We start from the raw sequence: 72,089 nt of genomic DNA, 5'->3' as shown, positions 1-72,089 counted from the left end.
ACACCCACGTCATCAGATTGTCGACGAAACACTGACCTGTTCGCTACAATAACCCCCAGTCTTTTCTTTTCCGTTTTTTTGTTTTGGTTGCGTTTTTGTTTCTTTTGGGTTACGGTACGTAGGAAGCAAGACCCCGCGCCGCGGGAATCGACGAACAAGTCGTGTGACGCGTGCCGGTCGACTCCTGACATAGGCAGACAAGCGAATCGTCGTTGGCAATTAATTTATCATGCGTGTATCGAGTCGAGAAGAAGAGCGAGTTTGTTCTAGTGCTACCAAGGACGAGAAGTTGCGAAATTTCAGAAGCTTGTCTTGAGGATAGGGAACACACGAGTGGGACGAAAGAGAGTCTGACAGACAGAAGGTCATGGGATGAGTCATCTGCGAGCCACCCGACCGGCCCTCACTAACGAGGATCGAAGAATACAGTGAGCGAGTTCTCACTACTGGAACGCTGTCGCAACTACGGGGAAATTCATCGAGAGGCCGGTCTTCGTTGAGAAGAAAATTACTAATGAGGCCTTTGTGTGCGGAGGTCCCGATGACGGTTCGACGTGAAACGGTTCTTCAAGATGGACACTGCGAATCTGGACCGTAAAGGACGTGCGCAAACAAACTGTCCTAACTCATCTGCTGCTTGAGTCTCGAGCCAAAGTGTTTTCTGTACGACCTCACTCACCAGAATTGTCTACTCGGTTCCTTACGAAGCGTTACCAAGGGGAGCTTAGGAAGGGATCGACATGGCGAGGGAAGACGGGGACACAATTCCCCCCCTCGAGGAGCATTGTTAATGTGACTCACCTTTTGAGGGTCGGAAGAGAGAGCAGAAGCAAGAGCGCGAGCTTCGCATCGAGAAAGAGAAGGAAAAGGATGATGACCTGGGAAATAACCAAGGCATCTAACGTCACTTGAGGAAATGAAGGTCAGCCTTCGCAAAATGAGAGGAAAGGGAAAGGGGATCGAACGTGAGTCAGTCGAAATTGAGTCGAAGTCCCCAAGTGCGCTATCATGTTACACGTGGACGTCGTGTCTGGCACCGTCGGAACATAAGATGCGGCAACGCAAGGGACGTCCGAGTTAAATTGAAAGCATTCAGGGCTGAACGCATTTCAGAAGGAGGGAGACCTACGCCTTTTGACTCGGTCAGCGATTCCCGCAAATGGGACTATCAAGCGACCATCTAATAAGCCCCCTGCCCCTGGAGGCACCGCAAGGTCACGAACGCGAGGGCCACTCCTATGGAGCAAAGTGATACCCGACGAGTTTATTGTTGACGAACCATCTGTTGCCTGCAGCCACTGATAACGCCTGAGCTCGCGCCTTGTTTTTACCCTGAGGGACAGACGGCAGCGATCTCCCCGACCTCTTTTTTTCTGTTCGTAGTCTCCCTTTCTTTTTTTACTGTTCTTTCGTTCCGCTGCATGTTCATTCTTTTTGTGAAGACAGCGAAGCGTAACGAAGCATCCAGACGAGAAGGAGCGTATCGCGTTCTCAGTCTCCAGACGAAGACGTTCAACAAATTCCAACTCGATTTTGTTAGAGTGTTGACCCGATCCGGGACACAGCGTACAGGGACACGATACGTCTCGCAGGAAGGACCGCCTCAAAGTGGTCGAGGCTGTGGACGAAAAAGAATCTTGCTCAGTGTAGGGCACAAGAGAAGGGGAGGTGTAGGAGACGCCACCGCCGCGAATGCAACGAAATTGCCATCGATCTTTGACCTAGGGAAGTGAATTAAGGAGATGAATTTTTTTGGAGGTCAGTTCCCTTTGAAATAGCTCAGGGACTCGGTTGGCGACAGAGAAATAATTTTGTTTGCGAAGGAGACCAATATTCGCCGAGTATTTCAGATTGTTATCTGCAGATGCCAAGTAAGGGGCGGTCGCAGACTTAGGAAAAGCGGGAAGCAACTACGTGGATGATCACCCCGCTGCGCTTTAGGATGAGATCCTTATAGGATTCCAAATTGGGATACCCCAGTGCTGGGTCGTTCGAAATTGAGGACAAGTCATGGAGGCGTTGATGTCCTTCGAAGAGCGTTGTTGCGCAGCCTGCGCTAACACGTTATGGAAGGCGCCAGGAGGGGGAAAGATGGACGGACAACAGGAAGAGTGGCGTTCCCCGAGGGAAAGCCGAGCTCGCAGCACGGTACAGTAACAATGAGGAAGTGCTGAGGGTAAGGGACAACGCACGGCGAAAGAAAGACAGAAGATCGCGCAACAGAGAAGTCTCGCGGTCGCCTGCTGATTGAGAGACTCGACTCGACGAGGTCTCGCGTAGACGAAATGGGGAGAAGTAATCAGGATCGCAGCCCGTTGAGGATGCTACGATAGTGTGGCATGGGGGAAAGAGATGAAGAAGTCGGTACCCCGGAGTACTCGACTCGGCGCGAACTAGGAGGAAGAGGACAAAAATTGAAGGAAAATTAAAGATAAGGTACTGAGGAAAAGAGAAAAAAAGAGGAGGAAAAGGAAAATGAGGAGAAGGATGAGCATGCCGTGCTGGATAAAGAGAGGAAAAAGAAAATGAGGAGAGGGACGACGTACGTGTTGGATAAAGAGGAGGAAAAGTGCAACAAGAGGAGGAAGTTGATAGGAGAAGGAAATGTAGTTTATTTTCGGTGGAACGAAGGGAAGTGTCGACGATGAGTCGACACTCTCAGAGGACAATGATCCGAACATGGATCGGCAGGGCGGTACCATCGGCAATGGGTCAATGGGACGATTTACCCAAGGATATTTTTCTTTAGAAGTGAGGCGACAAGTTGCGCCAGTAAGCGCAGGTCAACAAGGGACGCTCCTCGAAGAGCGCCCTCCTTTATTCCGTGAGTACGGAGCAATGTGCGATAGACGCTGGCGGCGCCATCGTTCTTTTTGATGATATCTGGAGAGGACGGGGAGGTCGAGCCTCCCCTGGTCGATCGGACTGCGTCGATGATTGGTGACAAGGGGGCGGCAACTAGAACGGCCGCAGAAGAAGGGGGATGAGCTGGGACGTGCACAGGGGAAGACGGAGCAGAAGGAGCCAAAGGGGTAAGGGACGAAGAATTTCCCTTCCTTTCTGGGGCTGCGCGCACGGACAGACTGTCAGTCCGGCTAGATGACGAGGGGGCCTCTCTCGTCTCTGATAGAGGTTGACACCTGGCCACTGAAGGTGAATGAGACCGCAGAGGGGATTTAACCCCCTCACACTCAGGGGCTCTCGTCGCCCTTATCGAAGCATTTAAGGGGAGAGTAGGGCCGGCCGGATCGACAGGAAGTGAAGTTGGTGAGACCGGTAACACAGGGCGAGAACGGAAAGGCTCGGGGGAACAGAGGTCGCGCTCGCGGGGATCCGCAGGGAAGACGGGCAATTCAACCGGAACGGGCGTCTGACTCCCATATTGCCGACTCAGACGCGCCTCGTCGCAAGAACATTGCGATCCCGTCCAGGGGTTAAACCAAGCGTAGTCCCCCGCACCACGATGAGCACGACCAGGAGAGAAGGAGAGGCGTTGCTGGACGAAGGAACGAAAGGAATTTTGACGCGGTATCAAGTCCCAATCGATCTCCTCTATTTTATCGAGGAGAGAATGCAGTTCGGTGTCTGCATCAGCACCGCCCAGGGGAATCGAATAATCGAGACGTCGCATAAGGCTGATGAGCTGGGGAGGCAAGTACCACAACCTCCAGCAGTCGTAGGTCTCCCACAGGAGGGTCACTGCCACTTTGGTACACCACTCTGTGAGGAAGACTACCCAAAGGCCGTGTCGAGGATCGCGTAAATACCTTCCGTAATACGTGTATACGGGGCCGAGCTCAGCCCAGAAGCCTTGGCAAACCTCAAATTGGCTCCACCACGACGGAATACGCTGGTAACGATTCGCGTAATGGGACCTCGAGATTTCGCGCGCCTCCAACATCTGGTAGGCCACAAAATAACCCGTGTCAGACCGAATACGGCGTTCGAAGCGCACTGTGTGCTGGAAGATGGGGATGGTATCCCGCTTGATGAGTCGGAAATTAGCCAGAATTATGGCGTTGGTCCACATCATAGCGTCGCCCGAGACGGTCTGTTGGTTGAAACAAAGGCGGTTGACTTCACGAGGAGGGTTATCGGAGGTCCAGGCCAGCATGTTATCGAGGTAAGACCGCTCGCCCTCGGTGCGAAATTGCCACGTGTCACAACCGAATTCCTCAGGGATGAGATCCTGCGTCAATGGCAGCTCAAGCCTGTCACACACAGCGGTCATGAAGCGGGTCGATAACACCGCACGACCACGAGGCGGAGTGTGACACAGAATGGAGGGAGGAATGGCGATGCGAGCCAACCAATCGTAAGACCGAATAGCTTGAAGGGGGATTTGTCCTGGAAGCATACCGGCGCCGTCGGCAAACGAGTGAGCAATGTCATCGAAGGCACATACACCGATCACTGAGAACCATTTAGCGGAAGCAAAGAGCTCAGGATTAAGGCGCAAGGCCTTATCGTGGAGCTCCGACGCAGCAGGGTATCGACGGGAGGACGGAGTGTCAGGACCGGAATCGATGTGGGCAACACGGCCGGCATGTTGGGAATCAGGGGGTAATCGAGGGATGGAAGGAAGACTTAGAGGGTCGTGGGAAGTGGAAGAAAAGCCTACGCCGTAGCGCTTGCGTTTGGTACCACCACTCGAGTGGCTCGGGGATGAAGGAAAAATGGGGCCCGTCTTGCTCTTGCACTTTCACCGATTACCGGATGAGGCGGTGAAGGGTTATGAGAGAAACGGCGAGGAGATTATACGATGGCGGAGCGGCGTGCAGGAGCGCTCGGAAGGGGGATATGTAGTGCAATACGCACCTGAAAAGGGGGGTGAAAAGAAAGGAAAATATTTGGATATGAAAACTAGTCCGGGTTGGGGGACACACGTGTGAATAACTGCACAGTTTTAATTTTTAATTATTTAATTTTATTTAGTTAATTAGTTGGCATTAATTTTGCTGACACTAGATTAGATTTAGGATCTAGCGCCGCGAGCTACTGTAGTGGCTCCGGCGGGGCGATATATACCTTAGCCCTCTGACGACCAAGTCAGTAAAGGTAACCCGAGTTGCCAGAGTTGAATATCGCCTTGGTCGAAGTCCGTCTTTCCCAAGACGCTCCCTTTTACCACAGATTACGTTATCTTTTGCGCTCGGGGGTTCCCTTTCCTTTTCCTTTATTTCACCTATCCTTTTCTATTTCTATCTCTATTTCTATTCCCTTATCTTGTGTTGGTTCCACAGTGCCTGATTGCGATCAGCATTGTGACGACTGGAGTCGTCGGGCTCTTGTGTTGGTTCTTTTGTTTGTTGTTGGTGCCATCGGCCTTGGTTGCGACCGGACCGGTGTAGGTGTTCTGGCCATCGGGCGACACGCGGGTGTAGCGCTGCTACTTGTTTACGTCTACCGACGGAGGCTGTTGCGACAACGTCTCCCTCGAAGGTCCTGTTGTGTATGCAGGACAGTGTTGGTTCCATCGGATACAGGTTGCGACCGTTCCGGTGTCGGTACTTTGCCATCGGGCAGTACGGAGGTGTAGCGCTGCTACGTGTTTGACAATTCCCGACGGGCTGCGTTGCCTCGCCTCCGTCGAAGACCTTATCAAAGGTATAAGGTGTAACAGGTGCTCCGCGAGCATTGGATTTACGACCCATCGGGCCCGGCTTCCTAATCACCGCCCCGAACTCGCCGAGCAACTGCCTGTACAAGACTCGACCACCATTCGTCCCGGGGCGGGCCTCTTCCTTTTGCCCCCCCCATCAGGGACTTGAGCTACTGTGGGCCCCAAACCCACTTAAAGGGAAAGGGAGAATCGGACACTCCGTAAGGCTGTGCCTTTGGCAACTCTTGTTGGTTGTTGTTTGTTGGTTGTGTTGTCGCTGGACCGTTGGACCCTGGTTCCGGCCTGACAGGCACATTGCACTACAGTTGCGACCGACTCCAAGGGAACCAACAGAATTAAGGGAAAAACAGATGTAGAGATAGAAAAGGTAAAAGGATAAGGAAAAGAAATGGGACCCCGAGCAATAGAGGATGTCGCTAGCAGCGTAGAAGGGAAGCGCGTCGCGTGAACGGAAGCGGTCTTCGACGAAGGCGATATCTAACTCCGGCAACTCGGGTTACCTTTACTGACTTGGTGGTCAGAAGGCTAAGGTATAAATCGCCCCGCCGGAGCCACTACAGTAGCTCTCGGCGCTAGATCCTAGATCTAATCCAACGTTAAATAACTAATGCGCAACTAATTAAAATTAATAATTAAAATAATAAAGTGAAATAATTTTCACTTGTCATCCCCCCAATTTTCATACCCCCCAATTCCTTTCTTTTCACCCCCTCACGGTGCAGCCGATTATTGCACTACAATACCGCTTGTTGCCACGAATTTGGGTCTGATGGATATATGCGTTCCTGCGAAAGTGTCAGTTGGCTTGGAGGGGTGCTTCTTTTTCCTAGCCATTAGAAGCTCCTTCTGTCCCTACGACTGCCTCTTCACCTCCCTTCTGGCGTCTTCGCTTCCTATTTCCTCAAACGTAATCACAGTTCAATATTCTGATATATGAAGTAATTTGCCTTGACACTCATATGGACGCATGGACGAGGATAGGATCTGAATAATCCCAACTACGGGAGTTCGTAGATTACACCACAGTTTAGTTGTGGGCAAAGTATCTTATGCTCACCGTTGTCTTCGGACATCAACCTGTCCTTCAATCTCCTACAAGTACCATGTCAGACTTGCATACCCCACTCTGAAGCAGGCCGTCCCAACGGCGCCTGTATTAACTGCTTATACAACGAAGGGTCATTGTGCTACTCAAATACGCGTCTTGAGAAGACTTTATAAAGATCGGCAATGCTCCTCTCTAGACCGCAGAGTCAATGACGCAGCGAGCACCGCATTTACTATAAACGCTCTCCAGTTTCGAACAAATTACGCCCCAAACAGCGGGGAATGAAACATGCATTGACCCAGATGCATTCAGTGTAAAGGCTTTGACAAGGCCCCTCAGGGCTACAACAAATGCATATCCCATCCATTGATTATACGTCCAGCCATTGTAGAATATTTTCAGTATGATTCAGTTCCAGGCTGTAGCATAATCACAGAGGTGAATATTTACTTCGGGGGGTGACGACTGTACACCCGCAACTAGCTTTACAGCGCGCACACGCCCGCTTGTAAGTACGCGCGCGGGGATAGCTGTGCACGTGTACAGCGGGGCAATGTGGAGCGATGCGCACGGGCTTACCGTGTAAGCCACGAGGTAGACACTTTAACAAATTTGATTAGACCACTAACTTCTATATTAAATCATTGGGAGCTGTAGCATAACCCCCCCTGGGGGACTCACTTCAGATTAGATCACGATTGATTTGGTTGCCGTAGAGCCCGACGCTCTACAGTACCACCGAGCGTGTCCACGTGTGCCCCGCTGCACACGTGCACACGTGCACCAGGTGCGTATGAAGCGCACACACGGGTACCACGTATACTGTCAGCACCGATGCTGACACCGTACAGTGCAGGCCGACCTGCACTACAGTACCTCGGTACTGTAGTGTTACTATAGAGGTTCGTATATTAAATATGAGCGGACCGGCGGCGGAGGGGAGAGGACAAGCACGGGCTTGTCCAGAACCTACCACCTAGGTTCCGCCGCTTTATTCTAGACAACGCGAGCGACGTTTGCGTCTGCCTAGTACGGAGCCCCGCGGGTAATGGTCGCGCGCGGCGAGCCAGATCCGCCTCTGCCCGTCGGTACTGGACCGTTACCCAGTACCGCGCCAGGGCGTCGAGGCGTCCATCCGCCCATACGCACGCGGACCACCTCCGATCCCGCCCTACCACGCTACCCGGGCTCGCCCGGTTCCGATAGCTGGTAGTGCTCCCTTTCCCCGTCTTCCCCCGATCCGGAGTCTCCGTCGAGCTGTGAGCAAACACCCTTCTCCGTGAGGGTGTTTATGCTACAAGAGCCGATGGCGGAGGGGATGGGCAAGCATCGGCTTGGCCAGAACCTCACCGCCAGCTAACCGACGCTTATTCTTAACGCGATTCTTTACTCGCGCTTCTAAGTTAGGAACTACGAGGGGAGCGGCCGCAAATGTACGCGAGCGAGCTGCATCTGCCTCCGCCTGTCGGCACTAGAACGTCAACTAGCGCCGTACGGGGCGTCGAGCGCGTCGATCTGCCCTAACGCGTACTGTGATCGCGACCGCGCCCCCTGCGCTACCACGCCACCACTAACCCGCGTTCGTTCCTACATTGCTTTGTTTTGTCTTGGTTTTCTCGCGTGCGCAGGTCTACGTAACTATAGCTAGACCCCCAGCCGTCCGGGGGCTTATGCTACACAGGCTTGTTCCAAAGTGAGCTTCGATCTGTCTGCAACGCAAAAACATCTTTTCACGTGGAATATCTGGTTCCTAATATGTCCTGAAATGCGTTTATCTACTGTTCATTTCACATTCGATTTGCAACTTTGTCGTCCTCGGAGAAAACTTTAAGAAGAAAGCGGCGTCCAAAATGCGGAAAACGTGAAGTTACAGATCTTTTGATTCCAAATAGTAGGCGTAGAAACATTTTAGAACCTCCCATATGGCTCCAGGTTATCACAAATGACAAGCACAGCGCTGGAGTCACACTGCGTCGTCGATTAACGGTCTTTTCTCTTACTAGAAGACGCCGTATGATCCTGCTGACAGAATATGGGGGTATGTGCTGTAAAAAAGGGCGAGAAGAACGGACGGATTTAGCGAAAGCCGTACAAATCAAACCATGTGAGCGTAATGATGGTTTGGTAGTTCCCAGAACCCAAAAGAGAAGAAATTAGAGATATTTTTGTTTTCCGCGAAGCAATCTGGAGTAGGGGTCTATCACTGCGTTTCGCCGTTCAAAGAGAGTGGTCGACGGGATGTGATGAGTCGCATCTGACGGGGTTTCGGCGTAAGACAAGCAAGAAGCAGACGAGGGAGGCATGTCTCTGCAGACACGTCTTAGAGGGGTCGAGGTTTTGTGATAAGAGCCGATTATCGTACTGGAGTGGGATTAAAAGTAGTACTCTTCAACAATACTAACAGTTTTGCACAAAAGGTTCAGGGGTAGTTCAGTAACATAGTTCTAGACCTTGAAATTGTGTCACGAAATGTATCGCACAAATAGTTAACTATTTGTGCGATAAATTTCTGGACGCGCCAATTATTTGTAACATAGAATGGGCAACTGATACCCGGATGTGCCGTGCATGCGGTGCCAGTAAGAAACATTCATACGTACGAAGGTATCATGGTTTGACTACACCGAATTTCAGCGATAAAAAATCGCCGACTCCTCTAAGCTTACCCATGGCACTTTTGTATCATGGTGCATAACGAGGTTGTCCTTCACAGTCTTTCCCCAAGAAACACCATTTCAAATCCAATTTTAGAGTGGCATGCGAAGCCCTTTCAACCCTGTCCATCCTGCTTTACTTGAGCAGATGAAACTGGAATGCGGGTGTTTTCTTAAAAGTCAGATGTTTACCTAAAGGTCAGATGCCTATCTGCGGATGGCCTCCTTGGAGTGTACATTCCAACCCCTTAGAGTGGAGTATTTAGTTGCCCATACTCTTGACACAGTACCGCCTCACGCATCTCTAAGATGATCGCCGTCCACGCGAATTTGTCTATCATTCCGTTCTAAGTTACTTGGAAACCATGGGCCACAAAATGGCAATGTTGTACTACTGGTACCTGCTGTTATTGACGACTCGTAAATAAAAATGTATTAAGAAGTCATGTTTGCTTATGTGCGCCTGTAGCACCTCAGCTTTAGTAACATCGTCGTCAACGAAGTGCTCAGATGGGTGCCATGCAGCGCCATTTATAGGAGCAGGTTCGACGAGCGTAATAAATTGGAACTTCTTCCATTGTTTTCGAAGAGCCAATGTGTCCCCCACGACATACTCCATCCCATCCGTACACACTACTGGAACAGATCCCTCCTCCATGACAATCAATAGATCTGCAGGCTGGTTAATAAAAGATCTTGTTTGCTCCGCATGTACCACATCATGAATATGAACATTTGGAGGTAGTTGTTTTCGAAGGGCGTTATTCACAATAAGAAATCGAATCTTAAAAGGACCAAAGCTCCTAGCTCCCAGTTGGTGAGTTTTTGCGCAATGGTAATCACGTGTGAAAAGTACGTTAACGAAACAAATTGAGTCATCTGCCTGATAATGATGGGACTGGCTCTTCCTTGCCCTACACGCCCTCTGCCTTGCTTTAGTCAGTTCTTGAGGGAACGTACCGTCCCATAACGACTCGTTCATGCCCTGTTGAGTTCGATCAAGGATTCACTCCGTTCAGTGTGGTGCGTCAGCTGGGGACTTTGGCTTCTATCCGAAATCAACTTCTAATCGTCACATTCCATGTTCTTTTGTGACAGCCACATTATAGACAAACTGAGGCGTGCGTAGGAGATTATCCCAAATTTAAATGCGCAATAGCACCCAATGAAACTATTCACCATACGGTTCATCTCCTTGGATCGTCTGTCCGTATTCGGTGGTGATTTGAGAACATGCCGGCCTTCACTTCGCGTAATGCCGGCAGCCCCGTCCAGGATTTGGCACCACGGTACGGGCCATGGTCACTCACGGTATCATCTAGTAGCTCATATGAAACAAACCTGTTACTAAAGAATGCCATGGCATAATCTCGGCCGTATTCGTGATCTTCCAACGTAGACAATGCGTTCTTCTTGAGAGCGAGTCCACCTAGTTCGCTCTGGCTGTAGTAGAACTGTGGGAAAGCGACGGCGCCTCCACCACCCGGCTAGGAGTAACCTCTACGGAAAGCTTGGACACAACTGCAAGGAGTGGCATTGATAGTTGGCATGCGATGTCGAATACAGTAGCACTCGCCTGACACACGTATAAGACACTACCGATGATTAATTAGCAATTTGTACTTAACGGCACACATTTGCCAATTTACTACAGTAGCTGGTCTAAATTACGTAACAGCTACTGTAATGGGACAGGTCTCCGGGCGTCCGTCTGCAGACTTAAGACTTGGGCACCTGCCGCGTTCAGTAAACAGGAGCCCAGCTCGCCTTCCCTCCATTTTGTGCGTAATCGTACTTGCGGATATCGGATATCTTTAGCACACAGGCCTCTTACCCGTGAGAGGACGTCCGGATTAATCATCAACGATCGGCAGTGCGGCACCGGCGACGTGTGTCTTCCCTCTTTGTACTGTACTAGCACGCCCAGCGTAATTGCGAGGCATAGGCAGTATACCACAATATGTGCATGCATATCTCACGTGTATTCGTGTCTATCACCTGTGTAATCTCTCGCGAAGCACCGACAGCTTCCTCTTCCATGTGTATACTTGTATCAACTCAAGTGTACCCGTGTACCAACACCCCTGACAATAGGTGTCTGGGACCGTATAATGGGGATTTAAGTACGTCAGTATTCCTTACTGTATTCTGTCTACTGTTATAATGGCTTCGTCTAGTTTAAAGTCGACGTCCCAACTAAAATCAAGACCTACAAAGCCATGGATTTTACCCCTAAGTCTACGGATTCTCGGTAGTAGCCTCGCGCCGGTCTAACATTCCTCGTGCTAGAGCACGCGAAACAAAATAATTCCTTGAATTTTAACCCCTTTAACGCTCGCTGCTACCAAAAAGCCCTACCGCTCCCTACGCGAGACGCGCCTACAGCTTCTGGATACCTTCCATAATTTCAGTCCCTACCTTGCATCAAAACACTTTCCATTCTGGGGTGAGTGCACGACAGAGTCAGTAGAAATGGGTCCCCATTTACACGTTGGTGCCTGTAGTTTGGCGTACATTGAAACGCTCCTGATTGCTTCTTCGGCGGGCATACTAAACACACCTCACAAGAGCGCTTCACGTCCCGCGAATTACGATTCGCGATAACGCGCTGGGTGATCCAATGTTTTAACAAATCTAATGTGCACTGCTACCCTGCGGTCATTTGCTACATGTAGTAACTCCACAACACATTTCCGAGATGCCAAAACGCAAAATTTTAGTGCAGGAGGTCATCCTTCAAATGGAAGAAGAGAAGCAATGGGGCCATGCAGTTGGAATTGATGAAGTCTTTGCACTCCTCCTCCGTGTGAGAACATCTCAAAAGACTGGTTTGGTGGTCTTTTCAATAGTTTTCGGAAATTACAGGTTGAACGTTACAAGTGAGGCCTCGACATTCTCAACTTACATCCTACCCGAAATTACATGTGATGCACTGCAAAGCACATCCATATGGACATTAAGCGGACCAGGGGGCAGGCTCATCTTTGTTATTTCGAATTTCCCAAATAATTCCAGACAGCGCGCTTCCTCTCTGGACAAATTCGGCTTCGTGGAGAAGCAGTTCAACATTTGGTTATTCGGGAACACTTCGAAGAACGTACCCTGTAAGCAGCCCCGAAAACGTCCCTGGCAGTATACAGGATCCAAAAGTTCTCTCTCGTGTGCGGTACATTTGACCTTAGCATCTAAACGTTCTCGAAAATAGTATGCTATATCTTGTTGCCCTTTCTCGTCATCTAGCTCTGTTACTGTATACTCAACAGCGTTCTGAAAAAGGCATCCACATGGAAGGGGAAGGTTATGTTCAGGTCGGGGTACAAGCTCAGGAGCGGGTATGAGCCCACCCTTCAGGTCTAGGAACGAATCATCACATTCTGGACCTCATCTCCGAAATCCAGTACATTTCTTGTGAAGTCTGTTAGCAGCTTCGCTCTGGCCGAGAGAGTTTTCCCAAAACAGGGAAATAACTGAAGAAGGCCGATGAAATTTCCCAATTCAATGAGAGTGGTCAGCTTGGGCCACGTACATATTGCTTTTGCCTTACCTGGGTTCAATTTAATATCGTTCGTACTCACCAGTAGTCCAAGAAACGCCATCTTCAGGGTTACGAATTGACGATTCTTGCCGTCACCATACAGTTCTTTTGATTTCAACCGAGCAAGGATTGTCTACAAATGATGTAAGTGCTCCTCTTCAGCTTTGCTGAACACATGCAAGTCATCCATGTAAATTACGAGATATACATCGGTTCAGTACTGTAAAAAAAATTCATGACTGTCTGGGAAGCCGCTGGAGCATTTCAGAGACCTACTCGCAACACGAAGTTCTCACATTGGCCATACCCCGTTTTGATCGCAGTCTTCTCGACATCCTCTGGCGTACCCTGGATTGATGACATACAGTCATGTGGTCCTTCTTCGAAAGGGGCTGAGTCTCCCCTCAACGGCCAAAGATTTCGTCACTTCAAGGCGTACTGTTTTGTCTTTTAATTCTGTTAACCCCCCACGCAGTCGACCAATGCACGTCATTTACGCGGTTCTTTCAGAAGAAACAATGAAAACCGAATGGAGACCGACTGCGAAGAATTGTGGTGTAGTAACCCTCTGCCATTTCACTCTGAAGCGGGTGGGTTAGAGGAGAGGGAGCACGCGTCGCTGGTTACATCTTGTAGACGAAGACCGTACGAAAGAATTCGGAAAGAATTTCGTGCACTGAGGACACTTGTGTACGCTTGGTTTTGGAAGCCCACCATGCTGGTTTGATATGTGAATGTTTCACAGTTTGTCTCCTGAAATGTTGATTTTTACACATGATTAGTCTCTAAAGCCAAAGAGTTGGTACAGAAAGTTGCCAGCGGTCGGAGTTTTGGAGCAAAATTTGAAACGCTGACTATTAATTTGCAGCGTTTGCGCACAAAAGCTTGACATAATTATGTCAAGCTGTTGTGTGCAATCGATAAAATCTAGCCGGTGCCCTTTTGATGGCCAGCTTTGGAGAGTTTTAGGTAATACCACTTCAATTTCACCGGACCAATCCATCAATTGATATTTAACCCAACATTAAATTAGAAGCGTCACAGAAGGAATGTTAGATGTGGAAGGAATGTTAGCAAAGTTTTTCAACTCTAGCTTATGCTTTCTATAGGCTCTCGTTCTACTATTCATGTGAGTATCGAACTGACTGTATGTACCGCTGCCACAAGCTCTCTCCCAAACAATATTTACTATACACAAACAACACCACCACCTTCCAATTCTTTCCGAACTTTCCAAAACACCAACATCCATCACATTCTCATAACATTTCAGAGCTCAGATACACCACGGGTGAGGGGGCGGTGTATTCTAGTTATGAGTTTTGCAAGTACTACAAAGCTAATATTATCCATGAAGAACTTCAGAAGCATTATTGCGGACAGAATAGATCATGCAGAAGCGTGAATGAACAGCCTGGTTCTTTAGTCAGGGACTTCACCTACTTCCAGAGCATGCGAGCACCCCTCAGGTCAGTCGGGGAAGTAGGAGTAAAATTAAGCTTCTGTCTGGAGCTCAGTCTTCGACGCCAGATGTTACACGCTACCAATGCGATCTATGCCGCATGAAATATATTGAATAGCACAAACTGATGACTCATGTCGAGAGGTCCACGAGAATAAGCAGTTTAGGTATTCCCGTTGTGGAAAGCTCTGCCTTACCTGTGAATTATTGCAACGAAACGAGGCCTTGAATGAAAACCGTCACTAGGTTACAGCTGCAGACAAAAAGGGCCAAAATGTCGTATCGAGAACATATAATGTCCGATTTCGTGGATGAGTTTGAAGAAATCTAAAAACCGGCCTGCTGCAACGAGTAACGTTGCGGGGAAGATATGCAAGCAGCAACTCTCCTAGCCTCATTCGGGGATAAAAACTGATCCCCTTTCGGACATGTGGTGGCTAATATGGAGGCAATTGATAGCGTTACCCGGGAGTCTGGGACAGCTCGCATTCTTCAAAAATATGAGGAGAGGGTGTGGGATGCCTCGCGTCAACGACCTACGAGAAGCAACGAGAAAATTACAAGGGAGTTGATTGCCAACCACCATGACCGTCGAGGAAGCGCTTCTAGCTACAATAGAAAAAAATCAAAAATGACTGATCGCCGTCGATGTTTCCTATGTAACGACTGATACCTACGACTCCAATGAAGATCGTCGTCGGATATGGTGCAGTACTGATAACGTATCAAGCGAGAACCCTACGGCAGAAACTGACACGAGAATTGGGACTTCGGCCGTCAGGTGAAAATGTGTCTATACGAAATGTCCTTCATGATCCAGATCTAAAAGCCAACCTCATAGCTTGTTCTGCACTCTGCCAGGAGGAGTGCACTGTCAACTTTGAGAAAGACCATTGCACCGCTCTACTGTGCGGCGTGAAAGACTTTGAGGGCAGATAGAAGGGAGGTATCTTTGCAGTTTTTGCTGGTGTACTAAAACCAATATCTTCCTTAGCCATGGTTTCCCAAAAAGAAGCTTAGAAGCAGTGGAATAGTAGCTTGGGACATGTTAACATAGAAAGAATTAGACAATTGTCTCGGAGCGATCTCCTTACGAGATCGGATCTGCAAGATTAAGGCGTTCCGCTCTGGATTGGGAGGGTTGCATGCAGGGAAAGCAACACAAGTGTGTAATGCGTCCAAAGCCGTTTCGTGAAATCAAGACTGGACAGGTAATTCACAGTGAAGTCTGTGGCCCTATGTCAGAGGACTCTTTCAGACGCTCACAACACTTCGTGATCATCATTAATGAATTTTCAGGTTTCATCACGGTTGTTGTAGTGCAATACGCACCTGAAAAGGGGGGTGAAAAGAAAGGAAAATATTTGGATATGAAAAGTAGTCCGGGTTGGGGGACACACGTGTGAATAATTTCACAGTTTTAATTTCTAATTATTTTATTTTATTTAGTTAATTAGTTAGCATTAATTTTGCTGACATTAGATTAGATTTAGGATCTAGCGCCGCGAGCTACTGTAGTGGCTCCGGCGGGGCGATATATACCTTAGCCCTCTGACCACCAAGTCAGTAAAGGTAACCCGAGTTGCCAGAGTTGAATATCGCCTTGGTCGAAGTCCGCCTCTACCAAGACGCTCCCTTTTACCTAAGTCTACGGCATCCTTTGCGCTCGGGGGTTCCCTTCTCTTTTCCCTTTATTTCCCTATTCATTCCTCTACTTCTATTTCTATCTTTCCCTTAATTGTGTTGGTTCCATTGGAGTCGGTTGCGACCGATCCGGTGTAGGTGTTTTAGCCATCGGGCAACACGTCGTGTAGAGCTGCTACTGTTTCAAGTTCCGTCGGAAGGCTGTTGTGACGACGTCTCCGTCGAAGGTCTTACTGTATAAGACAGAGTTGGTACCACCTACCGCGATTGCGATCGCGCTGGTGAGGGTGTTTCTAGCCATCGGGCAACCCGTCGGTAGTAGCGCTGCTACACAATTACGATCCCGTCGGGTAGTGCTGAACAAGCCCCCGTCGAAGACCTTGAATTATACCCAAGGTGCTGAAGACGCTCGTCGAGAATTGGCCTTACAACCCAGCGAACTGCGGTTACATCCTCGTAGACAAGCCCAACCCGCACTCGCCGAGCGCTCAAGTCTTCACAAGTCTCTACCACCATTTTCCACCCGGGCCGGGCATCTTTCCTTATCCCCCCGTCGGAGTTGAGCTACCGTGGGCCGCAAGCCCACACAAGGGGAAAGGGAGTCTCGAACGCTCCGTAGCGCGTGCCATCGGCAGTTGTTGTTGTTGCTTTTGTTGTTTTCTTCTTTTTGTTTGACCGTCGGACTGTGTTCGCGGCCTGCCAGGTACATTGCACTACAGTTGTTCTGATCGCAAAGAAGAGAGTGGTAGCTGATGCTTTCAAGAAGGATCAGCGCTGTGTGGAACGCAATTATGATTACAGAATAAAAAGAATGCGCTGTGATGGGGGGTGAATATATTTCTCTTTTGGAATACCACACATTGGATGGTATTGAGTTCGATGCTACTCCTCCTTGCAGTACAGATCAAAACGGCATGGATAAACGGTGTGCCCGTATTCTTTTGGTGTCTGCCAGGTCAATGTTCTCAGATGCCAAGATGTTTCAGGCATTCTGGGCTGAAGCTGTAGTACATGGGGCAGATATTCGAAACCGCTTTTGTGTGTCCTCGAATTGACACTAAGAACTCGTTCGAACTGAACAATGCTGCCAAACCGCGAGTAGACCACGTTCAGGTCTTGGGTAGCCTTACATGGACGCATGTTCCGAAGCAGAAAAGGAAGAAGCTCGACTCCAAAAGCAATCAAGGCGTTCTTGTGTGTTCTTTGAGAATAATCTTTTCAAGGTCTGGGTTAAAGAGTCTCAGAAACCAATAGTATCTCCTCATGTCTGCGTATTAGAAAACAATTTCCCGTCGCTTGAATGGTGTGAATCTGCAAGGGATGATATTCTTCTGGATGAGAAGGGGATTAAGCCGCTTGCCGCTTAGCGTCCAGACCTGCTGCAGAGAAACAGTAACTCTAACACGCAGTCGCCACCAGATTCTGTCCCTGTCAGGCAGAATAATGAGAATGCTAAGATCAGGTGGAAACAAATTCCCTTCACGCAAATACATACATCCCATCTGCATCATTCACAGATGAGGGTCACTAGGCTCAATCAGATCCCAGAGCACCTTTACAAAAAATCAAGAAGACCAAGATTCAGGCTGTGCTGAATAAATCTAAATATATTCACAGAGAGAACGACGATCGGTAACACCATTCAATCCAACCTCAGAGAAACTATCCGCAGGCCAATGTGACCCTACTTCTCTTGTAGAAGCTCTCATTTCCAACAAATCAAAGAGCTAGAGGGCAGAAGTTGAAGACGAGTGCAATCTTTAAAGCAGCAACAGACTTGTACTCTAAAAAGGTTCCCAGAAGGGGCTAAAGCGATTTCAACTCCCTTCGATATTAGAATGAGATGTCTCAAGATGGAACAGTTGGTCGGTACAAGGCAAGACTTGTTGTTAATGGTTGCTTTCAAGGAGATATTGATCACACTTACGCTCCAGTTGTGGAATTTGCTAACATTCGCTGCTCTCGAACTATTGGAGTATTCGGAGGTTATGAAATAATTCAGCTAAATGTTTGAATGGCTTTCTTGCATGGAGACATCGACTCAAATGTTTACGGTAGGCCTCCCAAGGGCGTCAATCTAACACTTCAACCAGGGCAAGCATTCAAGTTACAGAAGGGACTGCGTGGACTGAGGCAAGCGCCGAGGCTGTGGTATGAAAAGCGGAATTCGGTAATGAGACAACTGAGATTTTGTGCTCTTGTGGCAGACAGTTGTGTTTACCGAAAAAGTAATGTGTGAATTTTGTTGTAAGTTGATGATGTGACTCAAATGGGACCTGAGGAGACAAGTATAAATGAAGCCAGGAACAGACTTTCTGGGGAACTAGATGTAATGTATCTCGTCACTATAGGAGTTTTCTAGGCGTATAGTTCAAGAGGAATTACCCGAGGGGCCTGGCTTGGTCAGAGTCAGTTTATTAAATGTATCCTTCAACGATTTGGCATGAGAGAATGTAAACCCGTGACCACTCTCGCTTCTACAGCTTCTCAAAATCTCCTCATAGAGCCTGTGGGCCAACGAAATTATTGACAAGTGGTTGGATCCCTTCTCTCTCTCTGCAGGAACATGACGCGACGTCCCTGCTGCGATCCTCTTTTTATGCAGGCGCTGTTTGTAGTGCAATAAGGGGTTGCACAAGGGGGTGAGGGGAAAAGAAACTAAGCTGGAATGTGAATACTGTAGTCTGGGATTGGGGGACACACGTGTGAATATTTGCACAGTTTCTATTTTAAATATTAATTTTATTTAGTTAGTTAGGCAGTATTAATTTTGCTGGCATTAGATTAGATCTAGGATCTAGCGCCGCGAGCTACTGTAATGCTCCGGCTGGGCGATATATACCTTAGCCCGCTGACCACCAAGTCAGTAAAGGTGACTCGAGTTGCCAGAGTCTGATATCGCCTTGGTCGAAGTCCGTCTTTCACACGACATTCCTTTTTACCACAGATTACTTTATCCTTTGCGCTCGGGGGTTCCCTTTCCTCTTCCTTTATTTCCCTATCCTTTTCTATCTCTAATTCCACCTATTTTCCCTTATCTTGGGTTGGTGCCATCTGCCTCGGTTGCGACCGAACCGGTGTAGGTGTCTTGGCCATCGGGCGACACAGTTGACGTAGCGCTGCTACCGTGACCCATTTTCAGACGGAGACTGTTGCAACGACGTCTCCCTCGAAGGGCTTTGTCGTGTGTTCGAGCCAGTGTTGGTGCCATCGGCCTCGGTTGCGACCGAACCGGTGTAGGTGTTTCGATCTATCGGGCGGCACAGTTGGTGTAGCGCTGCTACTTTCATTTCATCCCGTCGGGCTGCATTGCCACGCCCCGTCGAAGGCCTTGTCGCGTTACAAGGTGTCGAAGAAGCTCAACGAGCATTGGCCTTACAACCCAGGGGAACCGGGGTACCTACTGTAGCATAACCCCCTCCCTAAATTAGATTTAGATTAGATTTATAACAGTAGAGCCCGAGCTCTACAGTACCTCAGTGCGCGCGCACACGTGTACCCCACGTGTACGGAGGCGCGCACACACACACGTGTACAACACGTGTGCTGCCAGCCCCGACGGCTGACAGCACTACAGTGCAAGCCGACCTGCACTACTGTAATGTTATGATAGGTGACCCTGTACATTAAATATGAGCGGACCGCCGGCGGTGGAGGACGACAAGCACCGACTTGTCAAGGATCCTCCACCTTGGTCCGCCCTCTTACTTTTAGGTACTTCCGTCCGTTTTACCTAGGAGTCGCACCGCGCGCGGGTTGAGGACGCGCGTAGCACGCCCACGAGCCGGCTCCACCTCCGCTCGTCGGTACTGGATCGTCACCCAGTACCACTCCGGGGCGTCGAGGCGTAGAACCGCTGGCGCGTGCGCGCGTCCTCCCCGATCCCGCTCTACCACCGCTACCGCGAGCCCGTGCTCGGTACCGTGGGTGGGCCGTGCTTCTGTCTTCCCGCGGATCGGGGTCTTTCCGAACTGTCAGTACTCACCCCCCCTCGTCGTTGGGGGTGATTATACTACACCTACGTACACGCCCCACCCCACACTCGCCGAGCAGTTTTCTTCGCAAGTCTCTACCACATCGATCCCGGGCCGGGCTATTTCTCTGTGCCTCCCCTATCAGGGATCTGAACTACTACGAATCGCAAGCTCGTTTAAACGGAGAAGGGAGAGTCGGACACTCCGTAGCGCTGTGCCGTCGGCAGTTCTTCTTTTTGTTGCTGTTCTTGTTTTTGCTGGACCATCGGACCGCGGTCCCTGCCTGACAGGCGCATTGCACTACACTGTTCAAGCCCTACACAAGGAAATCTGATTGCTGCAAAAAGGGTCATGAGATGTCAACAAGGTACTAAACCATCGGGCAGTACGACGGTGCAGCGCTGCTACGTTTTCTTCTTCCCCGACGGGCTACGTGGCGACGTCCCCGTCGAAGACCTTATGAAGGGTATAAGGTATCAAGGCGCTCCACGAGCATTGGATTTACGACCCAGCGGGTTCGGTCTGCGTAGACACACCGCACTCGTGCAGCATTTGCCTTTTCAAGCCTTTACCGCACCTATAATCCCAGGCCGGGCTTTTCTTCCTTTGCTCCCCCTTTTTGAGATTGGAGCTACCGCGGGCCGCAAGCCCGCATAAAGGGAAAGGGAGCTCCGAACACTCCGTGGGATTGCGCTGCCGGCTGCTTTGGTTGTTTTGTTTGTTTGTTTGTTTTCGGGCCGTGAGGGTCTTCGACCTTGCCCACTGCCTACCAGGCGCATTTTACACCACCGTCAGTGCTGGTACCATCGCTATTGGTTGCGACCGAACCGGTGAAGGTGTTTCGAGCCATGGGACGACACGTTAGTGTAGCGCTGCTACTGTGACCTCATCCCGTCGGGCTGCGTTGCGAGGCCACCGTCGAAGACCTTGCCGCGCATTCAAGGTGTTGAAGACGCTCATCGCGTATTGGCCTTACAAGCCAATGGAACCGGGTACCCTACGTAGACGCCCCCTCCGCACGTTGAGCACTCGTCTTCACAAGTCTCTACCACACCGATCCCGGGACGGGCTCCTTCCTTTGTCCCCCCATCAGGGATCTGAGCTTCCACGAGCTGCAAGCCCGTTGAAAGGGGGAAGGGAGAGTCGGACACTCTGTAGCGCTCTGCCGTCGGCAGTTGATGTTTTTGTCATTTATGCTGTTGTTCTGGACCATGGGACCTCGGTCTCAGCCTGAGAGGCGCTTTGCACTACAGGAGCCTCCTACAGTTAGCGAGATCATCTAGTTGGTGTTTCCCCTCTGGGAAGAAGCTTTTAGCCTTGTCTACAAATGAATCAGAATATATGGCTTTGAAGGAGACATGCAAGAGCATTGCGTGGATGTCAGCACTATTCGAGGAATTTGATTCGAAGCTGAATGTGCCCACGCAAATCTTTGAGGGTAAACAGGGTTCTATTGCCTGGAGCAAGGACGGTGTGCCAAGGCTAATCATTTCTCGATTTGCCCTAACTAAATCAAAGGAATGTGTCACTCGGGGTAGAGCGAGATCAAGTACTTTCCGACTGACGTTATGATCACAGATATTTTAACCAAATCTCTGCTTCGCGTCACGTTCGAAAACCTGATTCGCGTCAAGTTCGAAAAACAGGGAGAGACACTTGGTGGTCGCTCTTTCCAGTAAGCATTAAGAGCAAGAGGGGGTGGTGACATGTGTGCTCTTATGTTATAATGGCTTTAAATTTTACTTTACTCCGCACTGCGTTTTGTTTTGTCCATACGTTTTATTCTTGCGCAATATTTTATATCTATTGTGTGCTGTGCTCTAACAAATGCGTTTTCGAGAACCGCAACTGCACTGGCAAGGACAGCCCCTGAATTGTCCAAGTTCATCCTATAAAAGTTATCCACGCGTTATTGTGTGTTTCTACGTTGTGCCCGTGTATTGTGGTCGAAGGACTAAAACTAGTGCAGTAGTTGAAACATTAGCCAACTCCACTGTCGAGATAGCAAAGTTTTATTGTATATATATCTTTCGCGATTGTGTCGATTGTAGTAGAATGAACACCCACCTGTTCATTTGTTCTTCCATCAATCGATTTGTTTTGTTGTGTTTAACAACACCCTGATCCTTCTTGCATCACTGCGCAAGTGAAACACGCCGACCAGAGACTGAATCCTCCCATCAATAAGCTGGCAAGTAAAAATCATTACTGGCAGTGCAACGATTCTGCGCACACATTCTCATTTGCCAGAGTGTCCTACGAACTAATTTTGCTTTAGATATAATTGCTGTTATGTTCAGCCTTACGTCGTCGTCAATAAGCCCGGTCGACGGAACGCTGTGAAAGGAAGCGTCGGGCAACACGAGGGTATTCTTCTTAACAAAAACGGTGGTGGGGACATTAAATCCAGATGATGTGACATTTTGACGAAATTCGCATACACGCGACTCCTGCGGATGGCCAGCTTCCACACCGATACTCGGTTAAGACTATTCTAAGTGACGTAGAACAGTGAACCACCATTTATCCGCACGATGTCCTGGCCATCGACGCCTTCACTAGTGCCATCAGTAAGCATTCTTGGCCCCTTTTTGCTGTTAATATTCTATGAAAAAGGGTGTGGCAAGTTCTGAATTTGCGACGATGAGGCCACCCTTGTACTTTGCGATCCCGTTGGCACGGAATACACCGCCTTCAGGTCTGAAACACGGGGTACGGAGGGCCATGGTTTCGAATCGGCAACGAGGGAGAGCGGAAATAGATAACTTGTATGCCACGACACGGAACGAGTCTGTGTCAAAGGTAAAGTCTTTCTCGGCGATAACATCATTAACGAAGCCGTCTCAAACGGTTGTACAAGCGGCGATTGGTGCGCCAGTGGGGATGTTGTTGACTTGTAGTGCTTGTTCTACCCCAGGAATAAATGAGGCACCTCCGGCGACAAAGAGCCTGTCCTTTGATGCGTCAATGCCGACGCCGTTGCGACCAAGGATCGGGGCTACCGCGGTGGTGACGAGGCCGGAAGCGACATCGACAAGGAAGATAGAGCCGGAGCGGATGTCTGCAGTGATATAGTTAGAGCCATGGGCAAAAGTGACGCTTTTCGGTTGGAATCCGGAAGTAAGTGAGAATTGGGTGGCGAGCGAGAGAGCAAAGAGGAGAAGAAGAAAATGGAAAATCTGCTGAGTGAGAAACATGGTGAGAGGATTGGGATGCAGGCGGACGGAATGGTGAGAGGGCAGATGGCGACAAGGTTGAGGTTATGGGGAGTTGAATAGCGTCGAAGATGGGGAAGTACTACAGCGAGCCGGGGTGAGGTGAAGGAACGCGCTGCCAGTGCACTCATACTGTATTGTTGTAGACTTACTACTGTATGGCAGATCAGTTTTGTGCTGATGTGTACGCAATTATTGCTTAAGATCTGAAACTGGTAGATACGGAAGGACATGGAGAGTTGTCCACCAAGCTTGCATTTCGCTTTAGAAAACTAGGTTGAAGAAAGAACAGTTGTTGAGAGGGAAGGGACACGTGACGGTGAAATGTGAACTGAAAAGAGTTCTAGGACAGAAAAGAAATACTAAGAAGCAGTGTTGTGCTCATTGTGGACGATAGAGGCACACTGTAGATCGTTGTTTCCATAAACATGGATCCAAGTGGAACATTTGAGAAATGAAGTATGAATTTGGAAAAGGAAACAAGCACAGGGCCAAGAATAGCTACGTCAAATATAGGAAGAGGAACATGAGAAGTTCTGAAAGCATTGATGAACTTATGAATGTTGCCATACTGTCAAAGTGTGTGATGCATGCAGAAGTATAACTATCACCAAAGATGTGGCAGAAGTGGATGGTGGAATCAGCAAGCGCATCATAAATGTGCAACATCCTTGCTAAGTTTTAAACTCTACAAACAAACGGGCCAGCCGTTGAGGTTGACCATGGGCAACTTGTAGATGTCGTCGGAATTAATACAGACCGTGGAAATTTCTTAGTTGATGGACGCAAGCAATATTTGAAGATGAAATCTTTCTGGTATGTACCGACAATGATTTGCAACCTCATCTCTATAAGCAAAGCTAGACATGCTGGCTTCCCGTTACCTTCGACGGTGATAAACATGACACTGGTGTGGTGCAACGCCATATTTCAATTTTCGGCAATTTTTTTGGGATTTGCACCGGCGCGCTGGAGTGCGCGCCTGCACGTGTCGGACACTTGTACAGTATCCAAAGTGTACGTGTACACTTTGGATGAACTGTAAGATAACACGTGTACTGTAAGAGACAGTATCACAAGTGTAAGCGCACAGTTTGGATGAACTGCAAGATAACACGTGTACTCTAATAGACAGTATCTAAAGTGTATGCGTACACTTTGGATGAACTGTAAGCCCACTTTTGAAACTCATACTGTAAGGAAGTTTATCCAAAGTGTACGCGTACACTTTGGATGAACTATAAGTACTTTCAGCCAACGAAAACACTGTGTTCTACAGAAGTCACTCCACTTCAGTGTTGTTAGAGTAAGTGGAGCGCGGGAGCGCGGAAGGGAAAAGGGGGAGGACGGTCAAACACTACTACGAAGTACTCTACTCTAGTAGCTCAGCTCGGCGGCTCTCTCAACTTCTTCCGTCATTAAACGTTCCTTTTGTTCCTCTTTTCGTCTGTCGCTCTTCGTTTCCTGGGTTGAATCCCCTGCTACTCTATCGGTGTCTACAGTCCAGCGCCCACGTACGCTCTACCAATTCCTCGTGTGGGAGTTGTGACGGATCTCGTACAACGACCTACTACGCGCCCGCGGGATAAGGCACATAGGGTCCCGAACAGCCTACTGGTGAAATACACTGGAACTGGGTCCTGTGAAATAACCCAAAGAGACAGTCGGAAAGTGTACATGAAAGGAGTTGAAAGACCTGAAGTACTGTATGATGCAGAATTTGCTCTTGACGTGGCATGCAAAGCATTTTTTCGACCAAAAACAACGCTAACTTTGGCAGAAGAGACTTTTTCATGCTACCCCAGGTGCGATGGCAAAGGATTTACCAATTGCAACTGGAATTGACATTTGTAATGTCAAGACCAGTGTTGGGCGGGCAGGGGGTCTACCCCTCGCGTCGAGGGGCCACGGATAGGTGTATGGCATATCGTTGACCTTGCTGTGGCAGCAAGAGGCGAGCTTGACTTGACTCTTGTCGTCTGACAAGGGTCAGGGCGATGCCCTGTGGGCAACAAAAAAGGCATGGGGTTCAAAAAAGGGTCCAAGACATTGGGCAAGGGGCTTAAAAAGTGCGCAAGGCACAAGGCATGGTCCTTTAGTCGGGTTTTAAAATGGCCAACATAACGATTTGATATCCCTTTCCCTTTTCTGAATGCCCAGTATTCAAATAGACAAAAAATTGTACCCGCTAAACAACTACTGTGCTACGGAAAGCGCCTCAGGCCTAATAAACTGGAGTGGAGATTGGCTCTGAAGGGGGCCTGGGGGCATTACAGCTTCAAGCAACAGTGAATTCATTCTCTTGCCAATGTTTGTGTACTGTGCTTCACTTCATTGCACTTGTGAAGCTCTTCCTCGCTAATCCGAGCCATCAATTCGCTCCAAATCGGAGCGAATGAACCATTGTAGAAGGGGGTAAAGCCGCGGCTGGTCATGGTCGTGATCGTCAATGGAAATTGCTCTCATTATGTACATCAATATCCTTCATCCCACTCGTTTCATACCCCAACCTAACTTCTTAGTCTGCAAAGTCCTCTCCACTTCTAAACATTGATCCTGCAGCTTCACCAGGATAGTTCAGTGATATCTGCATCAGATTTTCCATCAGCTTAACCTTAACCCAATTTCTCCGCAGCTATGATATTACACAGGCGAGACGGAATGCTCTCTCGTTATCCATTTGGGATGGAGAGATACCAATAATGTGTCTGGGAACTTCTGCTACACGCGGAAAGCGTCCTGAGAAATCCTTTAACCATCTAAGCGCTGCTGTGGTGCTTCCTTTCCCACGTCCACTGTACGGCTCGGAAAAAGGAACCGAGCGAGTTTTTTCTTGACCAGACCAAAGCAAGAGGTAGTATGTTTCTCATCAAGCAATCTAAAGTCATGATTCATTGGTCTTGCATTGGCCTTTGCTATTATTTCCGTGCGGGTCAAGGATTGTCGCCCTTCAATCATTTGTTCTCTTTTGAATTCAAAATCATAGGGATTAGAATCTTTTGCTCATACTTTTCAACCAAACGCCGAAAAAGTGCCAAGTCTCCCCCAATGACTTCACAAACAAGACCAAGGCGCTTGTGTCGTGGATCAAGGCACAAAGACAGTTCCATAGGTCCATATGCGCCTTGCTTTCCTCAAATGAATGAACACAGTCAGTGATAGGGCAAAGACCGCATTTTACGGCCTCACACATAGCATGCTTCATAAAGCGGAGCTGTTGTTCATATATTCCCTTCACGTCACTTAAATGCAAAGCTTTCCATTTAAGTGAATTGAAAGGCTTCGAAAGGGGTAGGTCCTAGGACCTACCCCATTTCGAAGCCTTTCAATTTTGCGTTTCATCATAACGTTAAGCTCTAGTACCTTGGCCACAGCATCCGACAAAAGCCAAAACTCTCGGCGCTGGTGTAGTACGACCATGTCTATTACGGGTTCATAAGCTTAAGATTAGCGCGTGCCACAAGCCAACTGTCTTCACTTGGCACTCTTCGACGCAGCTCAATGCTCGCTTCAAACGAAAAACACAGCTCGACAGCTTTCCAGTTCTGCCAGAATCTGGAATGCGATACCAGAACCATGAAAAAGCGGACTTTGTACGGAGTCGGAATGAATTTGGGTGGCAATAGTGCCTCTTGCCATACTTTTATCCATTCTTTCCTTCCCCTACCGCTCTTCTTGGTCCAGGTAATGCACGACTGCATCTTACTCTTAACTATCTTTGTGAGCACTATCTCCAGTCCGTTGCAAATATCGGATTTGAAAGCATTATTACAGCAAATAGAATGAATGTGAGGGATGCAGGTTCCATCAAATGTTCCAATAGAGCCGATGACGGGGTGCATAGAACTGTCCCTAACAGCATGATTGCATCTTGGCGAATTGTCGCCGCCATATTTGACATGAGCAATCACTATTCTTTGATCGGAAAGTGCGCAACCTGGGCTTCAAAAGTGATCGCCAGTTGCTGTCCTTCTGTACTTTCGCGCTGAAACAAACAGAGATGGATACGGTTTTGGTTAAATTCATCGTCAAGAAAGCGACAAAACACATCAAAGATGTCTTCAAAGCCCCTTGAAACCCCCAAATCAAAGGTAATTGAACAGCTGTTCATGTTTTCCAAAACTGTATTGACGTACTGCTCCCTAAGGTTTCGATTTCATTCCGGTAGCAGTGCAGTGGACAGCTTTTTCCGCCCCAACATCGTGACGTGTTATTCCAAAACAGACGTTTATAACTTAAACCAAGGCGAATTGACTAATCCGAGAGGTAGTTTCTCTTTGGCAATCAAGAAAATCACCTTTCGCTCGAAATGTTTTGCGCGGGCTGGCTTCAGAAAACTTGGGGTGAGTCTCCAGCATGGAAGACATGTATGCCTGTAGCGTCTCCCGGGATTGTTTTCCGAGTCTCTCGCGCTGTTTTCCCTGCCCACAGCGTGTTCAATCATGCCCAGAAGTCTAGAATGCGATTTATCAACATGCCGCCGTGCCGAATATGCATCTTGTCTCTTACCGCATTTAAAAATGTCTTTGCATGCACGAATATCCCCATTCATTTTCTTGCACAACGCCGCTGCGGATTTGGATGAATTTACAGAGAGAAGTGCGCAATCCCACTACTTCGGCCAAAATTGTATCGTCAGTCTCTTGTATCGGTTCATAAAGACCCCAAAACGAAGCGATTCCGCGCTCCGGCTTTCATTGTTCCAGTCTTGACAAGCACACTGCCATTGCGTCGTTAGTCTCAAGACAATCATCCATTTCAATGTCCTCATGGACAGGAGAATGTGTATCCGTAGATATACACCGTGATTTCATTTGATGGTAACGTAGTTGACGGTCCTCGTAAATAACATCGTCCCCAGGCAATATTGGATACTTGGATGAGAAGTTACATGGGAGGAGCTCCCGGTGTCAACTTCTGTCGAGATATCAAAATAAAGTTCTCCTGGTTTGCTTGTTACGGAGCTAGATCCAAACCGTGAGGAATTGTCAGAGCGTCGATTGGACGGAGTATCCTGTCTTTCAGACTCGCCCTCATTGAAGGATCTAGCTTGGGAATATGTCGTACAGACTCGGACAGAACCTGAGCACTGTCCAGGTGCGGTTGGAGCAAAACTTTCCCTTGCGGTCTCTGGTGTAAGTTGCCCGCATATGAATAATTTGCTTGCAATACACACACACCGATGAGATCCGCCAAAGACTTGCACTCCATTGAGACAGCATTGTGGATCGCAGCAGTCAAAAGTTGCCGTTCAGCTGCAGAAATGGACACTGATGAGGGTAGATAAAGCGTGATGCAGTATGGGCTGAGGCGATACTTTGACTCTCGCGGTCTTGGTACTTTGAGTCAGTATCCTATTATATGAGTAGGTTGTTCATATAGGGCATAATTTACTGTGCGCCGCCCTGTCTCACAGATGACGGAACAAAGCCGAATAAATATTTATTTACAGATATTTTGATCACTGGAGCATGAAACGGGCGGAACAGATGCCGGGAGTTAGGGCGAGGGCAAAACATGGGTCGAAGCATGGATACTCCCTATCGAGAGCATGGCGGGACAGAAATAAAATCTCGACATATTCTAAGGAGGGCATGCCGTATATGCCGTGTGAGGCAAGTGGGTGAATAAGGGATAGAGCAAGGATTGGGCCAAGTGCAAAATTATATATATATGCCGCGCGTACAAGAGACATGCAACAAACAAGTTGCTCGTACAAGGGTCAAGTTTGATCCTTGCCCAAGGAATAAAGGGTCGACCATGCCCTCCCAAAACTGCTTTGGATCTCTGAGTGCAGTTCCTTGAGACACGCTCGCGTTCATTACAATTGTGCAATACTCTATTCTCATGCATGTGTCTCTTGTGATGCAAACTTCCGCGGTTCTTCATGGCCGCCGCCATAAGAACTCTTTGTACGGCCTTCGGATTGCCTGCCACATGTGCACCATTCTGGTTCGACTGCTTTTATTTGTATTCATGAGACAGACGCGCACTGACGCGTTCCCACGCCATATCATGTCCCACGCTCTGTAGCGGAGCAACTATGTGACCATAAGGTGATTTACTCTTCTCGCTAAATGAAGCCAGAAGCATTACAACTTGAATTTGCCCAGGAAAGGCGTGACCTGTTCCCTCAATGCGAATAAAGATATCCTCAAATCCGTCAGCAAAACTCCTGACATTTAGTTCCAATTATAGCGCCGCCGACTAAGTTTTGCTAGTATTTGCACCTGTGTCGCTATATTCGAAACAACATACTGTTCTCGCAAACGGTTCCACATTCAGTTCGGGTTTGCTCGATCAGGGAGGCAAATTCGAAGAGGTTTGGCCCGAAGGGCCTGTATGATGATCGCTCGGGCCTTGGCAACCTTTAGCTTAGTGTCTTCGTCCAGTTCTTGCGTCTCGTCTGAAATACCATCATTTCTTACGACGATAAGCACTTCCTGAGCCCCGAGGGCGGCCTATGGCCTTGCAGACCACAGATTAAAGTCTTCACAGGGTCGTGCATACAATTTATGGCTACGTTTGTTGTCCTCCATAGTCGGTTAAGAACATACAAGACCAGCGAGAAGCATGCAAAGTCGTTAGACTCTGAGAGCAAATAAAGAGCGCATTCTCCTTCTGGGCCCATAAACAGCAGAACGTTCAATTGATGTTTGTTTTGGAAGTTGTCGGGATACGAGAACTACTTCAAGAATTGGTGTTGTGCATCACGATGTGCCTCCAACAGTGAATTTCAGGACAATTTAGGCACAATGGACTGGAGACTTGCAGAAACGTACAGTATATCGGAATTAAGTACAAATATGTAAGGGAACTAGTACAGCGAGCAAACATTCAAGTACTGTACACGCCATCGGCTGAAAACTGCACAGTCTCGTTCACAAGGGCATTGGCTGGCTCTCCATTTCAACCACATCGGGAGTGGCTACGAGTTAAAGTAAGTGATCTTAGAGGGCTCATATCGCAGCGGGATCTATAAAATAGTACAAGGTTCACTACTTCAACTCTGTTGACTGTACAATTCTACCTCTCAACTCTTCTACTCTACTTAGTTCTAGGAAAGGACCACATAACCGGTTAGCAGTCTACTGTAGTGACACTCATGGGAAGTAACTTTCTGTATATTTAGACCCATAGTCGATGGCCCGTAGATAATATCCCGAGTTTCCGTGGTGTACAGTGTAGTGAACATCGGCCATTCGGAGATGTCGATTTAGCCGGGTTGTACACTGCAGTGTGCACCGTGAGGTTTTCGAGGGGGCACTTTGGCGCCCTTTCTCCCTCACTTGACTACTTTTACCCCATATTTGTGCATCTCATGCACTCCGGGCACGCACGGGCATTTCAAATCACAAATCTCGTCCTGGCGCCCCAAAAGGAAATGAATTGAACTCAAATTATAAGATTTCGGCGGTGTACAGTACAGTGAACATGGCCCGTACAGCTCAAAGTCGAAGGTTACTGAACAGCACAGCGAACTCGCAATACTTGCCTGCTTGCACCCAAACTTGCTCTGTTTGATGCGTCTAACCGGCGCCTCTCAGTTAGAGGAGGTATCGCTTCAGACAATGAAAACCATGGGAACCTTCGCCCCGTATTTTTGTTCGTGTACAGTAGAGCGAACAAAGCATTTTCAAATAGGGATATGGAACAGTACTGATTGCGTCAACACAGGAGAACTGAGGCAGACTACTTCACATGAACTGGAAAGCTCTGACCCCTAGTTCTAGTTTGCAGTCACATCGCAAAACGTTTATTTTTGACGGCCAGCAGTGCTGCCAGCATGGCATCTTTCTGAGGTTTTATATTGAAAATATTAAGTAAAGTTCTGTGAGACAAGAAGAGTACAGAGCTCAAACTCCGGTTCGAGAGTTTTACGTTTCGCTCTCGACAAGAGTTTAGGGTACAGTACCGGGCACGTCGCCGGGACGGCGTCGGGTCGGATCTGGATGATAGGTACTTCTGAAAATGTCGCCGGCCACTGTTACATACAGCAACAGAACTGCGCAAGCACTGGCAAGGCGCCAGGGCTGTTCGGAAAAATCACTTTCCAGCAGTCTTGACGAGCCAAACCGTGCCGTAACCACACCCCGTACTACCGTTGACGTTCTCTCTCTAGGTGAGTCCCGTGTTTTCTATGATGAGTCGCTCTGACTGCTTACAAAAGAAAAGCTTTTCAGAAAGACAATGGCAAAAATAAAAATCTATGCTACTAGCGGCTGTGGCTGCTTTCATTCTAAAATAGGATTCCGTCAATCACATGCAGGCAAGGTTTCAACTACAGCGCATGGAAAAAGCACACACTGGGCTGCGCCACGGCGGGTGAACTCTGAAAGGCAAAGGACGCGTATAAATTTCGAGGAGAGTACTGCATTTTATACAGAAAAAGAATTCGGGCGTGCATTTCGAATGGCCAGGAAATCTTTTTACGGTCCGCTGGAGACGCTGGGAGATGATCTAAGGAGACGAGAGGCACGAAACACTGTGAAACTCGCTGCCGACTGGGTGTAACATTGCGCCTTCTTGTCGGTGGCAGCTACCTTGATGAGATGCAGCACTACACCGTTGGCAAAACCGCATTGTTCGAAAATTTCGCAGACACAAGGGTTTCTCTGCTTCGGAATTTATCATTTCCAGTCGTTCTGGGGTGCCAGATCAACTGCAGCGGCTTGCCGAAGAGTTCAAAGTTTCACAAAGTAGCGTGAATCCTTTGAAAGGATGCATAGAGGCATGGGATGGGATATGTGTCAAGATTAAGCAGCCAGAGACCCGCCACGATCCAGCAAGATTTTATTGCAGAGAAGGATGCTATTCTGTACTAGTTCTGGCGCTCGTGGATGCCCGCTATCGATTCGTACTTGCATCCGCAATGTGTAAGGGGTCAACACATGGCTCTCCAGCACATTCAGTGTCGTACTTAGGCGCGTGTCACTCCACAGGTTTGCTACAAAACGAAGTGTACGCATGTGAAAAAAGTGGGCTAACCCCTTATCCTGCCTCTCTACTCCAGGGCTACCCATACCGCGACGCTTACAAAATTTTCAATCCTGCCTGCGTATGCACATCGAACTGGGTTTTGGATATCTGGTTAAGAAATGGACAATTTTACGGGAGATGGAATTTTCATTAGAAGTCAGCATCGAAATAATTATTGTCACCATTAAGCTGCAAAACTTTTGTATTGACCAAAATGGCCGGAAACACCGTATTCATTGGTACAGTTCCGATTCTCTTGCTAAATTGAGGGAAGACAGAGATGACTGGTATCGTGTAGTCAAAGGGGAGAACTGGCAGATTGTGACAATACTCCGAGAATCGTCAGAGGCTGACTTCGCGCGAGGTGCTTCTAAACGAAGGAAGAAGATGGCTGCGCTTCTGGAGGACAGTGGCATCCTTAGACCTTAACATACAAGTAGGAAGTTAACTATTACTAAGAGAAAGTAGTCGTCCACATGGGTCGTCCGCATTGAGCGGGGTGGTGGTGGGAAATTAAATCGTTTCGCATGTTGTAGGTTCAATATGTCATGACGGTAGTATTTAATAAGCATCTCTTCTGCTTTCTTGAAAATGTGAGCGAGTTGCTGGTGTGCCCAATACGATTCCATCGTCTCAAAGCTCGGTCACAGATGACCTGACATGGATGATGAATGTGGAGATCGACGTAATATTGATCAGAAATTTTATCTGCGATGACGAGGCCGAGAAGGGGAAACCCTCCGATATTGAGGAGTTAACGACGGCGCTCATTGAGTTGTCACAGGATGAAAGACCAGGTCCCAGGGCAGGGCGTTGCGTCTGTCTTTTTACACTTCTAAGGTTAATTTTTGGCAAATACGAAAGGCAGGGATTCCCCCAAGCTTCAATTTGGTTCACGATCGACCGCGCATATAGTAGGCGCGGGGACGGGGGAGCATGGGCGGGGAGGGGCAAGCACAGGGGCGGGGGAGCATGCACAGGGGAAAGCGCGGCTGCGAGATGCATGAAAGATTTGTGGCGGGGGTCCGCGCGCTCCACACGCTGTTGCAGGATACGGTGTACGCGGCACGACTCGCCGGCGCGCACTCGCGACAGCGCGAGCTGTCGGCGTTCTGCGCGGCTCTGGGACAAGCCGCTTCGGCGTGCCCGCTCGCGCGCTCGTGGAAGCACGGGTGCAGACATACGTGGGGTGGCGGGCGCGGCGCGTGGCCACGCAGTCTTGCCGTAAGATATTTTATCTCGGGAGCAAAAATGGTTTCCAGCCAGGCACGATGCACACCACCTCTGAGCGCACAGCGAACGGACGCAGACAGATCCGCGCAGCGGTTGCTTTGCAGCGGACACGCGCGCCGCCATGCAATTGTTGCACCGCCGTTTCGAATTGCCGCCCCAATTCCTCTTCTCGCCCGTCGCCGCCCACGCCCCCAACATCGGCCGCCCCAACCCCACTCATCGTCCCCCTCACCACCGCTTGTCACCTCCCACCGGACATCCTCGCCTGCTGGACATCCCCGCCCGCCGGAAATCTCTCTTCCGCCGCCTTACGCCGCGCCCAGTTTTTGTATCTACACCGCTCGGGTCTGGCCGCCGCGCGCACGCGTTTCATCGCTCCCTGAACCAACAATCTCTCATCTCCCTCCGCGATGCGCCCGCCGCTAGCCCTTCCACCGCGCCCCCAAATCTCCCCCGCGCCGCGCCGCACCCTCGTAAATGCCGCTCACTCCCGACACTCGCCGCCCGCCTAGCACGCCACCGCCCTCTTCTATCGCCGTGCCGTGCCACTACAGCCCCGCGCATGCGCAAACATCCTCAGTAGCCACTGCATGCACGCGCCCCGTGCGGGTGGACTGCCGCACTGGCCGCGCCGCGCGCGCACAGCCTTCCCCTCACCCCCCGCTGACCATGGACCCATGCTCACCGAGCATTGTGCCGTACTGCACCGGCAACTTCATGATGCAGTCGCGGGAATTTGCATTTTTTGCTGCCCGTACAATATCTTCGTGTGTAGGTTCCCAGCGCTGCATGAATGTCTTCTTCTCGCTTTTTCAACTTCCATAACTAATCCAGCACCAAGCAATCCGTTCTCCCTGATCTTCATTGCGAACATGGTCGACATTTGGTCCACATATGCCATCTGGCTACGCAGCCAGAGGACGTTTAAGTTGCGAACGTTTAATCCATCCAAAGTAACTTCACCTTGCTGCACATAGTAAAACCTCTCAATCAGACGCACCGTGGTAATTTTGCGGTATACGCTCGTTCCGACAAGCACATGAGCTGTGCCTGGGGGGCATCAAGGTTGTAATTTCTCCAGACACTCCCTCTTGGCATTGTCTTCCAAGTCGTCGATGATACATGAGACGTAGATGAAAAAGACGTTCTTGAACTCAATGCGACGTCTAAAGTCATTAATAACCTCACCCTCGTCTTCCGTCAGGGTTAGACGGTCGGTCAACAACGTCATAGACGCACGGGGCAGCCCCACGAGCCACTGCGAGAGCCTGGAATGAAACAAACGTCTGGTTCTGTCTCTGTCCGCTGCGCGGCAGTTGTTCGTCCTCTTCTTCGTCGCACGTCGTCTTCGCGTACTCGACCGGCACTGGCGGCGGAGAGGCGGCGTGGGGCCGGTTCTAGGAGAGGCTGCCCGTGTTCGAGTCCAGGAAGGCGATTGCCATGAAAGCGTGCCGCCTCGTCTAATGGAGCAGCTGGACGTTCGATATGTCACTATTCATCACTTCTCAAGTTGTTGAACTTCTCAATAGCCTCCGACAGCCCCTTTCGCAGATTTAAATAGTGCCCTCGCCAGCCCCTGCGTCTTTCCCCCTCTTCAACCGCATTGTGCGCTTCTCGATGATGTCATACCAGTCTTCCTTTTCAAGTTCGTCGGAAAGCGGAGTAGGTTTCCCGGCTACGTCCGTGGTGCTCTGCTAATTTGTCAGATTATCCTTCACCTCTTCCCAGCGATCCTTTGTCTCCATTCTCATTCCCTTAATTTCTTCCCCAGCCTCTTCATAGGACGCACCTGCCTTCTCTTGCCAGACGTTAAACTAGGCTTCAATGCAGAACTCATACCGCCTTCTCCCATTCCAACCTCAAATGTTTTAAACTTACATCTAACAAGAACTGGTCTGGTTCTTGTAGCATAAACACCCCCCAACGTAGAGGGGTGTATGCTTAGCTCGACGCAGCCCTTTCGGAAGGCGAGAAGACGGGGAAACACACAGCTGACGGGACAGGGAAGCGGGCCCTGGTAGCGTGGTAGAGCGGGACGGTCGGGGACGAGCGTACGCGCGGGCAGATCTACGTCTCGACGCCCCGGAGCAGCGCTGGGTAACGTACCAGCGCTGACGGGCGGAGGCGGATCTAGGCTCCCTCGCGTACCCGTGTGTGCCCTACCCGCTTTGTCCCGTTTAACGCGCCCGAAGGCGAATCGCGCGTGTTAGGTAAGCTGGAAGACGGACCTAGGCGGCCGATCGTGGACAAGTCCGTGCTTGTCCCACTCACCGCCGCCGGTCCGCTCCGTTATTTAATATACAATCAATCCTATCATTCTACAGTACAGTACGGACTGTACTGTAGGGCTACGGTAGTCAGCGCGGGCTGTCCCGTGCTGCCTGTACACGTGTCATACACGTATAGTACATGCCGGTATGGGCGCTTCCCACACGCGTGGCACACGTGTGCACGTGTGTGCGCGCGCTCCGTACAGGTGGGGTATGTGCGCTGTACACGTGTGTGCGCGTGCGGCTCATATTAATCTAATCTAAATCTAATGTTGAACCGCCGTTCTGCCACAGTTCCTTAGTGTCCAACCGGCATACCACAAAAATCCAGACCCACTCCATATCCATTACGGCAACGTTACCTTCCTTGTCATGCGGCCCTAAAATATTATGGAATTTCTACGGATCGTTGTGTCCCGACCTACGGTAATCCACAAATCGTTGTTTAGACATACATTGTGTGCATTGTGTCCTTTGATAGAGATTCTTCAACTTTTCAGAAGATCTTTCGCAAATTGAGAGCTCCGAGGGACATAATTCCGGCACAGACGTGGAGATATCCTGTTCATATGATAGAAAATGATCATTAAAGCGCCTGGCAATAATCTGCCAGAGGTCATCCCGAGTAAAATTTGTGCGAAAGTTGTATAGCGTGAGCATGTTTGTAAAAGTCCAATAATGCTTTCCTAGAAGGAGTACCATCACGCAGGGTTACACAAAGCCTACCAAACTCAGAAATCGAGAACAAAGACACCACGTTTGCGGGGATGTTTGAAGGACTTTTTTGTAGAGTAAGCTCTCCGTTGTCCCACAACCCTCGATCTAGACACCTACTCAGGGTCTGTACGAATATTTGGACTGGAGTTGGTTTGTCAAAATCGCATACATGCTGTTCAAATTCTTCTATAAACTCCGTCCAACTGCTCCATTTTGTATTACTATCACAAGTGCTTTCAAATGAGACTCGCTTCCTCTCCCTATGCAGCACAAAAAGGTAGTTTCTGCAACGTGTCATATGTGACTCTCAAATTATTATTCTAAATGATTCAGGGAGAGTGCACGAATATTGCATAATGAGCCAGGGAGAGTGCACGAATATTGCATAGACAAGAAATATTATTTCATGTCGCACACCAGGGGAGTTATCGGAGAGTTATCGGAGAATTATTGGAGAGCCTTACGCTGCAGCAAATAGTATAAGTAGAGGAGAGTTATAATGCTAGCAGAAAGAAAGAACATCACTTCCATCAGCTTGAAGTTCAGTTCCGTTGGAGAGTTCCCGCTACACTGGTAGCATCGCTAGAAGATCTCAGGCACCATGGGTGATCAGATGCAGGCTCATTGGCAGCAGATGCAGCACAATATCCAGGAATTGGAGAGAAAACTACACGCTGCAAATACCGTGATCACTGGGATGTAGCAAAGTCAGAACCAGATACGCAATGAAGCCCAGGCCGCGAATCAGGCGCTCGGCCTCGCCCAGAACTCCGGCAAAAAGATTTTCATCAACAAGCCGGAATCAATCTCAGGCAAGCCAAATTAGTCCTTGGATTCGTTTATTGGACACATGAAGTTGTATCTTAGTCAAGTTCCCCATGTTCAGAGAATGAATGTTGCCATTAGTTACCTATCTGCAAGTGCTTATGATTGGTACCAAGTAGTCAGTTCAGATGTTTTGATAACCACATGGGAGGATCTAGAGGTGAAACTCCGGAAGAGGTTTACTCCTATCAATAAAGTTCGGCTGGCCCGCGACAAACTTGCAGTTTGGTGCCAGCAAAAGTCCGTCTATCATTATAACGAAACGTTTCTCAAAATACTGATCGATATCCCCGGCATCTCTGTAGATGAAAAAATCGACAGGTACCGCCGCGGTTTGAAGCCTTTCATTCGCAGTGAGCTGTGTACTAAAGACTATCAGGACCTGAGTCAGTTCATGACGGACGCCTCAAATGTCGAAGCAGCCAAAGGAAACAGCACAAAGTACACTAGTTCCGCTTCCTCATCACCGTACTATGCCAGTGTTTTACCCTCCAGTGCAAGTTCTGTTCCCACGGACATCTCTAAGACCAGGGTTGCAAAAACAAAGAAACAACGCCAGAGAGAAGAGGATATCGGCAACAATGCATGCTTTTACTGTCACAAGACCGGATGTTCTATCCGCACATGCCCACTACGTAAAAAGAATGATGACAGACGATTTGTGGCAAGCAATATGGATTTAATTTCGAACCTCATGGGAGAGGCAAAAGTGATTGAGTCTGACGCAAACCAGGGGGAAGAGTGAGCTCATCGAACGAGTACGGAATAAATCATTCCATATTACGCAATGGCCCGCATGAGCAAACAGAAGGCCATAGAACCCCTGACACGGATCAGGTAACAACTCGTCTTGCATCTGAGAACACGGATCATTACGGAACCAGGGCAACGTCGTTGCTGGCACAGGAGCCCCCGAAGACTGATCAGGTTGCTCGGAGTGCAGTCCAACGAATTTCGAAATGGACAAGAAATCCCCTTTGAACCCTTAATTGTCTTTTTGGGGGAACGGCGAATGGAGTTCCGGCCGAGCTGCTGAAAGACGATGGGGCGAACACTAACATTATGTCTCGCTCTTATTGGTGGGAACATAGAAAATTCTATCGCATAACTCAAGTGAAGGAGAGCATAGCCGTGAACCATTCGTCAGAACACTACGGCGAACATAGCTGTGAAGTTGTCGAATAAGTACAAGTCAAAAGTGGAAATCACACTTACGTATCGAGATTTGTCTTGGCAGAAGTCCGTTACAATATGATATTGGGGATGCCCTGGCATAGAGACGTCCAGCCAAAGACATGTTACGAATCGAGATCCGTCAGCATCAATGGAGAAGTACTGTATGAAACAAAAGCAGAAAACAGCGAAAAATTGTCCGTAACAAACATGAAACATCAAACAATTCAAGCGAGTTTTTCGGAAGGGCAAGAAGAGCACGAATGTAGCCGTCTTTGGGGTGCCGGAAATCAATTCTCTCCTGCAGAACACAGATACGATGGAGAGGATGGATGACCGGCTGCGCAAAAAATTGGATGAGTATGAGGACGTCTTCCGCACAAAGCTCCCTAAAGTGCTTCCACCGGAACGTAGTGTCGACCATGCGATCGTCATCGACCCTCACCAGAAGAGTCCGCACCGGGGTCTGTATCGCCTTTCTCCCCAAGAACTTGAAGCTACACGAGAGTACCTGATCGACCTGTTGAATAGAAAGGTCATCCGACCAAGGAAGAGCCCCTTTGGCGCGGCCTTGTTTTTTGTGAAGACTTCTGGGAAGCCCCTTCGCGGGGTGGTGGATTACAGAGGACTGAACAGGATTACAAAGCGCAGTAGCACACCGATTCCGCGGCCGGATGAAATGTATGTCAGGTTGGGAGGTGCTAAGTTGTTTACAAAAATGGATTTAAAAACCGGTTTCCACCAGATACGCATCCGACCCGAAGACGTCGAGAAGACCGCCTTCAACACAAAGTATGGGCAGTATGAATTTCTCGTTATGCCGATGGGCCTCTGAAATGCACCTGCTACGTTTGTGGCTCTAATGAACGAGGTCCTACATGGACTGGCTGAAAAATGCTGAGTTGTTTACATGGATGACATACTCATTTTTTCAGAGACAACAGAGCAGCACTTTGGAGATGTTCGATCCGTACTAGACCGGCTACGTTCTCACAAGCTCTATATTTCCCCTCAAAAGTGCGACTTTATGAAGAAGGAGGTTGAATTACTTGGAGTGGTTGTGGGGGAGGATGGGATGAAGGTCAACCCGGCGAAGATTCATATCATCGAGGACTGGCCGACGCCATCCTTTGTCTCGGAGATCCGATCGTTCGTCAGGCTTGTTTCCTTCTTCCGGCGGTTTATTAAAGACTTCAGCAAAATTGCGCTGCCTCTAACCGAGCTTACGAAGAAAGGGAAGAACATCAGCGACTGGGATGCCAGCTGTCAGACTTCCTTCGAAGAACTGAAACAACGACTAACGCATGCGCCGGTCTTGAGGCATACAAACTAGACGCTACCATTTCGTGGGCACATAGATGTTTATCAGACAGCTATTGGCGGCACACTTACAAAAATTGTGAACGGGAAGAACATGCGGTTGCCTACTTTTCAAGAAAACTCAACAACGCGCAACAGAACTATTCCGCTAATGACCGCGAACTGCTTGGGTTGATTGGGTTTCTTGAACATTTTAGATGTTACCTGGAGGGATCCTCATTCGAGATTATTACAGATAATCAAGTTTTGAAGTACCTTTTTACAAAGCAAAACCTTAGTCGAATGGAGAATCGGTGTGGTGGGCACGCTTACAAACTTCGGCATATTCCCTATCACGTTACAGAAGGGCAAGGTACGTGTCCTTGGAAACACATTGTCACGAGCTCCACACGTTGATTCAGATCTCTCGGCACTACTATCAAACGTCTCTGTCATTACAAGAGATCTCCCTGAATCCCTGGATGTGACCTGCCCTTCAGAGGATCAGCATTTTGGCCCCATTCTGACCAGGTTACAGGATGGCAAGGATGCAAAAACGTCTCGATACGCACTACAGGGTGGTTTACTCAAATTAACGTCTGGGGAAATTTGCGTTCCACTGACGGCAGTGAAGGAGCTGCTTAAAATAGCTCACGACGCACCTGTCTCTGGGCACTTCGGACTTGCAAAGACGCTGAAACGACTTGAGCAGTTTCATTGGAACAAGAAGGTGCGGGACATCAAGAGGTACGTACGGGGGTGTGACAAATGCCAGAGACATAAGGTATCCAATCAGAAGCCATTCACAACACCACATATCCTTGAGCTGGCAGACCGTCGATGAGGCAGTGTGTCGCTCGCTTTCATTACACAGCTGCCAAAGACGAAGTCCGGTTATGACGCAATCACGACCCACGTTGATCGGTTTTCAAAGAGACCGCATTTTGTTCCCTGTTCATCGACCGACGACGCAATCACAGCGGCCAAGGACTTTCACGAGCACGTATTCAGACTTCACGGTTTGCCGGATTCTCTGGTTAGCGACCGCGACCCCAAGTTCACTTCAGAGTTTTGGAAGAACCTGAATAGGCTGCTCGGCGTGCAGTTGAGGATGTCAATAAGCAACCATCCTCAGACGGATGGTCAATCTGAGGTCATGAACAAAATGCTCGAGACTTATCTCCGTCTGTTCTGCAATTATCATCAGAATAACTGGGATCAGCTACTTGCTACTGCAGAATTTGCTTACAGCTCATCCGTCCACGACACTACTGGGTACACTCCTTTTTCTTGGATCTTGGATGCGAGCCTCGGCATCCCTTGCACTTTCTGTGCAATGAGAGCTCTCCCGTACAAGCAGTCTCAGAATTACAAGTCATTTTAAGAGAAACGTTTAAGGATGCACAGCGAGCATATCAGCACGCTCGGAAACAACAGTTGCGGCACGCGGAGAAGCATTTTCGACCGCATAATTATACTATTGGGGACAAGGTCATGGTGAAGAGCAAGTTCTTACGAGATTCATATAATAGGGGCCAAGTTTCCGTGAAGCTGCAAGCAAAGCAGTTAGGACCGTTTGAGATTGTCGCGCTTGTAGGTCCCAATGCAGTCCGTTTGAAATTCCCTCCGAGCTTCAAGGCACATCCCGTCATCAATGTATCGTACACCGACAAATACTACGAACAACCCGAAGAGCTATCTGTCTCAAAGCCGGCTCCACCACTGCCGGTTCAACTCACCGAAGGAACAGAATAATATGTCGAGACGATCTTGCAGCATCGTCGACGCGGCAGAGGAATGCAGTTCCTAGTTCAGTGGAAGGGGCAACCTTCTCATGAATCTACGTGGGAACCTTTGCGCAATCCCGTGGATGCCGATGGGACAATCAATGAACAGCTCCAAAATTACTTGCTGGAAAACGAAATGAATGACGCGGACGTCATTCCAAGGAGGAGGCATTAGTGCAACGTGTCATATGTGACTCTCAAATTATTATTCTAAATGATTCAGGGAGAGTGTACGAATATTGCATAATGAGCAAGGGAGAGTGCACGAATATTGCATAGACAAGAAATATTATTTCATGTCGCACACCAGGGGAGTTATCGGAGAGTTATCGGAGAATTATTGGAGAGCCTTACAATGCAGCAAATAGTATAAGTAGAGGAGAGTTATAATGCTAGCAGAAAGAAAGAACATCACTTCCATCAGCTTGAAGTTCAGTTCCGTTCGAGAGTTCCCGCTACAGTTTCGGTACACCAATTCCATCTTGTTTCCTGATGTACGACGCTTCCATTCTTTTCCAATTTCCCCATTTGCCCGCATGGCTTTCCTTGCGAAGAATGAGAAAAGCTTATTCTTCATGCGGATGTCATGTCCGTCGTGCACATGTTCAAACAGCGCCCTCGGCGGCAGTTGAACTTCAACGACGGGACCTTCCGCAGGAGCTTCTGCTCTCCTTGCAGTGGTTTCCAGAGATTTTGGCGAGCTCCCTCTGTCCACAGCAACCCATCACAGCTCAGTAAAGGGCGCAGGAGCGCTTGGAGCGTCGCGTTGCGTTGGAGTTGTTAAGAATGGTTTATCCCCTGCACGCCACCGGGGGGAACGCTTCGGCAATCCTTCCATTTTCATGCAATCGCAATAGCTAAAAGCACCACTAATGGAGAACCGCAAGGGGCGGGAGGTTCGGCGCAAATACAAATGAAAAGGGAAAGAGATGTGTGGAAGTTCAGACAAAAGAAAGAATCGCTCCCTGCAGTAGATGCCTCTAAAAACCGATCCTCAATGTTTCCTGAGCTGGGTTGATGCTTGCCACTTGCGGCACTCCTCACGCTACAAGCAGGCCAGGGCAATCACACCTCCCTTTCTGATTTTTGCTTCGATGTCAAAAAAAGATTAACATCGAACTAACCAATTAATAGGCTGCAGGTAACTCCATGATATTGTGAAGGCGATTGATCAAGATTTCTTTTGAGTTAGAACCGGCTCTGAGACTGCATCTGTACATGCAGTGCAGAATAAAACGGTCTTCGCGCGGAGACGCTAGCAAAAGAAAAACAACGAATTAAGTTTGAAATTCCCGCTAGGCAGATAAAAATTCAAGAAGAAGGCAGTTTGTAGGAGAAGACAAGCAGCTAGAAGTTTTGTTACTGTACTTTGTTCGTATTAACTAGTTTTCCTTTCAGAGTAGTGCTCGTGGCTTGGCCTTCTCTTGTCATGAACTTCGCGCACATGACGCTGAATCCGAGTGCGCTTTCCGTACGACTTTGGGCATAATTTGCATGTAAAAATATATCCTCCATCGTGTTCATTTTCCATGTGAGCTCTAAGCCTACTTCTCTTCGAGAAAGACTCTTTGCAATGCTTGCAAGAAAAATCTGCTGTTTCCGAATGCATATCTCGTTTGTGAAACTCCAGCCTTCTAGTACCAGCAAATCTAAGACCACAGGTCTGGCATTTGTGCTCCTGGCCAGGCTGATGTTCACGCCGCTCATGTCTTTGCAGTCCTCCACTCGTCACGAAGCCCGCGTTGCAATAGGAACACCGTTTCTTACTACTGTGGACGTTACGAACGTGGGTCACGAGAGCTCGACGCCCATTGTATGACTTGTAGCACGTATCGCATTTGAAAAGCTCTTGAGTCTCAGATAGGGCTCCTGGTGGGAGCTTGCTTCCACGTCTAGTGCCACGACTGGAATGAGATATGCTAGGCAGGCTTTGGAAAGAGGATAAGCCATCGAATATAGCTCCTGGTGGGAGCTTGCTTCCACGTCTAGTGTCACGACTGGAATGAGATATGCTCGGCAGGCTTTGGAAGGAGGATAAGCCATTGAATATAGAACCCGACGCCTCGCTTGCGTTTCCGCCTGATCCCTTTTGTGCACAATTAATCTCTATAAGGCAATGCTCCCGGAGTTTTTCCCTGGTTGTAAAGATTCTGCGGCACCTCGAGCAGTCAAATTTGGAGGGTCCAGCCCCTCTACTACTACTGTTTCTAGATGCAGACATGTTCCTGTGGTGCAATGGATGTGGGTGCTTTTGAAAAGATTGGAATGATTTAGTGTTGGGTGGTGTTGATTGTGTGTGATGAATATTGCTTGAGGGAGAGTGTCTGCGACATTTCCATGTGCTCAGTTAAATACTTAAATACGCAGTAGAAGAAAGTTGGAAACATGCACAAGCATGGGTTGGTGGACTTCAGCAACGGGTTTTCACGTTTCTTCATCCTTCCCCAGGCATTATCAATTTCACGTCCAGCAGTAGTGAAGTAAAAACATCATATGAAGAAGCGGGTGGGTGGGGTGTAATGTTGAAGCGATACAATAGAGCAATTTCAAAAATTGCGTCTGAGGGGCAACGGCCGTTTTTCTTCGCTTATGAACATTGGGTTGAGATAGGTTCCTGTTTCACGTTTATGGTGCGAAAGGGCGACCGCTTGCAACGTTTTTTACAGTTCCTATGTACATTAGACATTCGTTAAAATCCAAGATCGGAGCTTCGTGAGACACAGGTGAATAATTTCTATTACAACGACGGCTTTTTGGGGTTTCCAAAACCATGCTATATCGTTTTAAAAGGGGTTAACGACCTGTCCAGAGGCGACGTCATCGTTTTTAGGTACGCTGTCATGTGTGTCCAAATAAAAGCATTGGACAGCGACCATTAGCTTTGCTCCCTACATATCGTTGTCTGTGTACCCTGATGTGGATGTGAAATTGCGTAATGCTCGTTCCCTCCTACTTTGGAACAATATATGAAGGACTTTACCCGTTTCATGGTGCGAAATAAACGCAGTGACCTTGATCAGAGTTCCTTAGAGGGAAATATCAGTACCGGAATTTTTTCCTTGTTACAAGGCAGTTTAGAAAGCAAGCATAGTACTGCGATATGGTGACGGGAGATAAAATGTGCGGAAGGTTCTACTAGGAAGGTAGGAAGTCTGAGAAAGAACATTTTCTGTGAAAGATGCAGGTGTTACTTTAGCGCGAGGGAAGACCTAGAGGTTCACAACTTAGTGACACCTTAGGGGATTAGGGGATTAGTAATGCAGGCGCGCAGCGTCTTGCGCCGCCGCGGCAGAGCGCGGCATATGGGTCGCAACACGTGACGTGCGCGCTGAGTCGGCAGCGAGACGGCGAAGGCTATCTGGCAGGCGGTGAGCCACGGAGCCCTGCAGACGAAGATAGTGCGTGGGGGCGGCGGGCGTGGCATGTAGGAAATATTTGCAATGAGACCGAGAAGGATCTTTGGGGGGGGACCCGATTTTGACGGGCGTCGGCGGGCGTGTTGCCACGCGGTGTGGACGCGGTGTGAAGGATCTTTTGTTGCCGTTCCCCGCTTGAGGCTGCTGCGGCCACGGTCATGAGGCGGAGTGGTAAGCCGGTGCGGCGGAGCTGTCGGAGGCCGACTGAGGGATGGGCTAAACCGGGCGACCGTTGGATTCGGCTACTCTGCCTTTAATGGAAACAGAGTATCGCTAGCGTACAGATGAGTGTTTTCGATTAACATCGAGTCGACGTTGGCTACAGGTGTCGGAGACTCGCCGGCGACTCTGCCGTCCGGCTCTGTCGTCCTCCCTTTTCCCTGTCTTCCTCTCCGGCTGAAGGACGAGGCCATCGGCAGCGATGACGAATGCACTACTGTACACGTGTTACTGTTGTCATATCTAATAATAATTACACCCAAAACAATTACACCAAAAATATGTTACATTGCCGCCTACCTATGGTACCCGAGGGGTACCGGAAGAGTACAGTACAAGTTTGTATGTGGTTCCTCCCCCCTCGCCTTCAATCCCGCCCCCACTTCCTCCGTTCTCACTCTCACCCTTCGTCCGGCGTACTGCTATTCGTACTGCTATTCGATCTGTCCCGCCGCAACGCCGCAAGTTGGGCTACCACCTCTGCGTTGTTGTCTTCCTCGACCGCCATCTCGTACAACTCTATCGCTCGACCCCTGTCGCGGGCCACCCCGTCCGCCCCGTCCTGCATCATGTCTCCGAGACGCACCATTGACCAGCTCTGCTTCTGTTTCTCGATGTCCATCTCAAACAGCTCCACCGCACGCACTGCATTGCGCTCCATCCCTTGCCCTCCGTCCCTCAACGTCATCGCAAAATACCAAGTCGCGTTACCGGAATTTCCTTTCGCCATTGCACGGCCATACAATGCCACAGCTCGTACCGCGTCACGTTCCACACCTTCTGCACCTTTTTCGAGCAAAACACCGAGGTTCACCATCACATTGACGTCGTCACCCTTCTCGATTGCGCGCTCAAACAGCTCCATAGATCGTGTCCTTCCAGGCGGATGAAGTGTGGTTTCAGGTCTATGCGCGGTTGCTTAGTACTATAAATGAATCGACTCTGTTGCAGGAGTGTACAGCGGATATCGAACGGGATGCGAAGAGGCCGTGGGTGAAGACAATAACGCCATGCCTCACTAGCCTGCAGTTTCTGCATCGTTTATTGGCATGCGGTGGGCGCGTTTGCGGGACGAGTGTTGGGACGGGAGGGGGAAAAGTGGTGGCCTGGGGTGTTTGCAATGAAAGGGCATTCTTGTGTACGTTGTTGAGGGATGAACTGGAATCAAGGTTATTGTTGCAGACTGAAGAGGACAATGTGGTTGGAACTACCACCGGTATCAAGGAACGGTGTCCTTCGGGGATGGGAATCTGCAAATGCCGGAAACCCCCATGACGATGGCAAGGAAGTTTCGTGGATAGGCTGTTCACGAATCGGCGAAGACGCTATAACTGTTCACGAGGATGAGACGATCCGGGCCTGGGCCATGGATCCAAGAGGGATTGCTGTACATCCCCTTACGCTGAGCGCTGGCGAAAAATATCACTTGGCATTGTCGCCGGATTGAAGGAGAATAGCGATGACAGTGCCAACCTGCGGGGGTCAGGAGTTTGCGTTTGGAGGGGGCCGGGCGAAAGGGTGAGGGAGCAGTGTTTTGTTTTCCCACTCAAAAAATTCGCCGTATAAAACCTGGCCGACCTGCACCACACCAACAAACCATGGCGTCTCAGGCGGTGGTTGCTACCTGAAATCGCTGTTTCATTCCTGGTCATTGACGATCAGCTGGATCTACAATGAAGGTTTTCGAGAGCGCAATGGACAGTGAGGCCATATTCGAGAAGGATGGATCCGGGAGACGCAATCTCTTGGGACTGAATATTGTTTTTGGAGAGGAAGACAATGTTGAAGAGGTATACTACGCATCGATACTATATCAATCTTTTAGGTTCCACTGAGAAGGATGAAGAACACCTCATGCCAGACGACATGAGCGCAAGGCTTGACATGATCGACCTTGAGAAACTGAAAGAGAGCGCCGGGCGGCACATGTTCAAGGACATATTTCCTAAATTTGACCCTGGGCACTTCACAGCAGCTTCGTTGGAGCCATCGGAGGGCATCTTCCTCAAGAAACCGCCCCTGGTTGTTCCTTTCCCTGAATATCTCGAGGAGCTTAAGATGGTGAAGGATGACTTCCTGGTGGAAGCTCGGGCGTGTGAGGTGCTGCGACACTCACCGCATCCCAATATCGCGAAGTTTTTGGGATGCCGCGTGCAAGGTAATCGAATCACGGGATTCTTCTACGAGCGGTGCGTCGATTTTATGGGGCTACGTCAACCAGTGAACGTCGAAAAGTTCATAGATGATGTGAGGAAGGGGATTGAGCACTTGCACAGCTTGGGATACTGTCACAATGATATATGCCCCTTTAACATCTTCGTGAAAAAAGACGGCACAGCGACCATCATCGACTTCGACTCGTGCCGCCCTGTAGGTGAGACTTTGACAAAGAGGGGAAACGGCGGGTTCTTCGATAAGGAAGCAGACGCAGCATCTAAAGTCAACCCAGTCTCAGCTTTCGAGCACGACTGGTACGGACTGAGAAAGACGAAGGAGTGGTTAATTGAGTGGAACAAGCAAGTATCTCGCAAGCAGAATTCTGGATAATGCATAAGCACGCTGTTCACAAATTGATCACTTTAACAAGGGCTTATTCAGTCTAGCTAGTGAGTTTTAGTTTAATGTTTTGCACCCCTGAGGAAATCTACAATTTGAACACAATAAAATGGATTTCATCCGGTAGTCTGCCCTTGAAGATTTCAAGATCACTGTCAAGAGGAAGAACCTGACGGCGGTTCTGATGGATCGGCGATTGCAACCTGTTTGGGCGAGGAGCGTTACGACGCTGTCAATGTGGGAGGGTTGCGAAATGTGTATCCCCTCTGGGACGTACCGAATTTTCCAGTTGAGGTAGGGGGTCGGTCGTCCCATTCGTTTCACTATATATTTTTTTGGAGTGTGTGGTACAGTGAGTCGATCATGGTTTTTGTTGTGGTGGTGACACCTTACTGCTCAGAGACGGGAACATCTCGATATGTTGAAGTTATTCCTAAATCATGCATCGAAGGCAAGAGACCAAGCGAGCGATAAACGTCGTGAAGCGTGCCCACAGAAAAAGAAGATTAGCAGAATATTTACAAGTACTTTAGTGCTACTAGTCTCCATCCGACCAAGCGTTAACATAACATACAAAACTGCGAATTTTATTTCTTTTCAACTTTGATGTCCACGGGTTCTATTTTTCTTTGGCAGGTTGACCCATTCCAAAAAAATTTCTAAAGTTAGAACCGAACAGAAAGCACTCAACACAATGTTTCTATGCTACTGGTATAAAATTAGCTTAAAGAAAAATGCGCATTGTAAGCCGACGTTTTCTTTTGAACAGCTTTATGTGCGTCAACGAATTGGTTTCCGCTAAAATTGACGAGCAAAATGCTTTACCTGTGGCGATGGACTTCTATTTGCAAAAAAACACAGAAGTTAATGCGTTGTCTGGAAAAAATAAAAATAACTTTTGTCCTCATATGAGGACTAACCATAACAGTCCGATAGACACTATAGTAGATGAATGTACAGTTAACTTTACAGTATCCCTCCATGCAAGAAATCTTCTGTTCCATGTGGTTGTTTAACTTCATAACTGCAGCGCGTGCAATCTAATTCAAACACAAAAAAAGGTGCAGGCCGAAACCTCAGAAGATCAGAAGAACAAGGGAAGCTATTGACGGATTTGAAGGACGTCGCCACTTCGGCTTCCCTTCATCCTTTCAAACATCCCTACCAGAGACTGAATCCTCTCACCACCAAGCAGGCAAGCCAAAATCATCACTCACAGTGCTGCGATTCTGCACATACTCTCTCATTTGCCAGAGCGTCCTCCGAACTGATATCGCTTTAGATATGAATTGCTGTTATGTTCAGCCTTACGTCGTCGTCAATAGGTCCGGTCGGCGGCACGCTGCCAAAAGCCGCGTTGGCCACCACGAGCGTATTCTTCTTGACAGCAACGGTAGTAGGGACGTTAAATCCGGATGATGTGATATTTTTAACGAATTTCGCAGACACCCGACGTCCACGGATGCTCAGCTTCCACACCGACACGCGGTTAAGACTGTTCTGGGTGACGTACAAGAGTGACCCACCCTTCATGCGCACGATGTCCAGGCCATCGATGCCTTCAGTAGTGCCATTAGGAAGGATTCTCTGCGCCTTGTTGCCGTTGAGAATGTCTATGAAAAAGGGTGCGGCAAGTTCTGAATTGGCGACGATGAGGCCACCCTTGTACTTTACGATCCCGTTCGCACGGAAGACACCGGCTTCAGGTTTGAAAGCCGGGGTAGGGAGGGGTATGGTTTCGAAGCGGCAACGAGGGAGAGCGGAAATGGATAACTTGTATACCACGCCACGGAACGAGTCTGTGTAAAAGGCAAAGTCTTTGTCGGCGATAACGTCATTGACAAGGCTGCCGCCACCTGTTGGACATGTGGCGATGGGTGTGCCAGTGGGGATATCGTAGACGTGCAATGCTGGTTCTACCCCAGGGAGAAAGGAGCCACCTCCGGCGACAAAGAGCCTGTCCTTTGATGCGTCAATGCCGCCGCCGATGCGGCCAGGGATCGGGGCCACTGCGGTGGTGACGAGGCCGGAGGCGACATCGACAAGGAAGATAGAGCCGGAGCGGATGTCCGCGGCGAAATAGTTGGAGCCACGGGCGAAGGTGACACCTTCCGGTTGCACCCCGGAAGGAAGTGGGAATTGGGTGGCGAGCGAGAGAGGGAAGAGGAGAAAGAGGAGAAAGGAAAATAGGGGCGTGAGAGACATTGTGAGAAGAATGGGATGCCAGCTGACGAACTGGTGCGAGAGCAGATGGCGACAAGGTTGAGGATATGGGGACTTAAATAGCGTCGAGGATGGGGGAGTATTGCAGCGAGACGGGGTGAGGTTAAGGAATGCGCCGCCAGTGCACTCGTACTGGACTTAAATAGCGTCGAGGATGGGGGAGTATTGCAGCGAGACGGGGTGAGGTTAAGGAATGCGCCGCCAGTGCACTCGTACTGGACTGCAGTGGACTTACTACGGTATGGCAGATCAGTTTTGTCCTGATGTGGCGGCAATTATTGTTGAAGAGCTGAAACTGGTATCTAGACAAGAGAGGACGTGGGGAGTTGTACGCAAAGCTGGCAATTCGCTGTAGACAACGATGCCGAAGAACGGAGAAAAGGCCATAACGCCAGAATGGCAGATTCTCTACGGGCATCTCTAGCCAGTTGGCATGTTCTCATGTGATGGTGACATTTTTTGCAGGAGGATTATGGAGGAATCAGAGAGATCTGTTGGACATTGGGCGCAACGACGCTGTGAGTCTCGCATTTCAGATCGATATCGTTTCCTTGAAATTTAATAAAACGAATGACCACAGTGCTCAGTACCTTCGAACTGTACCATGTTGCCGTGCTGTACTTGCTGTACTGTATCGATCGTGACGTGTGTGAGACAACGGCCTGGACTCCGGACTGAGCGAAGAAAAGGATGAGAACAGAGGGAACGGGATCGCAAGGAGAATGCCGCTTGCAATTGATCGGCTCATAGAAAAGGCACAAAGGGGAATAGACGATTGAAAGGCAGCGGCCGCGGCGGGGGTCTTATCCCCTTGATCACGCTCAACGAACGTCGATCCGCAATTAACAAAACCGAGTTGAGAAACGACAGGACCCGTTCTCGAAATGGGGCCACCGTGGTAGGTGGCTGCGGTAGGTGGCTACATGTGGGAGCTTAAACAAGTGACGGACGTCGATGACCCGGCAATATGTAATCGTCACCTCTCTCCCTCCTCTCGTCCGGCATGTGATTCACATCACATGATCACATGATGTGAAGCGCGCACTCGTCACGTACCATCGCGACAGATCCGTCCGTCCCTCTCCGCCACCATGGCGTCTCCCTCCCCTGCTTAACCTCCAAGACGCAAGAAACGCCCTTCAACTCGCGTGGCTTCTGCTTGCCCTGCCAGCCCCATCTCGACAATCACAGCGCCCCCCGCTCTCGCAGTTGGTTTGCACCTTTGCACCCTCCATCAATGCAGTATTCGCCCAGCATACTGCCCGCCATGCATGGCCAACTGCGCCTACTTTCGATTTCGTCACACCTGTCAATTATTCTTGCCTGACGTACAAGTAGGACGTACGGAATGTCCCGAAACGCTATTAGATTGTCGTGAAATGCGCACCAATGGGGTGCTACCAATACTGTTCATGGTGTCCGCGCCGGAGGTTGTAGAGTGTTGCCGCCAGCGCACGACAAGCACCTCCCTCAGGCGCTGGAGAGCAAGACCTCAATTGTTGAGGTCTTAAGACCTCGTCTGTCAGGCTACATTACAGTATTACAAAAGGCTCTCTCCTCCGCTGGTGACCAGCACCTGGACAGGGCAAGGGGAATGGAAGAGTGAGCATAGTTTATTTCTTTGCGGGCGCGTGTGGCGCCTGAGCCTCAACTAGTCTACTGAATGTTTCCGTCAACGTCTCTCTCGATCGCGCTATCGAAGTTAGCCCGCGCGAGAACTCCAAATCGCATCGCGGACTGCATGTATATATTTCCGCATCTCCATATTTTATTGCAATACTTCAAACCCACTCCAAAAGCAGCCGAATCGATATTCACACTTCACATAAATTCCACACCGCCTCAACGTCGGTTCTAAGACTACTCAAGTACAAAAAGGCATGTAAAGAGTGAGAGGCCTGATCTGTCCCAAAACGTTTTCCAAACCGTTTGTTCGATTGGATGTTCTGCGTACTCACAAGACACTTTTCATGTCTAACTTACCATTTCTGGGATTTGGTTCTTTCTTTGACACTTTTTGTATCGGAGTGGTCGCACATATAGATTTCAGGTCTCAGTGGGCGTCAGGCTGGAGAGAAGGACGGAAATTTACCGGCAAGCACGATATGTAGCAATTTATCAAGTAATGAATCCTTAGCGCCTCCTTGATTATAATAATAATATTTGCATAGCCACAAAAGCAGTTTCCATCTTCTTTTCGGCTTCAAAGTAACTTAACAGGCGAATCAGTCATATCACTTGACAGGCTTCCGCACTATAAAAGCGCAAAAGAAACCGAAAGGCATGGCGGCTCTATTTGACATCTTGTTCGCACCAAACACTTCTATCATATTTACTTATACTAATACTCATTCGAGACATTTGAAAAATGAAGAGATCTCGTTCACCTTCCACGACAAGCGATTTATCAGACCTCTCAAGTGGCAACTGGATGGGTGATGTGACAATACCCAGACACGTGCACACATAGCACACGTACCACACGCACAGGCTCACACCCGCCGGCGTGAGACCAGTAGACTTAGTGTTGAGAGAGCAGGTCCAGACAGTAAAGACTGCCCTATCGTTCCTGCACTACAGGTTATGGACCACACGCAAACACCCCTGCAAGACGATCACAGAACTACGGGAAGACATCCTCGCAGATCACCCCGTCACCGGCAAGGACACACGGCACCACCGCCCACCCCCGGCTGCCCAGTATACGTCCCCGGTTCAACAGAAGAGCCTCCACTAGCCAGTGTTGAGAGCCCGCATAACGTGCCTCCACCCCGTGTAGAGAGAAGAAACCACACGCAACCACGCGTTGATACCATTACACCAACAGCCATTGCCATGGCCAACGAAGAAGGAACCACCTCGACTGATCACCGGATCCAAGCCTGATTGCCGCCCCTCAGCCCCACTGGACAAACTTTCCCCTCATGGAGACAAGCGCTGAATAACATGGCCACCTAAATCCCTAAACCGTAAACCATCCAAGGAATGGAAAATGTACTCGATCCAACATAAACCACTCCCGATGAGACCAGCCCGCTGTATGCACCGTACAAACGCAACAGTGCAATCCTCCGTCTGGCGATCAACAACTCACTCCCGCCAACCTTTGCTGCCACTGCCGATCTTACACTTGACGCCTCACCCCTCCGCATGGCACAGAAGATCACAGAGCACTTTACAGACAGCACAACAACGGCGCACCTGCTGCTGAAACAAGAAGCAGAAAATACCAAGCTCACCCACAGCACAACGCTGGATGACTAAATCGCTCGCCACAGAGCCATTCGAACACGCATGCGAATGGCCAACTATACAAACAGTCATTCAGGAGAGGCAGCCACAGTTCAGTTCATCATTCAAGGACTATCGGCACACACAACGTACAAGCCCATCCAAGATACGTGGATTGAAAATGGCACTGTCCCAGACACAATTCAAGGGCTAGTACAACGACTTCAGTCAGTACACGCTCGCACCATGGAGCGCATGTCACAAAACAAATACGCACCATATGGCATGCAACAAGCAGCAACCACACCTCCCACCCCCTCATATGGAAGCCGCAACCGAGGCCGCAATCGCGGCAGAGGAAGGTACAGATCAGCCAAAAGGGAACACCAATGGAGTAACCCTGCTGACACCACCAGTCCCCACCTCACCCCCTTTACCTCAACACACACACCGGGCAAACCTCGACTCACTTGGAAAAATACAAGGGGCAATACGGCCAACATCACGCACGATATGGAACTGAACGACCACTTCTACAGTGTGCAAGAAATTGACACCAGCCCGCCCAACCCCAAAGACTACCCCTCGGTAGAAGGTAGGAAATTTCGCACTGGATTCTGTCGCATACCCATCCCATATCAAAAAGAACGCCCCTGGAATGCGTCGCCTCAAACGCGAAGTGCGCACTAACACTGCAACGTCCACCACCCCTCCTGCGACACACCACGGTATGCTTAAGATCCCTATGACGAAGACCAAATGGCTTAAGCTACAAACCCTCGTCAACCCGCACCTCCGTACAAACCTACTATCCGTACATGATATTGCAAAACAGTGGGGAGCGGTGATATTCTACCCGCACACAGCACACGTGATAAATACAAAAGATAATCCCCCAAGCATTTCTGGCACTGCAAAATTCCAGCGAGGTCTTTACGATCTCAACGTGGCACGCCCTAAAAGCCAGGCCAATTCTGCCAGATCACTTCCGCGTCGCAAGACCAACATGAACAGGAAAGTAGCTCACAACACGGAACCACAAAGAAAAGCACAGACCCCAGCACCAACAACACAGTGCACACCCCACGCAAGCGCACAAAGCATCCCTATGCAATTAAGGCGCGACCCTGCACCAGTGCCGCCCCCTACTGCAAGCATAAAAACGCAGCATGACTACTATCATTGGCACATGGTGTTCAACCACATAAGACCTTCCACAATCCAACAAATGGCCAAAAGGCAGCTACTACCAAACCTCCCCAAATCCCTTGCCTTACCACCGCCAAAAATCACATGCACAAGTTGTGCTGCAGCCAAACTGCAACCAGCACGACACAGCAGGACAACGCACAACTACTGTACTGGCGAGGCACTAGGCAGTGACATATGCGGACCCTTTCCCACGGCATCAACCAACGGCAACCGTTATTTCATGACAGTGATAGACACTAACTCACGCTATCTCATCATAACATTTATGAAAACAAGGGATCAAGCAACAGACCAGCTTGACAATGTCCTGTCCCACCTCACAACAGGTCCGTACCCCAAACCCAGCATGATTCACACTGATAACGCAAAGGAATACCTATCACATGCCACAAATGACATGTACCATACACATGGCGTGCGACACCGTACCACCGTTCCATACTCACCCCAAGAGAACGGTATCGCCGAGAGAGTAAATAGGACAATCATGAACGCAGCACGTGCATCTCTACACCACAGTAGATTACCAGAACACCACTGGGAAGACGCAATAAAAGATGCAGCATTCAAATGCAACCATACGCTGCACCTGGGAACTGGACAAATACCTAGCACAGTATGGCACGGACACAAACCGAACATCACCAAATACATGATCTTTGGTCAACTAGGACATTTCCCGCACATCACAAGCAAGACGTTGGTAAGAAAACTTCACCCTCGTGCCCTCACCGTCAGGTACCTATTTCCGACAGACCCCAAACATGTAATGGTCATCAACATGAGAGACGGAAAAATGCGACGAGTGCGAGCGGTTGACTTTCAACCGTACCACAAAGAAATGGACCCCAGCCACAATGTAAAAGTCCTATTCAAAGCGTTCACGCCCAAACCCACCCCAACAGAAATCACAGCCACATCACCGGCCCCCATGCACCATGGACAGGCGAAGAACTATCCGGATGCCAAACTATGGGCAATAGCGCACAACAGCGAGCTTTATAACCTTGACAAAAACAACGTTATCACATGGATACCCTCACCAAAAATTCCACCGGGCACTAAGCCCATCCCCCTTTCGATGGGATATCGGTACAAGCGCAACGCGCAAGGAAGAATCGTGGAGAGGAAGGCACGCTGCTCCGCCCGAGGTGACAAAATGATCCCACACGTGCACTTCAATCCGGAGAAAACCACGACTTACATGGCAGACAAAACTACTGTACGCCTCCTTCTTGCAATCGCAGCCTCGTTCAACCTGTTTATTGAACACACAGACATCAAGGCAGCGTACTTACACGAAACGTTTGATCACTCAGGAAGCAAACCAGTGTATGACAGACAACATCAGCGATTTGACGTCACACACAAACATGGGCACAGAGTTGGCAAACTGCACAAAAACATATACGGCACACTCGGCGCAGGACACACCTACCTCAGCGCCGTCGTCAAACTGCTCCGCAAACACAAATTTGCTCAATCAGAAGCCGACATGTGCCTCTTCCACCGCCGCATTCAGAACCACATCATCATTGTATCGGTGAGCATGGATGATTTCACAGTAATCAGCACGTCCAAAGACCTCCAAAAACAATTCGCAAACGTCCTCACCACGACGTACAACATCAAGCGACTTGGAGAACCCTCCCAACTCCTCGGATGGACGATAAAAAAACTACCGAACGGGGACATCCATGCATCACAGCCAAATTCAATACAGTATGTTGTAAAGAAAGCAGACATGGACATGGCAAACAGCAAACCAACGCCATAAAACACCAAGACCACACTGCATGGATCAACAGAGGACGACAAACCTCTGCCCAAAAACCACCAAAATATATCAACGACTGTTAGGGGACATCCGCTACATAACGGACTCGACAAGACCGGACATCTACTATGTGGCAAACCGGTTAGCAATTGCGTCCAAAAGCCTACAGTAAGACACTGGGCCACCTTAAAGCGCCTTATCCGCTACCTGAAGCACACCCCAAACCACGGACTGCTCTTCAGAGCCGGAAACCACAAGGCAACTGCTCCCGTCATCCCCAATCTCCTCGAATACTACAGCGATGCCGACTTTGCAGCTGATGTAACCAACCAAAAATCGATTTCGGGGATGGTGCACCTATACAATAGCACACCAGTTTGCTGGGGCTCAATGAAGCAAACTATCACAGCCTTGTCCATGTGTGAGGCTGAGTATATAGCTGCAACTGCAGCAGCTCAGCAAACTACAAGGATCGGACGCATCCTTCAAGACGTCAACATGCTCCCGCCCTCCCCCACGCCATTCCGCATTGACAACCAGTCTGCGATCCGCGTCGCGAAAAACAGCGGGCCAACGAAGAGGCGAAAATTCATTGACCTCCGTCATCATTACCTCGCACATTAAACCAAGGCCAAGGTGATCGACATCAAGCACATCTCCACAAAAGAAATGCTAGTGGACATCTTAACAAAGCCGCTCACACCCATGACATTCACCACCTTGACGAGACAACTTCAAGTGTGCGCACCCACCCCACCCCCCACCCCCAACAGCCCGAGAGCAAACTATGCATCGCGCCACAGCGACGGGGGAAGTGTGACAATACCCAGAACAACAACAGTCGCTGCGGCGCTCTCATCCATAAGTGACAATACCCAGACACGTGCACACATAGTACCCGTACCACACGCACAGGCTCACACCCGCCGGCGTGAGACCAGTAGACTTAGTGTTGAGAGAGCAGGCCCAGACAGTAAAGACTGCCACATCGTTCCTGCACTACAGGTGATGTGGGGTATATAGAGGATGAAATTCGGCCTACGAGTGGTTCTTCGTCCCCCGAAAGACGCAGTAGAAGTCGAAATACTTAATCAGTTGCAAGCGAACGATCAAACTCTTCCAGAGAGAGTAGATCGCAAAGATCAGGTTCTAGTGCAGAAAATAGTGCCGCAGGTGGTAGTAGTGGTAAAGGAGGTGGGATCGGTCACAACAGCGACGATGGATATGAAACAAGTACAACAAGCATCGCAATTAGTCTGGGTGGAAAATTAGTGTGGATACACATATTAGCGTAGACCATACTAACTTCTGCGAGCTGTGCTTGCTCGTAAACAGAATTACTGTAGACTATACTATTTGATATTACACACATATTAGTCTGGATGCGCCAAAAGGATAGGAAAAGCATAGAGCAAACAGACTCTCGCGCACCGGAATGCGCCCCAGACGGTAACTACTGCAATTATTACGCGGGAAGCGCAATGCGCGGCAAATTGTAACACCATCACCTCGCCTCTAATGCCACCCAGTACGTGTTTCACGTCCTGTTCGGCTGCCTAAAACCTCTATAAAAGGAGCTTTAACACCAAGATATGGAAGTCCTCCCCATACATTCACCAAATCTCTCAGTGAGGCGTACCGAAATGTATTCAGCCTCCCCCATCGTACGCTCCCTGCAGCGAGCAGTGGCAACTGCCTCATCGAACACCTCCCATCTGCCGCCCTCCCCAACAGAAACGCTCCACAGCAGTGCAAAAGTGCATCCTTCCACCACACCTAGCTTGGACACGCCATCAGATTCCCTTTCCGTACCCCCTCACCTCAACAAACCGCAGAAGCGGGCACTTCAGAATGTGCTTACTCATGTACAGCGTGTCAAGATCGTAACGTGGATGGTGGAAGCATCTCGTACAGACGGTGACAAACACATGGCATCCCGATCTGTTGGCAATTTCCCAGCACTTTTTCGGGGATCAGAGAAAGCGAACAATGGAAAAGCGAATAGGCTGTGGAAAACCAGGGAAGTCCTGATGACGTACCAAAGAGGAACAAACCACCACGGCATACCCCTTTATATTACGCGCGTCACGCGCGCGGGCATGAAACGTGTCTACATCAAGGCCTGTGCCGGTCGAAAAAGGAAACGGGCGAGTTGGATAATTGGAATGCATGCAGACTTACTCGAGGAGTTTGAGCGTCTGAGGAAGTCCGGCCTGAAGTTCAACGCAAACCTTCTACGTCATTTGGCAATTCACCTGGTCCAGGAATCTCGGAATGCGGGGTATCACGCCAATTTGAAAGATTTAAAATCGAACAAATTAATTATTGAATTAATATCGCCCAGCTGGATACAGGCATTCATGAACCGTTTCGAAATCGTTACTTGGGCCCAAATTAGGAAGCTCATGGTATCGCCGACCAAACAAGCCCATATTGAGAGGGAGGTGGCGTACCACCTTAGGATGATTGCTCGTGCATTTCGTTCGGGAGCAATGGACGAAAAAGACGTGTGCAATGCAGATGAAACGCACTTTCTGATTAATTTGGGTAATCACAGGACACTGGGAAAATGTGGGGAAGCTGAAGTGATGTATTTGGACGTAGTTTCGGGGTCTGAGGGAATGACTATAATGTTCAGGATCTCTGGTGGAAGGGATGCTGTTATTGATGCGCCATTTAAGGTTTTTTAAAATACCAATAGAAGTTGTCCGATACAGGAGGTCCTAGAGAATTTGCGAGGGGCATCGTATCGTTCAGGCCCGAATAGGTGGATGGACAAGACGGCGTTTCCGCAATATTTGGCAGAGAGCAAAGTTTTCAAATGTTTGTCGCATGGGCGGAAACTGTGGAATTTGCCACTAAAATGGAGAAATTCGAGGGAAAACTGCCGACGACCGGCAGTTCTTTTCTGTACGAGAGTCGGTGAACGACTCGATACGTACGGTGTGTGTCTTCCCTCTACCATCCCCCGACGCCCGTTACTCGGAATCATCGGGGGGACTTATATACTCACTACAGAGAGAAATTACTAGAGTATCTTGTCCTTACAGCGCGTGGAGAAAAACACGCGCCAATCAACTTCTGCAGTTTTCACACTGGCACTTTCTTAAAAGGTGGAACAAGATACTCCAATTTGACGTCACGTTTTTGACATTCGATAGTTTCTGAAACAGACTCGATAGGACAGGCATGGTGATAGCTTAATTTCGAATAATCCACTGTTTCACCTTGAGTGCATTGTGGCCGGATCTTAAAACCTTAATCAATGATGCCCCAGCATTCGACTTCGTAAGTCCATCTGCAACCATGTCTTCCGATGCAACTAGACCAATGTTTGATATTTCCTGGCGATTGTAGGCTTGACGAGCAGCAGCAATATCGATGAGGAGTCTTCGTTCGGTTGTTTTGGATGCCTTTGTAATGGTGTCGAAAACTTGTTTAGAGTCGGTTAGAACGTACAGCGGGATCTTTCTGGCGTACATACGCTCCAGATCATGCCTTAACATAAACACACGATCGAAACCATCTGCCAAGGCAAATATCTCTCCTCCCATTATCGATCTGACAACTCTTCTTGATTTTTTGCTGGAGAAGTCGATAATATGAGCGGCGTTGTTCGCATCGCATAGCATAATTACGTACCCAAGTTGTGAGCTGCAATCCAAATTGGTACCAAAGGCGGCGTCCGCATAGACACGAATCTGCAATGTTTCGATATTTAGCGGATCGAAACTCAATTGTAAAGGCTCTCTTTTTAGGTACTTGATGCATCGATTGAATGCCTCGATATGCCTCCTTTCGAAGGCTTTCTCTGTGACTTGTGCTGCTTTATTTACGTAGCAGGCGATGTCTGGCCTCGTGTGGGTGATCCAGGCTAATGCCGCACGAGCGCTACGAAAGTGCTCGAACGTTGCATCTTCAGGTAACATCTCAATCCTCTGGATGTGGTCGGGTTGATGAATTCGAACACTACCACCAGGCGTAGATTCGATTTGCATGCCATAAAATTCGACCTTATCCCACTGTCTTGGCCGCGAGTCAAATTTATGCAGTGTAGCTTCGGTGAGGCGCTGGAAAGCGTCGTTACCACACAGTAGTCCGTCGTCTACTAGCATTCCCATTAGTCCAGAAGCATCTTCTTCATCTGCATCAATCTTAAGATACAGAGACGAGTCACCTGTGAGCGGTTCCATGCCTAGATCGCTCTTGGCATGCTTGTCCACCGTCACATTCCAGTAATCACCGGCATCAGTGGTCCCGTATATCGGCTTGATCAACTTCAACACTTGGCGCGCATTAAGAGAGAACAAGGGAGCATCTGCTGGTTTCGGCTGAAGGTAGAGCTCACGCAAAAGACATTCATCACTTTGTGTATATGCTTGGGTGACGTCGTGGCTGAAGATTCGAAACCTTTTCGACGCAGCAAAGGATGCAATCATTCGAACCGAGCTTTGTCTTAGTGAGGTAACATTGTGGATTATGTAGTCCTTTTCCCTATCTGAGAAACCTTGAGCAACGAAGCGCGCTTTCGGGGTCTCACGTTCAGAGCCAGCGTTCTTCAATGTGAGGACGAAGCGACCGCCTAGCACATTTGCATTCTCCGGAAGGTCCTTCTTTGACATCCTAACCCAAACACCGCGATCTTCTAAGCCTCTCACTTCCTTCTTCATGGCTGACAAGAAGGCAGAGTTCTTAGATCGAGGATCGGATGATTCAATAACCTCCGTTAGGAATGTGGCGAACTCCATATGAAATTCGTCAGGAGATATTGCGTTGTCCTCAGCCGGTGATGAGAATAGATCCTGTAACGGATCGCGAAGGGACTCTAGCCATGCATTTGATGCCTCTGCTGGCGACAGACCCTTGCTTATGGTATTATCGCTCGGGTTGTACTCACTGGGTTCCGTAGTGCTTGGCTTTTCGTTATGCATTGGACGCAAGTACGGCCTCACTTTGTCGATAGACATTTGTGTTGTACGTCCTTGGGAATTGATGAACACTGACTTGTCTCTCACGTCGAGCACATGAAATGGTCCAACCCATTTGTTCACGGAAGGTTCTTTAAAGACAAGCACTTCGGGGCCTATGCTGATATCGCGGTTGGTGGCAGCCGGAACATTTGATCTCAACGCTGTGCTAAGCCGGCTACGGGCAACCTCTTTAGACATATCCTTTCGTGCTGCCTGCATGGCATTCATGCGGTGGACTTGGCCAGGTAGCTGGACAGATCCTGGAAGAAGGATTCTTGGCATAACTCCAAACACCAGAAGGCTTGGTACCAAACCCTTTGGTCCTGCGGTATCATTCATGGCTTTTGTAGCTAGTCTTAATGCATCTTTCATTGGTATATCAGAAAACTCATCGCGTATCTTGCGAAAAATACGACGCAGGTAGTGGTGATACCTCTCTCCGACGCCTAGGCTGTTGTGGCTTTCGACACCCGATAAGCAAAGCTGAACTCCCTCCATGCTCGTGTAGGACGCGAACCTGCGAGAGCGGAACTGGGGGCCTTGATCTGCGTGTATCTCAAGCGCGTGACCGATGTAGGGAAGGACCCAGTGCGACAAGTATGTGCTCCACAACTCGTCGACAGTCTGTTTCGGGAGGAAAGCAGCTGCACTGAACTTAGTGTCCTTGTCCACCATATGCAATACTGCCTTCCCCTCGAGGAACATAATGTCCATACAAACGCACCTATTGAACACGACATCATCGGACGGAAGAGCGGTTCTGAATCTGCTCGGAGCGGCCATGTTTCTCTGGCAAACGTCACACTGCGATGCGACCCTCTCCAGTTCTTTAAGATCAGATGGAGTTGTACTCGCATTGTCGGCCCGCTTTAGCATTGCGTAGAGACGTCCTGAATCTGGATGAAAGAAGTGTTTGTGCAGCTTCAACAGTTCCTCTGATGTGTAGAATGTTCCGTAGTCCCATTCAAGATATAGATGTCCCAGTTTCCGCGTTAAAGGGAATGACCAAGCGCGGATCTTCGATTCGAGTAAATCATTTGCCGCATCAACGATCATCTTGTACTCGTCGAGAAAGTCTAGGCCGAGGAGTAGCGGGACGTCTACATCAACCACTTCGATGTTCGGGCATAGAACGTGCGTTCCATTGATGGGAATCCTTATCTCAATACGACCAAGTCCGATGTGGCGGCGGCTTCCAAACTTGAACTTAAGGTCATGCCCGTCCTGGTGCGGCCTGAACTCCTCCCCGATAAGCCTGAAGTACGCCAGGGCTTGTTGTTTTCGGATGACAGACTTTTGTGCTCCCGTATCGATACATGCGCCTAGGAAGGGAACGTCCTTGTCGGTACCGAACACATGGTCAGACTTGAATATTGAGGCGTTATCCCCTTCGTACACGACGAATACGTAGTCTTCTCTATCTTGCTGCGAGAAGTATGGATGGAGGGAATCTTCTTCCTGAGATAAAGTTTCGTTTGAATGTAGAGGGCGTGGGGAAGTGCAGTCAACGTCGTAATGGCTAGACTCCTCCAAGATGCATTCAAAGATCTCACGATCAGTCTGCTTCTCTGGGATGTCTTTCTCCTCGACCTCTTCTCCGGCGCCGGAAGCAGATCCTTGGTCGAGTTGCTGACATAATTGAGCAAGAACGAGGTGTACAGAACGTTCTCCAGTCTGTTTCCTTTTTCGAAAGTAGTCCAGTTTGTTAGCAGCGGCTTTAGCTGCGTTTATCGGCCGCGGGCAGTCTCGAATGGTATGTGTTTTGTCTTCACAGTTGAAACACCCTTGAATGCTAAGTGGATCGAAACTGGTTCTCGGTCTAGATGACGGAGTGCTGAAACCCCTTGAACTTCTGAAGAAGCGATTACGAGATGGATGTTTGGCATACCGGGTCTGACCTGCGAAGAGTATCCCTGGGACCTCATCGTCGTAGCCAAGGTCTTTGGTTTTTGTTGCGGCATCTCTCAACATGGCTTGCTTTGCTTCCTTCTGGAGTTGGAGAGCAGCCTCCAGTTCGCCGTAGAGCTGTTGGAAAGAGAGACCGTGCGTTGCCACCCTGCTCAGCGGCTCATGGGACCACCCAGATCCAACGACTGCGTTCCGAAGGAATTCTACTTTATGTGCATCACCGCGATGGGAAGCAGGTCCTTGACGAGACAACTTCGTGATCACCTTATAGATTTTGGATAGTGCCGCAGACTCATCTAGCCCATCTGAAACGAACGTAGAGATCCGCAAAGTGTTGAGGTAGTTTTTCACCCTTGCCTGTCTAACAGGGGAATTGTATTCATTCTCAACCAGATCTATGGCTTGTTGGTATGAGGTTGCATAGCCATCTACTCGATCCAGGTAGAACCTCTTCGCATCCCCGGATAGGAGATTGTGCATGTAGTGAAGCTTTTGTGTTGGAGACAGAGAATAATCTCGGCATACTTGCATGTACTCATCCACGAACTCCATCCACGACTCACCAAGCGCCCCGCTAAACTTTTTATCCCTGTCTCTGAGACGCATGGCAACATTGTGTGCTAGTCTATCAGGGGCACTTGCGGTGGAGGAGGAGGCAGAGCGTGATTGCGACTCTCCTTGGCGGTTGTTGTCCGTCCGGGAAAGATCGGTCCTCATTCGACGACCTGCAGCGATGATCTCGGTGACGATGCCAATCGCAGCTTGTTGATCTTCTTGCTCTTCGTATATATTATGAGCAAGAGTCATCATGATGCGGCGAGAGGAGTGCTGCTGCATGTTAGCTCCGTGTGAATCAAGGAAGTTGCGGAGCTCAGTGTAGACTGCCGGTAGTTCACAGAGTTCCTTTGAAAAAAGGTCTGCGGGAGGGAACATGTCTGCGAATATGCGTAGAAGACCATCCCCTTGGGCAGCCTCAGTGGCTTCTAAATGGCGTACAGAGGACACGAATCCCTTCTGTTTGTCGTTAAGGTCAGCCAGAGGGACGTGGTGCATGAAGCGGGGTTCTGCCTGTTGCCGGGATCCCGAAGGCGAGGTTGCATCTGATGTTTCCTGCTGTTGTGACATTTTCAGTGTTGGTACAAGTTCGGCTACGGCAAAAATTTCAACCTTGAAATGGTACTCCGACCCTTGGCGCCCTGTCCTCTACAGGGGAAGTCCTTGGAGGGATACCGTCCCACGACGGGAAGGTCTGACCTTCGGCACCCGGAGACCTTCCGGGTCGGAAACGACTTCAGCTGTCTACCCACTCCTGCGTTTGCTGGAGCGGGCGCGACGATCCTTACGAGAGATCCACAGCAGCCGCTACACTGGCTAAAGGCTGTGCACTCCCTTTCAGGAAGCTTGCGCGACGCGACTAGACTAGTTTCTCAAACCCTCCCCGTCGGTACAACACCCCGTCCAGATCGGTCGCTGTGTGGTCACCAGGCCTTTCGACCAAACACCGTTATCCGCCCACTGCCAAAACAGCGAACCGGTGGGGACTCACTAACACTTCCTCACTTTTGGTTCAAGTTGCCGCCCTCGCTATCGCTCTCGGGGAAAAGAATTGTCCACTAGAGTAGTCGTTGGTAATCGAAAGGATGTACTGGGACTCTGCTCACAGCCGCAGTCTTCGATGTGCTAGTCACGTGTGAGGTCTTTGGCACGGCCGGTGGCAGCGTGTTGTCTTTGAGGCGGTGATTTGGTTACGGCAGCTGGACCGTAACGCGGCAGGGAGTGGCAATAGTGTACCCTTTAGGAGGCGGTGTGGCGGTAGCGACACGGCAGCAAGCGCGGGGAGAGGCGGTAACGCAGCGTGAGCGGTGTGGCGTTGTGTCTGGTGGCGGCACAGTGGAGCGCGAGGCGGCGTCACAATCGGAGCAAGGCGGCGTCCAAGTGTGAGAGAGAGGCGGCGTCACCGTCAGAGCGAGATTTGGCGGTACCGTGAGCAAGAGGCGGCACGGAAAAGTGCGACGGCGGGGCTTGACGAGCTGCAGTGCGCAGCGAGCGGCAAGGATCAGCGAGCGGCGAGGAGCAGCGAGCGGCAAGGAGCTGCGAACAAAAAGAACAGAAAGCAGCCAGGAGCAGCACGCAGTAGGAAGCGGCAAGCAGTAAGCCACAGAGTACCGCAACCGACGGGGTGCGGCGATCGGCGGGGTGCAGCGAGCGGCAGACTGCGGCGAGCGGCGGGGAGTGGCCAGAGGCGGGGCGCGGCCAGCGGCACGTCGCGGTGAGCGGTAGACTGCGGCGAGCGGCGGGGCGCGGCCAGCGGCACGTCGCGGTGAGCGGTAGACTGCGGCGAGCGGCGGGGCGGTTAGGTACGACGGAGAAGGGCGGACAGCCACTGCGCGACGCCGGACAAGAAGAGAAAAAGTGGAGATCACGGGTAGGGTTTTTCTGTTCTCAGGCAAAAAATTAATTCATGAATGTGGAATTTGCCACTAAAATGGAGAAATTCGAGGGAAAACTGCCGACGACCGGCAGTTCTTTACTGTACGAGAGTCGGTGAACGACTCGATACGTACGGTGTGTGTCTTCCCTCTACCATCCCCCGACGCCCGTTACTCGGAATCATCGGGGGGACTTATATACTCACTACAGAGAGAAATTACTAGAGTATCTTGTCCTTACAGCGCGTGGAGAAAAACACGCGCCAATCAACTTCTGCAGTTTTCACAGGAACGTATTTTGTTTGTTGACCATTTTGGGGGGCATGGGATGTCGGAGAATTTGGAGCAGGCATTACAAGCATGTAACACGGAGCTACGCCTTTTCCGCCTAACGCCACAGATTTGATTCAGTCGGCGGATTCCTTTGTCATCCAAAAATTAAAGGACGCATGGCGTGGACGATGAGATAGATATAAGATGGATGTCATTATGCGAAAGTGGTTCGCAGCGGCTTTTCGGAAAATTCATCAACGGACAATGGGAAGAATCCCAGCTGTTTCCAAAATTACAAGAGATAGTGCAGAAGTATAGAAATCACTTCCATGACGCTCCCGTCGTTGATGTTGATGATGAGTAAAATGTGTTGATATGCTAACATGGACGGGTTATGATTGGGCAATAGCGTGTTTATCAAAACGGTGTAGTCTTCACTAATATTTTCATTAAAAATTAGTCTGGTGCACTCTATCTTAGGTTGTGATGCATATAGTGCGTATACACATATTAGTGCAGTCCGCATTATTACGTGTGAGGGTGAAAATTGAGAAAGACTCTTGTGACCCCCTCCTCTCGAGGTGGTCTTCAAGGTGTTTACTCTCTATCTATGTCTCTCCTGGCTGAAGGCGCCGTCGCTACTGTAATGCGGCGTGTCAGCGGCGTGTCGGATGCTCTACTACTCCGCGACCACTCATGCGTTGTGTAGGAGCTGCTTGCGGCGTGTCAGTCCCCCCACCGCGCGGAGTGGGTGCGAGAGGACAGAGGCGCATTTTCGTGCGCAGCGAGGTGAACAATGCCTCACTTAGTGGTTTAGTGAGTGGGTCGGCTAGCATCTCTGTCCTGGGGACGTGCTTGGGCGTTATAGTGGCTTCTGTAACGTGATCCTGAAGGTAATGGAAGCGAATATTGATGTACTTCCGTTTGCGTGTTGGTGCCACATTGGTGGCGACTTGGACCGCAGAATTGTTGTCGACATTCACGAGCGGCGGCCCCTTGTAGTTTATGGGGAGCTCCTGCAGCATGTCTTTCAACCAGATTATGTCCGGGAATGCCTGGGCTGCGGACACGTACTCAGCTTGGCAAGTTGATAAGGCAACTGTGTCTTGCCGCTTTGAGCGCCAGTGCACTGGTGATCCTCCAACAAGATGGACATGCCCGGAGACTGATTTGCCAGTGACGCCGCAGCGCGCGTAGTCTGCGCCAGCGAAGCTGGTGAGATGTATTGGTTTGTCGAACTGGTATAATATTCCGTGTGTGGGTGTGTGAAGCAGGTACCGAATGGTCCGCTTTAGATGTTGCCAGTGTCTCTCTGTTGGCTTGGAAAGGGCCCTGGCTAGGGCAGCGGTAATGTATGCTATGTCAAATCTCGTGCAGTCTGCCAGATATCGGAGATCTCCAACCACTTCCCTATACAGTTTCGAGCTTGTGATTTCTGGTTCGTCGTCTGCAGGCGGATCAAGATTAATTCCTGATCTGTACGGGTATTTCTTGGTGTTTGCGTTACTCATTTTCAAACGTTCAGCGATCTTGGTGATGTAGGCAGGTTGTGAGACATGTATTCCCTTATCTGTAAAGGAGAAATGCCAGTTCAAGTAGGATTTTGGACGTCCGAGTCGCTTGACGTTGTATTTCTTGGAGAGGGTGTTGTGGAAGTCGTCAATGAGGTTATGCCTTGTTGCTGCCACTAAAAAGTCGTCCATGGACACTACTACTAAGGTGTAGTCTGCGCCTTTGGTACGAATGAACAGGGAGACATCTGACTGGAGTTGGCGATAACCATTATCCTTGAGATACCGGTGTAAGGCTGTAGAGAATATGTAACCTGCAGGGGGCGTGCCATATATATTGCCTTGCAGTTGCCCAACTGGGTGCGGGTGGCTGAGAGAGCCGTCAAATTTGCGTCGTTGCCAGACGTATACTGGCTTGTCGTGATTATATGATTCGTGAAGGTATGCGCATTTGATATCGAAGTGCTCGACATGCAGCCTGTGGGCGGCGGTGATGGCTATGATCAGGTGGACCGTGGCTTTGTCTGCCATGAAGCTTGCTGTTTTAGTTGGATCGAAGTGTACGTTTGGCAGCATTCGGTCCCCCCTGATTGAGCAACGGGCTTTCCCTGTAGCTCCGTTTGACGAGGTTTTGTATCAGTATGTCCAGGTAGTGGGGATTATCAAGTGTCGTGGTGGTAGTTCTGATTTTGGCGCCCATCTTATGGCCTTTTTCGCGTCAAGCTGCTCTAGTTCGCTGTCGTGGGCTACTTGCCATAAGTTGGCGTCTGGGTATTTCCTTGCATGGGCGGTAGAGCGGGGTGGCAGTGTGTTGGTTGTGATTGTCTCAGGTACATTGCGTTGGGAAGAGGGCTTTTTGCGGGTTGACCGTTTTTGTTCGGAGAGCTGGTGAACCGTTGGCGTTTCTGTGTGGAAGGCTATGGTGGAGTGTCGGCACGGATCCAATCTGTGGGCATACGGCGAGAAGTTGACAGTGCGGGCGGTTTGGTATTTGTGATTTCGGAGATTGTATATGCGAATGTGATTTTCGTCGATTCCGTGCATGTAACGAACAGGTTCAGCCCTAGTTTGCAGCTTCTTTTTGATCGGGATGAGTGAGGGTATGGAGCCAAGTTGTCCGAAGGCTAGTATTTGACTAATGACCGGGGGGCGCCGGTGCCACAGTGTATGGGGAAGGTTGCCGACGCCGGTGTGGTAGGTCAGGTTATATTTGAAGGCTGCGTCGCGTAGCGCGTCTGCCCAGAAGCTGTCGTCTAGGCAGCTATGCCGAAGCGCTGCACGGGCGTGGCGCATGAGTGTTTGATTAATCCTTTCTGCAACGGAATTCTCTTGGGGTGTGTAGGCGGTGGATGGGGTAAGGTCGATACCTCGTTGGAGATGATAGTTTTGCGCTTCTTTGGATATGTATTCTGAGGCGTTGTCGCATATGAACAGGCTTGGGTATCGGCCTGTGATATTTTTGATGCGTTCGATGTGGTGCATTACCTGGGTAAGGACTTCTTTGCGCGAAGTGAGCAGGGCAAGGAAGAGGTACCGCGTTGCTGTGTCGATGAAGGTGATTGCGTAGCGGTGGTGGTGGATGCGTGACGGTGGTGAGACTGGTCCGAGCACATCGGAAGATACACGTTCTCCTGTCCTGGCTATATGATTCGCTAGGCGGTGTGGGGCGGGTTTGAGCTTAGCTGTGTGGCAGGCGCTGCAGGTGATTTTTGGTGGTTTCTGGCTAATGATTTCTGGTAGTATAGGCAGTAGCTGTTTTCTCGCCATCAGTACCATTGTTTTGGGTTGTATATGCCCAAGTTTGATGTGCCAGTCGTGGAATGTTTTGGTCGCGGCTGTTGTGGTGTCAGGGGGTGTGTCTGGTGGGACTTGTCGGAGTGATGTGCAAGGGGGCTTCGGGGTTCTTATTCGAGCGTTGAGGTGGCGGGGTGCGGCGAGTGTTGCTGGATGCTCCGGTGCCGAGTTGCATGGTGGTTTTGGGGTGTTGTTTGATCGGGTGTGCGGAGCTGGTATGGTTCGTGCCGCAAATGCATGCATATGGGCCTGGATGCGTGGGCGTGGAGGGGCTTGGACAGATGTTGTGGTGATTGCTCTGTTTAATTCATAATTGCCGTGGCGGTACCGAGCTGTTGCGGTAATCTGGTTGCTGTTTTCCTTGGTGTGCACGAAGGCGGTTGAAGGGAAAAAGGTTACTTTTCCATATTTTGAGGCCAGATCGTGCACGGAAACGAGATTGGACCGTATGGTTGGAGCATGTACCGCGTTGGGGATACGTAGAATGCGTTTAGTGCTCATCTGTACGGCGATCTGTCCTTGTGCGTGATTTTGTGGGGGCGTCTGTCAGCGGTGCTCGTTTGAAGAGGTGTGGTGATAGGAGTCATGGTGCTGTGCGGTGCGTTGGTGTACGATGGGTTGGCTGCGGAGTCGAGAATGTATGACTTACCGTTGTGCATGGCCGAATCGTTGGCTGTGTCCATGGCTTGTTCCAGAGTGGAAAGGCGCAGGGCGAGTTCCTGCATCAGAGGGTTGGTTTCGGCTTCTCCTTGGACTTGGCGCGCGCGGTAGTGGGTTTGTCGCCGTTGGGGTCCGCTTCTTTGACGATACTTTACGCGGCACGCATGCGTGTCGTGGGTGGTGGATGCATGGTACGTACACCATTTACCATTCCAGCCGTGCGGTTTGGGGCAATTCTTGTCGCTGGGCGGGGTTTGGCGTTGCTGTATGCGCCTGTCATCACCATAGCTGGGTCCGCTCCAGGGGCGGGCCATAGATTGAACGGGCGGTAATGTGGGTCCGTCGTCCTGTAGTAGAAGTGCTTGTCGGATGTAATTTGAGAATGCTTGTATGCTGGACGGTGGGTTGCCGGTTAGTATGATGGCGAGGTTTGTGAAGTTGGGGTACTTGCGGAGGCCTTGTATCATGATCTTGACAGTTGCGCGTTCGTCGCTGATTTGTCGGTAGTTTCGTAACAATTTCATCTGGGAGGCTTTGGATGATCAGGGCTTTGAGCTTGTTTACTTTCTTGTTGTAAGTTGAGGCAGCGGCAGGGTCGACCGGTGTGAGTAGTACCGGGGAGGCAAGGATTGTGTCAGCGTCGTGCAGAGAGGCGTTGATCTTTAGCGAGGACTTCCAAAAATGGAAGTTGTTGTACGAGAGCTTGGGTAGTTTGGGGCTGTCGGAGTTGGACATCTTGGCTTGAATGTTTGTGTGGTTGGTGGTGAAGTGATTTTGTTCTTGAAGTTCGCAGTTGCGTAATAGGTCGTTGATATGTTCTTGGATGTCTTGCTGCTCTTGGCGGCGGCGGAAGCGCCCAAGGCGCGTATTTGGTTGGTTGGATGCGATAGTGCATGTTTTGCGCAGGTTGTTACTGCGATAGAGGGACCATAACCTGGGAAAGACTCTTGTGACCCCCTCCTCTCGAGGTGGTCTTCAAGGTGTTTACTCTCTATCTATGTCTCTCTTGGCTGGACGCGCCGTCGCTACTGTAATGCGGCGTGTCAAAAATATATCCTAGACTTTTTATAGTCTAGCCCAGACTAATTGCGATGTCTGGGTGTACCTTCCTGAAAGGGTCAAATTTGGACAGCAGGTAAAATCAGGGCAGTAGACTGATACATGTAGAGCACCCTCTTGGCCCCTTTCCCTGAATCTCTCGAATGCATTGCATGAATTACGCACATCGCAGGGGGTCAAGGAGCGCTGGTGACAGCCATGCTTCTCGCAACGCCTCCAATGACAACCGAAACACCCCATTTACCGCCAAACTTTGAACTTTGTGTCACAAATTGCGCGCGCAAACGTTATACGTTTCAAAGCACCGCTCAGTGATATGCGCAGCCGTGATTCTCTCATTGATATCTTTAGATCTCCAGATCTTGAGACTTGAAGTTGCGGAACCATGCCCCGCTCCATGCGCTGACAGGCGAACTTGAGACGCAAACGAGAACAATTCCTCGCCCATCAAACCGAACATCGCAAAAATGCGTTCCGTCTCCTCAAAACGACCTCACCGTCATTGCCAACAGTATCCAGATAATCTAGTGTTCCCAAGTCTACTGTAGCAGCCTTAAAACGGCTTTGAGACGCAAAAAACACTGCTCGAGTGTCAAAAATGTTGCGCATGGAGCAGAAAGGTCGCTCGACTGTCCTGTCCTTTGAGGAGGAGAGAATGATATTATGGGAATAGTTGCTGCATCCCACGGCTTTGCCATTGATCTTGAGGGTCTCCATACTATCATGGCTCGCGTAGCAGCAGATGTTCGTGCCGGTTGGAAACATGGTGTACCTTCAGATGACGCTGTGAGATCATTACGTACGCGGAGATATCACCTTCAAAAATCGGAGAGCAAGGAATATGCCAAGCTTCAGGCTGAAAGCTATGAACATGTTCAAACATGTTTTTACTACCTTAGAGAAAATCTCCCAAGCTAATCCAAGCATTTTATCGTGAGGAAATGACGTTTGGAACATTGAAGAGACGTCTTTGGATGCTACTGGAGGCCATAAAAGGAAGGTGTTTTCATCTGCAGACTCCTATCACAGTGGTTTTATTGGTTTGACCTGGGCGCAAGGTTGAGTAAGCACATAACAGCTGTTGCTGCTGTGACCGGTTGTGGTCGTAAACCCCCACCTTTCTTCATCATTTCAGGGAGGAGAATGATGTCTAATTGGTTCCAACCAGTTAATAGATCGTTTCACAGTATAGACCGTTTGTGCCACAAGTTTGTTAACAGCGATTGGTTCCCGAGTAACGCTGTTGTCAAGTCACGGAAAATGGCTCCATGTAAATGCCAGTTCTGCCAGCTGTGGTGACACATATCAACCAGTTCGTTCGAAACATTTTGCCGTCAGAGAACTCATATCTCCTTTCCTTTTACGATCACATCTCCTGCAACGGCATAGAGTGGATTGAAGTGTGCAGGAAAA

The 72,089-nt window shown here is 49.5% G+C and overlaps 4 protein-coding genes; 2 read left to right on the top strand and 2 right to left on the bottom strand.

The window, feature by feature from the left end:
- The first annotated feature begins 45,687 nt into the window (after positions 1-45,687).
- CHC_T00001622001 (hypothetical protein) lies at positions 45,688-45,963 on the top strand. The gene has a single exon (XM_005712494.1). The coding sequence runs from the start codon at positions 45,688-45,690 to the stop codon at positions 45,961-45,963; it is 276 nt and encodes a 91-aa protein (XP_005712551.1).
- Positions 45,964-46,852: 889 nt separating this feature from the next.
- On the top strand, positions 46,853-47,620 carry CHC_T00001621001 (hypothetical protein). Its single transcript, XM_005712493.1, has one exon. The coding sequence runs from the start codon at positions 46,853-46,855 to the stop codon at positions 47,618-47,620; it is 768 nt and encodes a 255-aa protein (XP_005712550.1).
- Positions 47,621-48,450: 830 nt separating this feature from the next.
- Positions 48,451-48,612, bottom strand: CHC_T00001620001 (hypothetical protein). Its single transcript, XM_005712492.1, has one exon. The coding sequence runs from the start codon at positions 48,610-48,612 to the stop codon at positions 48,451-48,453; it is 162 nt and encodes a 53-aa protein (XP_005712549.1).
- On the bottom strand, positions 48,612-49,834 carry CHC_T00001619001 (hypothetical protein). XM_005712491.1 is given in 2 exon segments: positions 48,612-48,907; positions 48,908-49,834. The coding sequence occupies 1 exon segment, from the start codon at positions 49,832-49,834 to the stop codon at positions 48,908-48,910; it is 927 nt and encodes a 308-aa protein (XP_005712548.1). The 3' UTR covers positions 48,612-48,907.
- Between the last annotated feature and the right edge of the window lie 22,255 nt (positions 49,835-72,089).

Source organism: Chondrus crispus, genomic scaffold, assembly GCF_000350225.1.
Source record: "Chondrus crispus Stackhouse genomic scaffold, scaffold_105, whole genome shotgun sequence".
Lineage (NCBI taxonomy): Eukaryota > Rhodophyta > Florideophyceae > Gigartinales > Gigartinaceae > Chondrus > Chondrus crispus.
This window is presented reverse-complemented; position numbering and strand designations above follow the sequence as displayed.

What these genes read in the sequence shown, in the direction of transcription:
- CHC_T00001622001 (XM_005712494.1), top strand. Translation starts at nt 45,688, where the DNA reads ATGTCCATCTCAAACAGCTCCACCGCACGCACTGCATTGCGCTCCATC.
- CHC_T00001621001 (XM_005712493.1), top strand. Translation starts at nt 46,853, where the DNA reads ATGTTGAAGAGGTATACTACGCATCGATACTATATCAATCTTTTAGGT.
- CHC_T00001620001 (XM_005712492.1), bottom strand. Translation starts at nt 48,612, where the DNA reads ATGGAGGGATACTGTAAAGTTAACTGTACATTCATCTACTATAGTGTC.
- CHC_T00001619001 (XM_005712491.1), bottom strand. Translation starts at nt 49,834, where the DNA reads ATGTCTCTCACGCCCCTATTTTCCTTTCTCCTCTTTCTCCTCTTCCCT.